The sequence below is a fragment of the Phaseolus vulgaris genome, chromosome 1, assembly GCF_051622355.1.
Source record: "Phaseolus vulgaris cultivar YP4 chromosome 1, ASM5162235v1, whole genome shotgun sequence".
NCBI lineage: Eukaryota > Viridiplantae > Streptophyta > Magnoliopsida > Fabales > Fabaceae > Phaseolus > Phaseolus vulgaris.
In genome coordinates, this window is record NC_143498.1 from 45,051,533 (window position 1) to 45,123,621 (window position 72,089).

General features: G+C 33.8%; 4 protein-coding genes across 7 annotated transcripts in view; 2 read left to right on the forward strand and 2 right to left on the reverse strand.

Moving 5' to 3' along the window:
- The window catches only part of LOC137814285 (uncharacterized), a 3,162-nt gene extending 3,093 nt beyond the window's left edge, over positions 1–69 (forward strand). The window contains exon 5 of the mRNA XM_068616922.2: positions 1–69. This exon is cut by the window's left edge and continues 269 nt beyond it. The gene's annotated coding sequence lies outside the window, so the exon portion shown is untranslated.
- A 24,903-nt stretch (positions 70–24,972) lies between these two features.
- On the reverse strand, positions 24,973–32,860 carry LOC137814283 (transcription factor EMB1444). Of its 2 annotated transcripts, none has more exons than XM_068616918.2 (11): positions 31,574–32,860; positions 30,550–30,720; positions 30,380–30,464; positions 30,225–30,266; positions 29,759–29,818; positions 28,368–28,487; positions 27,006–28,169; positions 26,798–26,905; positions 26,468–26,608; positions 26,145–26,270; positions 24,973–25,254 (listed from the first exon to the last, which is right to left on the reverse strand). In XM_068616918.2, the coding sequence occupies exons 1-11, from the start codon at positions 31,666–31,668 to the stop codon at positions 25,165–25,167; spliced, it is 2,202 nt and encodes a 733-aa protein (XP_068473019.1). In that variant the 5' UTR covers positions 31,669–32,860; the 3' UTR covers positions 24,973–25,164. The 2 variants fall into 2 exon arrangements, with proteins under 2 accessions (XP_068473019.1, XP_068473017.1); XM_068616916.2 differs by having other exon boundaries at positions 28,368–28,490; positions 31,574–32,781.
- A 28,321-nt stretch (positions 32,861–61,181) lies between these two features.
- Positions 61,182–68,619, forward strand: LOC137814284 (autophagy-related protein 9). 3 transcript variants are annotated; one of them, XM_068616919.2, is made up of 10 exons: positions 61,182–61,419; positions 63,082–63,735; positions 63,829–64,149; positions 64,584–64,806; positions 65,614–65,793; positions 65,878–66,084; positions 66,213–66,290; positions 66,363–66,433; positions 66,594–66,704; positions 67,571–68,619. In XM_068616919.2, the coding sequence occupies exons 2-10, from the start codon at positions 63,161–63,163 to the stop codon at positions 68,376–68,378; spliced, it is 2,574 nt and encodes an 857-aa protein (XP_068473020.1). In that variant the 5' UTR covers positions 61,182–61,419; positions 63,082–63,160; the 3' UTR covers positions 68,379–68,619. The 3 variants fall into 3 exon arrangements, with proteins under 3 accessions (XP_068473020.1, XP_068473021.1, XP_068473022.1); XM_068616920.2 differs by having other exon boundaries at positions 61,208–61,419; positions 62,979–63,735; XM_068616921.2 differs by having other exon boundaries at positions 61,208–61,419; positions 63,480–63,735.
- A 2,106-nt stretch (positions 68,620–70,725) lies between these two features.
- On the reverse strand, positions 70,726–71,826 carry LOC137816191 (RING-H2 finger protein ATL16). The gene has a single exon (XM_068619273.2). It carries the CDS (start codon positions 71,758–71,760, stop codon positions 70,807–70,809), a length of 954 nt encoding a protein of 317 aa, XP_068475374.1. The 5' UTR covers positions 71,761–71,826; the 3' UTR covers positions 70,726–70,806.
- Positions 71,827–72,089: the final 263 nt, after the last annotated feature.

Below are 72,089 nucleotides of genomic sequence, written 5' to 3' on the forward strand. Positions count from 1 at the left end.
ACATTAGGAACTATCTTTCCATAACTTGTATACGAGGAGGGAAAAAAAATATCAGAGCCTGTTCATTTAGACTTTGAGTGCCAATTTCGTTATCTAGCAGATTTGATCGAAAGGTAAAGTCTGAGGGTTGCTATTTTGAACTAAGCTTGATTTCTCCACCTTGGTACATGGATTTGTGTTTCTTGTTTTTTATTTTATTTCTTTGGTTCTCTTGGTTTGGTGAGGAGGTTTATCTTCATTTGAATTTTTCACCTGATATGGTTAAACATAGAGAAGACGAGGCACTACAAATTGATCGGATATCAAGGCTATGTTCAGATTGTTGGAAAAAAAGGGGTAATTTTTCCACTAAAATAGAACACTAACAGAGCTATCCGACAAATAATATTGAATACTATAACAAAAGAGAAAGTAACATAATACTAATAAATAGAGCGGAATAATAAAAGCGATAAAGAGGAAAAAACACACTAGAAAGTTGTTAACGAAGTTCGGCCAATTTAGCCTAATCTTCGAACACAACCTGCTTTTATTATTATGGGAGAAGATATTACAAATTGGGATATTTTATAGTGAAGGAGGAAAGGTTAATTTATAACCCTCAAACCTCCTTTCCAAACAATGATCCCATCGATGTGGGACTTGAGATTAAGCCAAAATCAACAAATCTCCACCTTGGCTTAATTTTAAGTTCCACCTAATACAAATCTTCTCAAAACATAATAAAAACAAACTTTGCAGTGCTTCAAATTTGTGCCTCCGGACGCCAACTTCAAATGTGCAAAATATTAACCTAGTCTAAACAATGTTCAAACTTGGCCTTTGTAAACCACCTTGATGAGCATATTTGCAGGATTCTCCGTAGTGTGAATCTTCTGGAGAACAATCTCCTCTTCTTCGAGAATCTCACGCACAAAGTGATAACGAACATCAATGTGCTTCGTTCGTGCATGAAAGACTTGATTCTTTGCTAAATGAATAACACTCTGACTGTTAGAATATAACTCAAGTTGTTTCTGACCAACTCCCAAGTCTTTAAGCAACCCATGAAGCCAAATTGCTTCCTTCACAGCTTCTGTAATCGCCATATACTCTGCCTTTGTCGTAGACAAAGCCACCGTAGACTGCAAGGTAGACTTCCAACTAACTGGCGTTTTTGCTAAAGTGAACAAATAGCTAGTTGTAGACCGTTGCTTATCCAAATCACCTGCATAATCAGAATCACAATATCCAACTATGCATTGATCAAGTGATTCATCTTGCTCAAATGCCAATCTAACATCTAAGGTATTTTGGAGGTACCGTAGAATCCATCTCACAGCTTGCCAATGACCCTAGCTCGGATCATGCATGTACCTGTTAACAACACTCACAGCCTGTGAAATATCTGGTCTCGTATACACCATTGCATACATCAAGCTTTCAACTGCATTTGCATATGGGACTTTTGCCATGTATTCTCGTTCTTCATCAGTCGTCGGAGATAAACGGCTACTCAATTTCAAATGAGGAGCAAGTGGGGTACTTGCAAGTTTTGTATCTTCGTGTATACCAAAACGTTGTAGTACCTTCTGCAAATACTGCTTCTGTGACAACCAAAGTTTTCCCCTCTCTCTGTCCCTATTTATCTCCATGCCGAGAATCTTCTTGGCTTCCCCCAAATCCTTCATCTCGAACTCTTTACTCAACTGAGCCTTTAACCTGTCAATCTCAACTTGGCTCTTTGCTGCAATCAGCATATCATCAACATATAAGAGTAAGTAAATGTAGGAACCATCTTGAATTTTGCGCAAATACACACAATGATCATATTTGCTTCTCTTGTACTTCTGATCCTTCATGAACTTATCAAATCGTTGTACCACTGTCTCGGAGATTGTTTCAGTCCGTACAACGATTTGCTAAGTTTACAAACCCAAACTTCTTTACCAGCAACCTTGTATCCTTATGGTTGAGTCATATAGATTTCCTCCTCAAATCACCGTGTAGGAATATGGTCTTTACATCAAGTTGAGCTAGCTCCAAATTCAACTGTGCTACCAAGGCCAACAAAATTCGAATGGAAGAATGTTTAACAACTGGAGAAAATACCTCATTATAATCAATTCCCTCCCTCTGAGCAAAGACTTTAGCAACCAACCTTGCCTTGTAGCGAACATCTTCTTTATTAGGAAATCTTTCTTTGCAAATACCCGTTTGCACCCAATTGCTTTCTTACCTTTTGGTAATTGTGCCAGCTTCCACGTCTTGTTCTTCTTCAAAGACTCCATCTCCTCTTCCATCGCACCTGCCCAATTACCACTCTCTGAACTCAAAATGGCTTTTGGGTAAGTAGATGGAATGTCACCAACAACTGGAAGGGCATAGGCAACCATATCCATGAAACGAGCAGACTTCTGAATATCTCGTCTCTGTCTTCTAATTGCAATTGGTGCTGATTGCTGTTGAGATTCTTGGGTAGGAACCACTTCCTCATCTGACTCTTCTTCTGCCATAGTAGAGTCACTTGTGGTATTTCGTGTTGGGATCACCACTGTCTGCTCAAACTCCACCTGCTTCCGGGCACACTCCACCTATTGCGGAGTACTATCAACTCCTTCTGGATTTACCTTCTTTAACATGACAAATTCATCAAAGGTAACATCTCTGCTGATAATCGTCTTCTTTGCCTCTAGACACCACAAACGGTATCCCTTCACTCCAGGACTAAAACCTATGAAAAGAGCCTTATTTGCCTCTAACGGGGTTTTGCCATCTATAGCAGATGATGACAAACGATTGACGAGATGTTGAGCGTATGTCACAGCCTCAGCCCAAAACTCTTTGTCTAACTCAGCATTAGACAACATACAACGAACTTTCTCCACAAGTGTCTTGTTCATACGCTCCGACACCCCATTATGTTGTAGTGTTTTTCTAACAGTGAAGTGCTGAACTATGCCACAATCTTGACATACATTCAGGAACAGATCACTCTTGTATTCTCCTCCATTGTCTATTCAGAGAACCTTAATCTTCCTTCCTGTCTAGTTTTCAACTTGAGCTTTCCACTTAAGGAAAATTTTAAGCACATCATTTTTGTTCTTCACAGTAAACACCCAAACTCTCCTGGAAAAATCATCCACAAAAGTGACAAAATAATGCCTACCTCTGATTGACGGAGTCTTGGCAGGTCCCCACACATCTGAATGCACATAATCCAGAATACCCTTGGTATTGTGAATTGCAGTGCCAAACTTCACTCTTCGTTGTTTTCCCAGAATACAATGCTCACAAAATTCAAGTTTGCAAGCCTTCATACCTTTCAACAATCCCTGCTTGGTAAGAATTTGCAAGGATTTCTCTCCAGCATGTCTCAACCTCATATGCCACAACTTCGTTGCCTCGTCATCCTTCTTAGTGCTAGAAGTTGATGCCGCTACTATCCCCACCACTGTACTACCTTGATAGTAATATAGATTGTTCTTCCTCATGCCTTTCAACATCACCAGTGCTCCTGAAGTTGCTTTAAGAATTCATCTAGCATCGTCACAACTAGGCCTTTAGATTCTAAAGCCCCCAATGAGATGAGATTCTTCTTCAACTTTGGCACGTACTGTACATCCCGCAAAATTCTGGTGGATCCATCATGATTCCGCAGCTTGATTGAACCTATTCCAATTGTCTTACATGGATTATCATTACCCATGTAAACAACCCCACCATCAAGTTCTTGAAATTCAAAGAACCATTCCCGAATGTGACACATATGATAGGTACAACCTGAATCCAATATCCACTCATCTGGATACGATGATGCTGAAAGCGAGACAATTAAAGAGATATCTGATTCCACATCACTTTTGCATTCTGCAACATTTGCATCTTGCGAAACCTTCCCTTTCTTCTACAATTTTGGACAGTCTTTCTTCCAGTGTCCTTTCTCATGACAGAAAACACACTCATCTTTGGCAACGACTCAACCTTTAGACTTAGACCTCCCTCTTCTCCCCTTTGTCTGGCTTTGTTGGCGACCTCTTGCCACCAATGCTTCTTCTGATGTCGTTGATTTGGTTTTCATCTTATCCTACTTTCTCAATTCATGACTATATAAAGCAGAACAAACTGCATCTAACGACACATTCTCCTTCCTGTGAAGGAGCGTAGTCTCCAAATGTTCAAATTCACCAGGAAGAGATGATAACAACATCAAAACCAAATCCTCATCCTCAAACTTCACATCTAAATTCAACAGGTCTGCTACTAATTGATTAAACATAGTGATGTGTGCATTCATAATAGTACCTTGTTGGTAGTCAAATCGGAACAACCTTTTCTTCATCAGGAGCTTGTTCTGACCACTCTTCTTTAGAAACTTGTCCTCCATTGCCTTCCACAGTTTGTGTGCAGAAGTATCATTTTTTACAACATACTTTTGCTCTTTGGACAAACAATATCGAATAGTTTCGCATGCCAACCAGTTGATGATGCTCCAGTCTTTCTCCTTTACCTCTTCTGGTTTCTCTTCTTCAATAGCAATATCAAGACCCTGCTGAAAAAGAGAGTCCAAGACCTCTCCTTGCCACATGCCAAAATGTCCAGTGCCATCAAATATTTCCACCGCCAATTTCAAAGTGGACACCGGGAACCTCGACCATGATGACGAGGAGTTCGACACTCTGGATACATCCTTCGCTTCTTCTTCTTGATTTGCCATTACAAGCTCAAAATATAGTATTCAATATTACAAACAATTTCAAACAATCCAAGGGTGAACCTTCGGCTCTTGATACCACTTGTTGAAAAAAACGGGTAATTTCCCCACTAAAATATAACACTAACAGAGTTACCTGACAAATAATATTGAATACTATAACAAAAGAGAAAGCAACATAATACTAATAAATAGAACGGAATAATAAAAGAGATAAAGAGGAAAAAACACACCAGAAAATTGTTAACGGATTCAGCCAATTTAGCCTAATCTCCGAGCACAGCTGAAACAACCCGCTTTTATTATTATGGGAGAAGATATTACAAATTGTGATATTTTATAGTGAAGGAGGAAAGGTTAATTTATAATCCTTAAACCTCCTTCCCAAACAATGAACCCACCGATGTGGGACTTGAGATTAAACCAAAATCAACACAGATAAACTTTTCAATAATAGAAAATAAAATGTATTTAGAGAAGTTTATTTAAACAGAACTTAAGTTTTCGTTGTATCTATTTCATGCTTCGAATAAGAGTTATTCTCACTGGGATTCTTATGGGAAATCAAATATAGTAATTGCCAATCATCTCGGTTTGGTATTGATTAGAGAATTTATTGACAGCTCACAAGACAACTAGTTTTGTAGTAATCTTCAATTTTTCTTCCTACTGTCGATTAGTTTACGAAATTCCAACTTGTTTGTGTCAAAATACCCACCAACTATGTTCTACTTATACCTTCCTTAACGATCCCTAGGAACAACTATCCACCACATTACCATAGTCTTCATAGATTGTTCCAAGGACCATATTCCTTTGGTCGTAACAGCTGCATACACCAGATTAAAGAACTCCTTTTCATTGCTCATTGCAAATAACAAATGAATCTATATTTTTGTACCCCATCCCTTCCCATTTGCCCATCTAAGAATAACTTTTAATACAAATAAAGGGGTTCAAAATCATATTTGAGAAGGAAAAATTAAAGCACAACTTCTTATACTTCAGACGTCAATTTTACCTTACTTAAAAACAATTCTATTCCTTTGGTCCCAGATGCTACAAACTTTAGCTGTTCAAACACATTTCCACACAAGATTTTGTTTGGAGTTAACATGATCCAAAGAGAATCTCTCAAAGTGGCATCTTAGATCCTTATATTGAACAAAAATAATTTCAATCCATTTGTAACAGTGACTCCAAACCATATAAAGCATACTTACATTCCAAGAATAAATGTTGAGATGATTCGTCTGTTTCTTGACATAGGGGACAAGAAAGAGTGCTAACTAGAACACCCCTCCTAACTAGGTTCACTATGCTTTAATGACGAAAATGAAGGTTGATGAGCGACGAAAAGGGGAAATGGAAAGATATTCTGGACTCTAAATATATAGCGGAATCTGGTATTAGCCATGTTTGGTTGAATAATCAATCTTGGTGGTGGAGAGACTTAGCTAAAGTGATGGATTTGTGTCTCCTTTCTTGCGGTTTTTGTTGATGAATGCGGAAGCTCCATGGATTGTTGGTGGAACAAGGCTCTCCTAAGAGTGATGTTAGCCTTGGAGGTGCATGAGAAGTATGTGTCCATTCTAACAGTATGAAGAGTAGGAGTGGTGAGGCCAACTCCCTTTGTAGGTGATGGTTGAAGATTAAAAGCCTATTCCTAAGAGAGTTTAGGCAAAGAGTGAGAATGACACAATTTTGGCAGCATTTCACTATTCAATTAATCTTGAATTTACATGACCCAAACTCCTCTATATATAACAAGAGTGGGCTGAAAATGAAAAGAGAATTGGAGGAAATTCAAATGTTGGCACATGGGAAGGTGGCTCATAAATTCAGCACATGTGAGGTAGGTTCTAGAATTCTTCCATGTGCTAGGAGTTCTAGAACCTTACGCTCCACTTAGGCTAAATGTGGGTTGGACCTAAGTTTAACTAGGAGTAGGAAACTCTAATTAAACTCAGGTTAGCATTTTAGATACCACTTTGCATGTTTCAACAAAAATACAAAAGAATTAAACTACGCTACTTTTGACAAAAAATGTAAAAACTATTCTACACTAGAGTTTATGACATGTAGAATGCGTCCTCTTGACCCCTCTTTGACCATAACTCTAGTGGTTGCCTCAATTTGACATATTGGTGACCTTTAAATGGATTGGTGCTGGGGCCTCTTCCATCATAAAGTATGCAGGAAGGGTGATGGTGAAGGTTGGTTTCAAAAAGCTATAGTATGGAAAGTCAGATTTGGGGACTTAGTATGATTTTGGGAGGATTCCTGGGTTGACAACAATAATCTCAAGGGTTTATATCCTAGATTATATTCTCTGTCTTTGAATCAAGGGATGATGGTGGGTGAGACTGGTTTTTGGGATGATTATGGGTGACATTGTCATTTAAAATGGAGGAGGGAGAGGTTCCAATGGAAGTCGGTTTTGGAGGAAGAATTATTAACAATCTTGTCTAGGGTTGTTCTGTACAATGACTCCAAGGATTATATTGCATGGAGAGGGGATTTCAAGGGGTTTTTTTTTTTTCTGTGAAATCAACATATGCCCTTTTGGTCAACCAAGGCATCAAATCAAGTAATGGTGTATTTAGTCTACTATGGAAGACCACGACGTTGCCAAAAGTTCTAATCACTACCTGGAGAATCCTTCTAGACAGAATACCAACTAGTCTTTATGCACTTTTTGTAACCAATCAGAATAATCCTCCCTACATTTGTTCTTGGATTGTGTTTATGCACACTGTGTTTGGATTCTTTGCTTCAGATGGATAGGCATTTTGGGAGCCCAAAATAAGGATATTTGTAGTCACTTTGTGAAATTCCATTTAGTTCATATGTTCAAGAAACAGAATCAAGTGTGGAAGGGAGTGTGGGTGGCGATTGTATGTTGTATTTGGGAGCACAGGAATAATGTGATCTTTAGACAAAGGGTTCTTGATTCTGAGGAAATCTTCCAAGCGGTTCAACTTCTTTCTTGGTTATGGTTGACAGGGAAGGCTCTTTTTCATATTCTTTCCCCAATTGGCACCTGAATCCTAATCAGTGCCTCCTCTGTGTTCGCTGAGTAAGACAGTAAAATAGAGTGAGGGGGGATGAAGCCTTAGACCCATTATGGTCTGTCATGTTGGTCCGTTCTGGTTTATAAGGGAACAATTCTCTCTTGGATTATGCAGGTGTTTAAGTGGGTCGAGCTAATAACTTTCACTTTTTCTAATGGGAAACTATATGTGGAGGCAGGGTTGTTTCTATATTGTGGATTGTATAGTCGTGGGATGCACTGGTTTGTGGCTGGTCTGATGCAGATTCATCCATGTTATAAGAAGCTAAGTAGTTTAGCAGGTAACTACAGGGAAGTTGTGGAAGATGTGTAGTAATTGATTGTGAAGTTGTTTGGAAGTATAAAGGGTGTAGTAACTATGTATCTATGAAGACTAGCAAGCTTATGAATGGGTTTAAGCATTCAAGGATGATCATACATTGTTCAATGGACTACAATTATTCTTGGTCTGTCTCATATTACAAGGGGTATCTCATACTCCATTATAGAAACCCAAAGAAGTGGTTATGACAATGCAGATTCATGCAGGTTTTGTGGAGAATTAGAAACACTTTTCACTTTATAACATGATTTTAATGTCTGTTTATGAAGGAGTTCTGGGAGGTCCTATGAATGCCTTGGCAGCATCTGTCAACACAAACTTCATGCTGGAATTTTACATTCTATATGGGTGATGCAAGCTGGTGGAGGTGTTGCTACCACAATTTGGACTAAGGCAACACTAATGTTAATACTTCGGCTTTTTGGTGCAATCTGGTGTGGTGTTTTGGTGTTGCCAAGGGGTGTATTGTTGCACACAGTTTTGTTTCTTTCTTAATGCAGGTTATCATGTTATATAGGAAGCAAATGAAGGGTGATGTGAGTAAAGGTAGCCAAATAGCCAATCTGCTCGATCAATAGCCCATTCAGTCCCTCCAAGATGATGCCAGCTCCACTGCCTTGTTGGTTAGAGGACACATCTACAGAGAGCACCCATCGGAAGTTGGCTTCTTCTTGGTGTGCATCTGCCGAGGAGAGCTCTACCACGAAATCAACATAAACTTGGCCTTTGATAGGGCGTCTGGGCTCGTACTGGACATCGAACTCTGATAGTTCTACTGCCCAACGTTCCATTCTTCACGCCACGTCCGGCTTTTGTAAGACCTTGCGAATGGGCAAGTCTGTCATCACCACTACAGTAAAGCTTTGAAAGTAGTGGCGAAGTCTACTTGCTGAGAACACTGCTATCAGAGCCGCCTTCTCTAGGGCCTGATATCTCACCTCAGGCCCTTGCAATACTTTGTTCACAAAGTATATATTGACTTCTGCACTTGGTCCTGTTCCAGCACGAGGACCGTACTGATCGCCAGTTCTGTAATTGTGAAGTACAAACGAAGCGGAATACCCAGTTGCGGCTTGCACAACACTGGGGGACCGGCCAGGTACTCCTTCAGCTTGAGGAACGCCTCTTCACACTCCCTGGTCCAGATGAACATGTTGTTCCTCCTCAAACACTGGAAGTAAGGGTAACCTTTGTCCTCCCCAGCTGATTTGAATCTAGACAGAGCGGCCATCCGCCCTGTCAACTGCTGCACCTCCTTCACTGAGATCGGGCTCCTCATTGCGAGGATTGCAACGCACTTCTCAGGGTTCGTCTCTATCCCACGCTCGGTGAGTATGAAGCCCAAGAACTTACCCGCTTCCACCTCGAACACACACTTCTCGGGGTTCAGCTTCGATCTATATTTAGTTATTGTGGTAAATAGCTCTTTTAAATCAGCAACGTGTTGATCCTTCACCTGCGAGGTCACCACCATGTCATCCACATAGGCCTGCACATTTCACCCTATCATGGGCGCAAACACTCTGTCCATCAGCCTCCGGTAGGTGGCACCTGCATTTTTCAGCCCAAAGGACATCACTGTGTAACAATAGCAAGATAGCTCTATCATGAACGTCGTCTTGCATTTGTCCCTCGAATGCATCTTGATCTGGTTATACCCAGAAAAAGAATCTAGGAAGCTGAGCAACCTGCAACCCGAGGCGCTATCTACCAAAGCATCAATGCTTGTTAGGGGATATGAGTCCTTCAGACAAGCCTTATTGAGGTCCCTGAAGTCTATGCACATCCTTCCCGTTGGCCTTCTTCACCAGGACCATGTTTGTCAGCCACTCGGAGTACTGGATCTCCCTTATGTGGTCGACACTCAACAACTTCTGCGTCTCTTCTTTGATGACCTGTTTCCTCTCCTCGTTGAACTTTCTTCTTCTTTGGCGATCAGGTCGGACCTAGGGGTTCATTGTGAGGCGATGGCATAGGATGTTAGGGTCTATCCCAGGCATGTCCGAAGTGATCCATGCGAAGGTATCCAGGTGTCGTGCTATAACCTCGACAATCTGGTCCTACGCCGCTTGGCCTAGAGACTTACCAAGTTTGGAAATTTTGCCACCAATCTCCCTCTCCGGGATGTCGCCAGCTGCTTCGAGTTGTCTTTCTCGGGCAATCTCTGCGTGGGCGACCCCTTATTCACTTGGGGCCTGGGTAGTGACAGTGAACACCCCTCTCTTTGTCTTGAGGCTATTCTTGTAGCATCTCTTAGCCTCCTTCTGATCTGACTTGATGGTAATCACTGTTCCCCCAAATCAGGCAGCTTCATCTTCATGTGCCTTGTCGATGCTACCGCCCTCAACCTGTTCAGTGCAGGTCTACCCAACAGTATGTTGTAAGCTGAGGGAGCGTTAACAACAAGGTACCTGATGTTCTCTGTGCAGGAGGCAACACCATCTATGAGGGTGGTTCTCAACTCTAGGTGCCCACGCACTTCCACCTAGTCTCCAACAAAATCATACAAACAACCAGAGGCCTCAGTTGGTCAGGAGACAACTGTAACTTGTTGAAAGTCGACCAGAACATCACGTCTGCCGAACTTCCCTGGTCCTCTAGGACACGATGCACCTTCTTCACTGCGGTCACTACCGAGATTACCACTGCGTCATTGTCATGAGGGACAATATCTCGGAGGTCAACCTTGGTGAAGACGAGGTCGACGTCAAGGGTCTGGTTTGCCTCTTGTGCCTCTACCGTCATCACCGCTCGTACGTACTTCTTCCGCTGAGAAGTGGTGCATCCCCCACCCGAGAAACCCCTCAAAATGGTGTGAATCTCGCCATGAACGAGCATCTCGTGCCCCTAATCACCTCCTGGTGTTGGCAACGTCTGGCCTCCCTATGACTCTAGCAAGTAGTCCTTCAGGAAGACATTCTTCACCAGTTCATCCAACTGGTGTTCGAGTGCCAAACAGTTGCGTATGGGTGGCCAAACGCTTGGAGGAACTCGCACCAAGCGTTCTTGTTAGGCCCCAACCTCTTGTCAGTCTTTGCGAGCATCTTCAGTATCTCCGTTATGTTGGGGACAATGATGAGCTCCTGAAATTTCACTAGGAAGTTGTGCCTTAGTGGCACGTCCTCCCTCATGCGTCCCCTAGTTTGGGATTTTCTGGGCTCGTAGGGCTGCTGCTTTGTTGGGGCTTTCTTCTCCGTCGTTGCCTCATGTACCCTCATGGGCTGAGGTCGACTTGGCCCTCGCAGGCGGGTGAGGACAACACAATCGCGCTTCTTAGTGAGTTCCCCTTCTGCGACGATAAAAGCCACCGCTCGACGCCTGATCTCAACGAAAGTCTTGGGGCGGCTCCGGATGAGTGACTCACTTAAGGGTTCCGACATGATTCCCTTTCTAAAGGCGTGCATCATTATATCCTCATCCTTGGTGTGCAGCCTTGCCACTTGTGGCCCGAATCTGTTGAGGTAGTCCTTCAAGGACTCCCCTTGGTATTGTCTTACGTCAAAGAGATTGTAAGAGACTGGTGGGAGAGCCCGATTGGCTATGTATTGCTCCTTGAACAGCTTAAAAACTGCGCGAACGATGTCACATGCCCTTCAGAGAGGCTGATGAACCAATCTAGTGTCGTGTCTGCCAACGTGCTCATGAACAGCTTGCAATGCACCGCGTCAAAGTCCCCAACCAACATCATCTGTGTGTGGAAGGCCTTGAGATAAGCATCTGGGTCCTCTACACCTGTAAAGGTAGCTTTAGGACCCACAAACGTGGCTGGTATCACGGCGTCCATGATCGGTTGTGAAAACGGCATTGGGAAAGTCCTGGGTGGTATGACCGGTTCTTGCTCTTCCACCTCACGTTCCCCTGCCAGGTTCTGCAAGTTCCTGCGCAATTCCTCGTTGGTCCTGCGCAGTTCTTCGTTTCTCGCTTGCAACGCAACCAGATCAATCTGCTCTTGATGCCGCCACCGTTTCCTAAAGGGCGCGCATCATCTCCATGATTTGTTGCATGGTGATGCTCTCGCCTCCATTTGGTGCGACGGATCCTTGCCTCGTGTTTCTCATCTTGATGGATCTTTGCTCTATGCTTGCGAATGGACAAAGTTTTTAATCGTGCCCCACGGTGGACGTCAAATGTTCCTGCCAGTTGACTCGATTGCCTTCATGTCCCTAACGACACTCACACGCCTAATTCTCTCTATACTGGCTCGTGCCTTCCTTTGATCGAAACACCTTGCACCTGCAAAGACAAAGGGGAGCCCTAAAGGTCGTTTGCACTTCGACGCTCAAGTCAATACTAGGGTTAGGAAACACCAAAACTCTTAATCGTAAACACTCAGTGTAAAACTGTGTATCGTGTAAAACTTGCCTACCTTGTGAGGTTTCTTACTACCCTTTATATAGTCTAGGGTTTCCGTTGTTTCCACTACCCGCATTTATGATTTCTGAGGGTATGTCTTAGCGCCGCTATCACCCAATCTTAGGGTAATCTAGCGTGTAAGACTCCCTTACTGAAGGGCAACCTCTGACGGAATGGCCACCGGGATACCAACTCGTGCACCTAATTTCTGGGGCCATCTGTCTCGAGGGTGCCCTAGTTGTTCACGTGCCATGCATGCAGCCTACCCCTGGAACGCAACCCTAATGGGCCTTAGCGCTTCCAGCAGCTCTTTACTTGTGTCACGCCTGAATGCGCTATTCACACCACGCACATGAGCTCCCTGTGACCTAGGACTCTGCCCTTCTCTTTGGATGATTTACTGATAACTGGTGTGATTTCTGGGATCCACCTCTCGTGGTCCAGCTCCGCTATTTGAATCACCGAGGCCCAATGTCACATCGCCCTCACTCTGTTGCCGAGGACACATCAACACCTCCTAGTGATCGATGTCTGACAACTCTTCGGCATCTTGGCTCGCGTCGCTTGCAAGACACTGGCCATGCTGCTTGTGGGACCCAGCTTACGTGGCCCACCATTACTAGTAGTTAGCGATGTCCGAGGACTGGTCGGTACAATTGGTAAGGATCCAATGTTTGGCTCATGGAACCCTGCAAAAGCCATACCAATGACCTAGTCAGAAGGGCATGTGTGGACAACAAAGATTGCTATACCTATTGGAAAATTCCAGGTCAAAATCATCTTGTAACTAGTTTAAGATTGTTGAGTTAAGTGGTGGGTCACTTAACTTTGCTTTGCTTGTTGAATGCTTAAACTAGGAGTATTTTTTGTATAAGGGTTGGGACACTCCTAAAGTGTCTCATTTTAATTCTATTAATTCATTGCTGATAAAAAAAAAGGTTCACTCTTGTTGGTAATTTATTCAGCAAAGCCTACCAGCCTGTAGTTAGGAAATTCAGAAAGATTTTAGACATCCAAAGATGTTTAAAGAGCAAGGACACATTGTTGTTGCCAAGGGTGCTTTTTGAGACACAATCATATGCATATTTGACTGAGAATTCCTCACCCTCCCACACCAATGTGTCCTTCTCATTCCTATTAGGCTTAACGCAAGACAAGGATGTCAACCTTTCTTCCTGTAGAGCAGTTTCTCATTCAAATTCATTACGTCTCCTATACTAAATCAACCCATTCTCCAACCTCACCCACCGTTAACCCTTGGTCCAACGAAATTGAATTAAACCAGGAGTCTTCCCAAAATCTAGCTTTGTCCCCATCTCCAATTCTCCATCCAATTGCTTTTTGGAACCATCTTAGCATACCTTCCTAACTACACACCTTACACAAGTCTTTCCACCACCAAGATTGATGTTTTATAAGGGTGTATGTTTGTCTAGACTCACTTCCATACTTTGAGTTAAGAACGTTGTTGGTGTCTTATAGAGAATGCACACTAATGCACACTTGAACTTTGGAAGAAATCAATTTATTTTAAAATACTTTAAAAATTAAATACTAATATCCATGATCCTTAATCATAACTGAAACAAGGGTTGGATCCTAAAAATAAGCAAAGAAACCACATACATGATTAAAGAAAGAAAATAACTAACTCCTAAAATCAAGGAGCACTACTTTGAATCAGTCAATCATTAACAAAACCAAAAAAGAATAAGTGATAACATTCTTGAACATGTGACTTAACACTCCTCCTTGTTTAGATGATGCAAACTCCAAGTTTCTTCCTATGCTTCAAGAACTTAACTCCAAAGTTCCAAGTTCCCTTGATGTATATAATGACTTTCTTTAAAATCCTCATGCGAGTCTCATTTGGGCAATGCATGAATCTAGATAGAATGTCTACTGCATTTAGAATGCCAAGTCTGGTTGCTGACAAAATACATTAAACATCCTATCAAGCTTCTGAATTCAACCTCATCAACTTTGGCAGATCCATCTTCTTTGACTAGGTTCTCCTTTTGATTCATGGGAGTTCTCATTTCCTTGCAATCTTCCATCTGGAACTTTTTAAGTATTTCTTTTGCATATTTCTTCTGACAGATAAATACTTCATCCTGACAATTTCCATCCCAAGAAAGTAAGTCATCAGGCCAAGGTCTGTGATTTCAAAGACCTTCTTCATTTTCAACTTGAATTGATTGACCTGATCAAGATTATTTCCAATAACTAACAAATCATCTACATAAAGAGAGATGGGTAGAATGTTTGCACCATCATTCTTGACAGAGTAAGTCCAGTGCTTGTTGTTTCCGCCCAAAATTTCTTTGAGAGATTCTTCTCTTGAAGCATGCAATGAGTCATTTCCATTATAAATCTATTTCTCCTTTCACTAACTCCATCTTGTTGTGGAGTGTATGGGGCTGTAATTGATGCTCATTCTTGCCTCCTCACAAAAATGATTGAAAGTTTCTGAAGTGTACTCCTTGCCATTATCAGATCATAAAATTTGAATTATGCAACCACTTTCATTTTCCACCCTGACCTTGAATTTTATAAATGCACCAACAACTTCTGATTTTTGTTTCAAAAAGAAAATCCAACACATTCTTGTTAGATCATCAATAATGCTATATAATAAAGGTTACTATTTAATGATGGTGTTCTTCGAGGACCACAAAGATTAATGTGTATGACTTGCAATTTCTTCAAAGCTCTCCAAGCTTGTTTAAGGAATGATTGCCTATGTTGCTTCCCAAATTTGCCTGCTCGACAATAGGTCAGGTCATCATTAAGATCAGAAAGTCCTTCTCCCAATTTCTTAAGTAGCCCTAAAAGATGAAAACGCCCAAGTCTTTTGTGCCAAATTTCAGTGGCACTTTCTTTGGATTTAAAGGCCATGTGCTCCTCCTCCATTGGATCGAGTGCAAAACTTTTTTCCTTAATTTCAACTTTAAACAAATCTGTCATCAATATCTTTAATTAAGCAATTTCTTCAAAGCTCTCCAAGCTTGTTTAGGGAATGATTGCTTATGTTCTTCCCAAATTTGCATGCTCGATAGTAGGTCAGGTCATCATCAAGATCAGAAAGTCCTTCTCCCAGTTTCTTAAGTAGCCCTAAAAGATGAAAATACCCAAGTCTTTTGTGCCAAATTTCAGTGGCATTTTCTTTGGATTTAAAGGCTATGTGCTCCTCCTCCATTGGATTGAGAGCAAAACTTGTTCCCTTCATCTCAACTTTAAACAAATCTTTGCCATCAACATCTTTGATTAAGTAATGTTTATTTTCAAACATCACTTTATAGCCTTTTTCCAACAATTGACCAATACTCAAAAGATTTTGATCAATCTCTTGCACAAAAAGAACATCTATAATGGTTTTTGTATCTTTATAGCTTGTGATAGCTATTGTGCCTTTTATTGTCAGGTGTTCACCATTTCCAATCCTCACCCCTTTTAATCTCAGTAATTCTCAATTCCTTAAAGAGTTCCTTGTCTTGTGTCATGTGGTTGGTGCAGCCATTGTCAACCAATCAACTTTCACTTGATTCTCTGCTTGAGAAACAAATGGCTACGAACAATTGATCTTCCTCTTCTTGATCAGCAACTTGAGCATCTGCCTCTTTCACCTGATTTTTTTTTGCATATCACTACTTTATGTTCAAGTTGGTTGCATTTGGAACATTTGACGTCAGGTCTTCTCCAACATTTGAATGGTGGATGGCCTTTATTTACACAGTGTTCGCAATGTGGATATGTTTTCTTTAAGCCTCCTTCTTTGCCCTTTTGGTGATTGCTAAATGAATTTTCTTCATTTGATGGTTGGTCTTCCAGTTCTTCTTCTTTTTATACCTGTTGTAATCTTTATGCTTGGCTGGTAAGGCTTCTTCTACTGCTCCATCTTGTCTCATGGCTTTTCTTTTGTTCTTGTACTTGTAAAGCATTTAAAAGCTCTGCAAGAGAAATTTTTGATAGGTCCTTTGTGTTTTTCGGGGTTGTTATGGTGACTTTAAACCTCTTTGGAACTGTTACAAGCAAATTTTCCACAATCCTTGAATCATTTAACTCAGATCCGAGCAACCTCACTTTCTTGGCAATGCTTAGAAGTCTGTCAGAGTACCCTTTTATCGATTCTGACTCCTCATTTTCTGCAATTCAAAATCCCTGATTAGATTCAAAAATTGCATTCCACGAATCCTCTCACCACCTGAATATTCTGCCTTGAGGTAATCTTAGATTGCTTTTGTTGAATTCAAGGACATTATTCATGTGAATATCATAGGAGATAAAACTACAAATAAACATGTTTTTGCCTTTGATTTCTTTTTCTTTTCCTTCTGTGATTTTATTTGTGCCACGGTGAGATTTGATGGAAGTGGATAAATTTCATAGTCCTCTTCTACAGCTTCCCATAGATCCAATGCTTCTAGGTGTAGGTCTCCATACGTAATGCCCACATATGAGAATTGTCTCCATCAAAGACTGGTGGTGTCATTGCTGAAAAATTGGACTCTCCTTCCATTGATGCACTCCACTAACCTCACAGATCCCTTAAGAAGAGAGGTCTAATACAAATTTGTTGGTGTTTTACAGAGAATTCACACTTGAACTTTGGAAGAAATCAATTTATTTTAAAATACTTCAAAACTTAAATACTAATATCCATGATCCTTAATCATAACAGAAACAAAGATTGGATCCTAAAAATAAGCAAAGAAACCAGATACATGATTAAAGAAAGGAAATAACTAATTCCTAAAATCAAGGAGCACTACTTTGAATCATTCAAACATTAGCAAAACTAAAAAAAATTAATGACAACATTCTTAAACACGTGACTTAACAAACATCTTTCCATTTCCCTCTTTCTTTTTCCTTAAAAACGCCACTTCCATTTAGGCAAAAGAGAAAAGTTGAAACAACGAACATCTTTAATCCCTAATCATCCCTCCTCCCTTGGTTTTCCTATTTCCTCCCAGTTGACCTAAGATATTGTTCTGCAGTTCCTTTGGATGCTAAAATAATCCTTTTATATACCAATTCAGGGGCTTTATAGAAGGATAAATAGTAAAGTTCTAAACACCGACTTAATTAAGCATATTCTCCTCGCCAGAGATAAAAGTCTCCCCTTCGAAGCACTTAATCGAGTTCTTAATTTGGTCAAGATAGGTTCCTTATACTGTCCCTTTCTTAGATTGCCACCAACAACCATACCTAGATATTTGAAAGGTATTGAAATTTGTGTACAATTTAAAATCTTCGCATAGCATTCAAAGGTGTTTCTTTCAATATTTAGGCCCGCTAATTTAGATTTGTGAAAATTAATTTTTAACCCCAATGCAAGCTCGTAACACCTAAGGATAACTTTGATTGTAAGTACACTTTGATAATTATCTTCACATGTAAAAAAGGTAGTCATCTGCAAATTGCAGAATGCATAACTCAACCTCAAGCCTTCACACTTTTACACCGTTAAGCATGTTCCTCTTAACAACTTGTCTCACAAGCCCTACGAGGCTCTCAACTACAATGATAAAAAAAAAGGTACAAGAGGATCACCTTGCCTCAACCCTCTCGAAGGTTTAAATTTTGTTGTAGGGCTTCCATTTACTAACACCGAAATCGAAGCAAACATTAAGCATCATCTAATCCAGTTAACCCATTTGTCATGAATGTCTAACGTACATAACATGTCGAATAAAAAATCTCACTTAACCGAGTCATAGGCTTTTTCATAATCCACTTGCATGCATAAACCTTTTTTTTTTTCGCTTCTCTTGAAATCCTCAATAACCTCGTTGGCTATCAGAACGCTATCTAACTTCCCTCTGTCTTTCAAGAAAACATACTGGTTTTCATCAATTACCAAGGGTAAAACCTTCGAGATAATCTTGTATAATGCCCACACTAATAATATTGGTCTATATTGTTCAAGTTGTAGGGGGTCACATAATTTAAGTACGAAAGCAATGAAAGATGCATTATAGCCTTTAGAGATACTACCTGTGTCCTGAAAGTGCCTAACTACCATAAGGATATCCTTTTTCAAAACCTCCCAGCTATTCTTTATGAAATTCAAATTAAAACCATCTAGCCTCGGGCTCTTCAAGCCATCACATTGCCACACTACTTCCTTTATTTCTTCCTCTGAAATGTCTGATTTTAGACTTACATCATCTTCCAGGGATATAGAATTGAAATCCACTGCTCCAAGCCCGACCCTAAAATCCTTTGCAGTAGAGAATCTTTCTTCAAACAATTTATTTGCTTCCATCCTTACCTCCTGCGGATCCTCCTTCCAATGTCCCCGTATATCAACACCTTTAACTTCATTTCTAAGCCTTCTCCATCTGATAAGAGAGTGATAGTATTTTGAATTAGAATCTCCATGCTTCAACCAATTTGACCTAGCCTTTTGACGTAGAAGAAAGTCTAATTTTTTGTTAGTTAACCTTAGTTTACTAACACGGTCCGACCACTTCAACCAAGAATTGTCCTCCAAACCACTGTTCTCATCTTCATTATCCAAATCCTCAATTTCCTTCAAGAGTTCCTTCTTTGTTGTTTCCAAGTGCCCAAACACTTCCTTATTCCATACTTTAAGATCAACCTTCAAAAGTTTCAACTTGTCCTTGAATATCCTTATTCCATCACCTTGTACCTTGTAAGAGTTCCATTTGTCTTTCACAAATTTCTTAAAATCGTTATCCAAAAGCCATACATCAATAGACCTAAAGGGCTTTGGTCCTTAGTCCTTGACCAAGGATTTCACCACAACCGCACAATGGTCAGAAATTTCCCTTGGTTGAATATATTGTTTACTCATTGGCCATTGTACTACTTAAACTGCTCTATCTAATTTGCTTATTGTACTACTTAAACTTTCTTCCAATAATTGGTATTTCCAGCAGCAAACTGTTTTCAATGAAGCAATTAAACCTTTTAATATCATTTGTTTGGGTGCCCCTGATACTGATTCCCTTCCTTTCATTGACACTCTTGACCATGTTAAAATCACCCAAAAAAACACCACTTGTAGATTAGATTTGCCAACTTGATGTTATGTAATCCCTCCCAAAGAATATTATTTTCAACCATGTTACATGGAGCATATACATTAACCATCGAAATGTTCCTTTTGGATTTGATGTGTTGGCCAAACATTACAATGAAGTCTTTTCTTGTTATATGGTTATCATAATTAAATACTTCCTTATGCCACATGGTTAACATACTCCCTACCTTATCAACACCTTCGTTATGAAGCCATCCTATATTGCTATCTCCCCACAACAAAAAGTATTTTGCATCTAACATTGAATTAGTCTTTGTTTCCTGTATACATACTAATTTTGCACCCTCTTTAGAGATTAAATTCCTCACATATCTCATCTTAGTTTCCCCACCTAGCCCTCTAATATCTAAACTAATAATAATCATAAACACCCAGTTTTGTTCCCCTCCTCACATTTCTTCTTACCTTCATAGTCTCTCTCTTCCATGTTTTCCAACTCTCTAATTACCTTTTCCTCATCCCCACCACATGTTATCCCTATTTGTTTACCTATCTCCCATAATTTAATTGGTTCAATTATGTCTACTGAATTCCATAACCTTCTATTACAATTAACTATGCTACCATTAGAAATTGAATTACTCAAAGAGTTAGGTACTAACTTGGATTGGTTGTTATTTCATAACTGTAGGTCTTCCTTTCCTGATAAAGACCTCCACTGGGGATGCCTGCTTGATTCCCCAATTTCCCATAAACCTTGTTACTTCCACCCACATGGAGGGGTAATGTAATTGCCTCCCCATTCTACTACGTCTTCTCCTAGAAAACGTGATAACATCAACGGGTCAAGATTTACTTGTCCTCATTCCCTTTCATACACACCATGGTTGATTAGTTTTGTTTGTGGTCCTTCAAACTGAACTGGCTCATTCTATTTCTCGAAACCATTAGATTTGTGGTTGGTGTAGGGCGTCAGACTCCTCCCAGGCTTCGATGGCACTTGTGAACTTAGTGTAGTTTCCTTCTCACTTGCTCCCATCGATACGCGCTTCACGGATTCACGTACAGGACATGCATTGCTTTCCTCCAAAACGACCTCTCCAATTTCCTCATCAAAGGTTCTGCCCCTAACTTCGCAGGACTAGGCTGGTTTAGATTGTGTATGGTTCGAGCCCATAATGGGCATGGAGTGAATGCTTTTTAGAGCCTCTACTGCCTCAATCAAATTTGTGCAAGGACATCTTGGAAAACCTTGGGATTAGGGCACCCAAGGCTAGCCATTAGGGTTTCACTCTGCCCACATATTGCCTCTTCCATGATTATTTTGGTAACGTTCACCTGCACAGGTTGAGGATTCAACAAACGAGGATGTGACTAAAACATGCTCCTTCCGACCTATGCTTTTCTCTAGCGCCTCCTCTGCTTGTGGTTGTGACCCCTCATCTTCATTTTTGTTCTCTGAAAACATAGTTTCATCTACATATGAATCTGATGAAGAGACAATATCTTATGAATCATAGTGTTTGTAGTGGCATTTGCATAAGCCTTCATTTCCATTTGGAGTTTCCTCTTCAATAATAATACTATAAACATCACCATTAATCTTTATACCTTTTTTCAAACTTGCTTTGTCGCTCCTGAGAAGCCTAACTTGAAGTCTAGCATACTCTATGTCTCAGTTCTCTGTATCTTTATCAATGAATACAAGAGAAACAACTTCTCCAACCACTTTTGCAAAACAATATTTATTCAAAAACAAAATGGGAAGACCAATGCATCTTACCCATACAAATTTATGGCTAGCTAAGGAATTCTCTGACCATGGATCAATTGTATCAAAGATACTTTCAAACCATTCTTTGTTCAACTTTACTAAGTTCTCCATACTTTTGCCTTCTGTTGGAGTCATTAAAATCATATTATCCCTCATTTACCTTGTTTTGATTATATTCATCCCTCCCTTAACGAATTTGTCACGAACCTGAGAAAAGTCTAGCTTTGGTACCATGACCAATCGTACTACTTTCCATCCATGGAAGTATCTGTTTTTGAGTTTCAATGATATGGCCCTTCCACATCACTTGAGAAGAGGATCCTGTCACTGCATTTGCAAAGGATTTCTTCCCTTTCTTTTCCTTCCACACCTCCTTGTGTTTTTATCTCCCTTGTATCATTGCGTATGTTCTTTCTTACCTCCGTATTTGAGCCATACCTTACTCTCATGTATTTTGGCACGTTGACATTGAGCTTCATTTTACTAATATAAATCTGATATGGATCCTTCTCTAAAAGTATCACATTTGCCACCTCATAAAACCTCACAAGACTTCCTTTATTGTAGCCCATCTCTGAATTTTTTTTATCATATCGTATTCTCCAAATCCATTCAGAAAATTACAAAAGAAGAAGGTTGTGAAGTTATGTGATGATTGTTGAGGTCTGTGGATGTTCTCATAAAACCCTTTTGCCATTGCTATAAAGAGGAGAGAGAAAAAAAACACACAAAAATGCATAATTATGTCTATGGATAATTGATGATATAATTTAAGTATCTATATAAATGGTCATATAATCAATTATATAGGGTCAAATTAAATTATCCTTGTAGTGACTTTAAAAACTAGAAATTTGATCATAATGATGTCTTTGGCATAATTGAGTATCTTTTCTAACTGATGACAACAATTTATATTTGAGACAAGTAATCGGTTAAGTTATTTTTCTTCAAAATTGATTGAGAAGATTTACTTAGGCCAATTCTCTCTCCTTGTAGTGTATATAAATGATTACAGTTGAATGTAAATCAATTATTTGTTTTCAATAGAGACCGTTTTTTTAAATTCCAAACCAAAAGAAGCAACCACAAGTTTTGATGTGTTTCTTCCCACGCTATAAAATTCTTGGGTACCTCTTATTTATTCTGCAATGGACTCTTCATAATATATTTGAGAATGTAAAAAACCACATCGGAAAATGAAGGAGAAATGTCCAAATTTTTTATTGAGATAGACAAAAGGAAAAGTCCTAACTTCAACATACATCAATCAGACAGACTCTACAAAATAAAATAACCAAACCAGATATAGCATGCAAAAATTTTAGTGAAGAGAAAATGAGAAAGCAACAAAGTGCGTAAACTAGTTTTTGAAGAAAGAGAAGAGTTGGTGATTGACGAGATTAATAAAGAAATGCAGTATAAAAGTGTATGTACAGTGAATATTTCACTCTCTTTCCACACCCGTTATTAATTAAATTTTGCGATGTTAGAGTTGATATGCTGCCATAAGCACATGATACTCTTTTCTTTTGTCATGCGAATTCTAAAAGTGTGATCAATGTTAAGGCAATGTTAAATTGCTTTGAGCTTGCTTCGAGTTTGAAGGTGAATTTTTTGAAAGCAGAATTGGTGGAGTGGGGGTCAATGAGTTTTCTATTTGGGGTTTTGCAGCAATTCTTAATTGTGATACTATGAAAGTTCCTTTTAAATATTCGGGGTTTGCCAATTGGGAGTTGTCACACGAGGGAAGTTTTTTGGGATGGTGTGTTGGATAGAATCAAATCCAGACCGGGGAGATGGAAAGGTAGGAATTTGTCTTATCAAGTTTGTTCTTTTGTCTATTTCCTTGTTCTATATGTCGATGTTTAGGTTTCCTGTAGGAGTGATGAAGAAGATTGAGAATATTCATAGGAACTTTCTTTGGGGATGGGGTTCCGAGGGGAGGAAGATTGCTTGGGTTTCTTGGAAAAAGGTTTGTGAGACGAAGGGAGAGGGAGGACTCGGTGTGATCAATGTCAAGGATTTCAATTTGGCTTTGCTCAGTAAGTGGATTTCGCGGTTGGGATCTAATGAAGGGGGTTTGTGGGAGGAGGTTCTGGAATCTAAATATGGTGGCTGGAGGAATTTGAAAGAGGACAAAGGTAGTTCTTATGAATCCCTCTGGTGGAAAGATTTGAAAAGGATCTGGCAGCTTCAGAAGTGGGGCAACAATTTTGGAGATTGTTTAAAATGGGAAATTGGTAATGGAAAGTCTATTAGGTTCTGGGAAGACCGGTGGACTGGTAATGATGCTTTCAAGTCTACGTTAATCACTGAGAAAGAAGCATCATTGGATAGTTGTGGTTCCCGGAAAAACTTTGGGTGGGAGTGGTCTTTGGGGTGGAGAAGAAACCTTCTTGATTGGGAGCAGGTGGAGAAATATTTTCATTTGTTTTTTATTGTAGGATATCTTGGTATAACGTGGAACCTTTGTTATGCGTGGTTAGGTATTACGACAATTGTTCATTTTCATGCTTTCTCACACTTTTTGCAGTTCAGGTTGTGTAATGCTCCGGAGTCGGTAAATCTTGGCTTGGATAATATTTGGATAGCGATGGTCAGTGAAATCTGGCGTCATAAAAATAAGATAGTTTTTAATGAGGGAATTTTGGACTTTTCTGAAATCTTTTCTTTGGCTCAGTTGAAGGTTTGGGCTTGGCTCTCATCTAAATTTCTCTCAGCTAGTTTTTTTTTTTTCTGATTGGTATCTCGCCCCTTTGATTTGTCTGTATTCGCTTTAGTGGGATGTCGGAGAAAGTTTCTGTAAAATTATGTCAAGAGCTGTTTTGTTTTTTAGATATTTAAAAAGTGTTATGCGGTTAGGTTCTTATACCTTTTTATATAAGAATTGAATTATTTTTAGTCGTTTCAGATAATGGGTTTTTGATCCTCAATGTCACTTACAAACATAGTATATTGTTAGGGAGAGTCGAAAAGGTATACTTTTCAGATTTCATCAAAAATAATATTTTAGAAAACAGTGTCTTTAAAAAAAATTGGTTATGTTTTTTTTTTCCGTCATAAAAAAAAGTTTTACTGTACTAAAAATATGAAGCGGCTCTTATTAGAAAAAACCTCAGTAAAGTAATATTTTTCGACGGTAAAACTCTTTTAACACTGAAAATCTTTTCAGAAATCTTAACTCATCTGTTTTAACTAAGATGGTAATAACCCTAGTTTAAAACCATGAAGTTTAAGTTTTGCTTGCAAATTGCAAAAATAAAAATGGTGATCAAACTTACTTTTATTTATTTTATTTAAACAAGCTAAATATAATGCTTAGACTGAGCTTGTTAAATATGAAGATTGAGTGCTTGAGCTTAATTTATTTTAATTTATTTATAACTTGATTATTTTTACATCAATATATATATATACTCGAGGATCAATTTTAATCTGATCAAATATTTAACAAGAGAAGGAAAACAAAAACATATTTAAAAATTCTTTAAAGATAACATTATAAGTTTCAAATTATCATCATACTTAGTGAGTAGTTGATCTCATTTACACTTTTACCTTTTCACCTCTTAACCACTGGAAAACCAATCACATTTTTTACTTGCTCACATGACAAATTGAGATTTTTCTTGCAATTTTCTCTCAATATTTCTGACTGCATTTTCACTGATTATTAACAACATAAAAACTTGAGCCTTGCTGGTAGCAAGTTAATGTACGTAGTGAATAAAGGAGAAAAGTCTGAGACATATGTTCAATGTATTGCGCTATTTTCAGGGTCAAACATACACAAAGACAATCACACATTTTAATCATTAAAAATGTCCACACCACCACAACCAGTCTTATAACACACTATGTCAGAATCATTTGATTCAGAGATTAAGAATGAGTTACACAATGAGGAGCAACAAAGTTTCCAAGAACCGATCAGTTATTGTGAATGCACCTTGCTCTTGGATTGCAGTATTTGAACAAGCGGCCACAAGATATCCAATCTGTGTACATTTCTGTTGTTTTGACCCTGCCACACACTTTACTCATCAACCATCAATGGAGTTAATGTATTTGGTTTTTAAACTACACATCTATACACATTGGTCCCAGAAACATTAAGTTGTCAATTTACAAATAATCATATCCCTATAAGAATGATTAATTAGTATAGATGAAAACTTTAAAAAACTAGAGCAATACAAGTTGTCACTTTCATAAGCCTCTTACAGTTATGACTCAAAAACACTGCAAATTTTTACTCAATTCTCTTATTCAGGGGATACAATGCAAATGACTTCTATAAAGTTGCCATGAAATTTAAGTTATTTATCAAATATACTGTTCTACTGAAGACTAAAGCATGAATTATGATATTACAATACAACAGCTTCAGTTAGCATAGTTTTTTATAATAACTAAAATTATGAACTAGGTGGATTTATTGAGTAAGCTTACATGATATTGTGATATTTACACAGGAAAAAGATATGAAAAACAAGAATAAATATCATGTATTCAAAAAATGGAAGACAAAAATCCAGTATAAAGTTCTAATTATAAGGGTATATATTTATCCAATAAAATTAGGACGAAGACTGAGTTAGTTGAACAATTAAATTTAAGTATGCAATGTGCTAGTAGATATAGGAGGCTTAATTTATGACAAAAGAATATTGGACCTAATTTTAAAGCCTGCTAATGAAATTTTATTGTCTCTCCATGCATTTGATTTGGTGTTTTCAACAATGGACTAATCTACTATAATTGGTATCCAAAGTATTTGCCATACATTTAAGCAAATTATAGACCAAGATTCCAGAAATTTTATGTCAGTACTTGAGTCTTGTAGAATGAAACAGTGGAGTACGTAGGCTTAATTGCATAAAAGTAAAGCTAACTTTTGAGTTTTAAAATTACCTCCACAACAAAGCATATCCATATCTTTTCACCATGAACTTTAGTACCACCCTTCAAAATGGTAAGACCCAAACTTCTTATGGCTTCTGCTATTTCAAGAAAATGGCTGCACTCCTCACAGAGCATCTACAACAAAAGGTATAATTAGAATAAAGAAGACACTCAATAAGGGATTATATCAACAACAGTTTAATATCTCAGATCCTTAAATTAACTGCCACTAACTCCCTTTCTCATCAGGAGGAGTTTCCTCATGTGTTACAATTATTAAATTAATCAGTAACATAGAATAAATCAAATTGTAACTTTCAAGTCTTATGTACCTCCACAAGCATCTGTCCATTCTTGCTAAGATTCTCCACTAATACCGAATGAACTTTCAGATGGCCCCCTACTTCCATTGCCCAGCTTGAGCCCTGCTCATAACTAGAGGATCCAAGAATGTCTGCTTCCATGTGATGCAGCTGCAAAATTTCATCAGTGTTAAACAATGGAGATAAGTTCACATGCAGAAGATGTTGGAACTAAATCAAGAAAATCCTGATGTATGCACATCTTCATGTTCAATCAACTTGACGATAAATATATATAGCATAATTTTTTTACAGACCATGGACCAGAGGACAGATTTCTAAACCTCCCTTAAACCTTACCTTAGACTTTGTATCACCAAAGTCAGCTAGCTTGTCAGCATGTTTAGTTATGCTTTGGAGAAAGAGCATGTGCTTTATTGCACGCTCCAGTAGGGAATCAATACTGCACTGTTGAGGTTACAATGAAAATTTTAGCCACATGAACCAGATCTGTGATCATTACTCAAAACCCAACAAAACAAAGAGGAAACAGACTCCAGAATGATACCTTTGCTCCATTTGGCACCAGCTCTCTCAACTCCTTAATACGATCTTGGATTAATTGCCTGTCCCTTGGCCGAGGCCTACAACTTTCCCCAGGCCTGGCCCTTTTTTTGCTGTTCTTAGATGGTTCAGATGACCTTTCAAGTTGTCCACTACTTGAACTAGGGAACGTAGATGAAACAGCTTTGGAGGACATCACACCACATATTCCTGATGATGAACTCAAAGAATGGTGTTTGTCCTCTTTGACAAGAGAGAACTGATCTATTGAACAACCTTCTGAATTAATAGCATACACATTGTGAGTAGAAGCTTCATGGTTTTTTCCAGATGCCATTGCAGATTGCATTGATGGACAAAACGATAATTCACTATTAACATCATTATTACTATGGCAAATGTTGGCCACCATTGCTTCCAAAAGATGCTCTGGACGAGATTCAGAAGTCAATTGGCTAATCTCATCTGACATTTCAACAGTTTTCATATCTTGATTAACCTGTGCTGGCCAATCAAAACATTTACTCCCTTTCAGAAAAGATGGTCCAAGTGCTTCATGCAGCTCACAGCCAACAGGGAAATTTAACACATGTGACATATCCTTGTAAGAAGGCTCAGAACAAAACTTTGACTTTTCAACATGTTGCGAGTTTGCATCTGAAGGTTGGGTGAAATTCAACACCCCTTTTTGGTAATGCAACTTATCAGTTTCACAAACAACAGTATCAAGAAAAGCTGAAGGAAAGTATGCAGAATCAATTTTGACTTTTTCTGATGGACATATTAAATCATTATCTGTAACAAAGTCACTTAAAAATGACAAGACATTGTTTTCTGATTCCAACCTCACATCTTTGCAGCCACTACTTCCTTCTTCACCCTTCCTCCCATAGAGAGGTTTCATCTCTTCAAAATCTTGATGCTCCACATTCATCATATTGGATATTGACTGAAGCAAAATGGAACTTTCATCACTGTACAATTCAGGCCCCTCTTGCTTGGCCACGTCATCAGACATTTTCACACAAGCAGAATGAGGTGCATCGTTCCTCCCAGAACATTGAAGGGGCATTAAAACATCTGATGTTTCACTCTTCATAGATTTCTGTGAATTGTAAAAGCCAGTTGGCATAACATCTGAAGACAAATTTTCCTTTAATATATCCAGCTGAAAAAAAAAGAAATATAAACCTCATGATAATTCTCCACACATTAAGGTTAAAAGATAATTATGACACGGTTTCACTTCTCTATATTAATAGTGTGTTTAAAAATGTCATGTTAACAGTTACATAAACCCCAAATATGCATATTCATGCACCATGCAGACATGTGAACATAGAGAGAAGTGAAGACAAAAGATTACCTGAGATAAAGAACTCTTCAAACTGCCCTGCATTTGACTGGGACATTGGGCTATTGAGTAATTTTGAGTAGACAAAAAGAGATTTCTAATATGAGTTACAAACCCCGTATCTTCAATCACCTGCTACCAGGGATGTAAAAAGAGAAGGAAATTATTAAAAATAAATCAATTTCCATATAAAATCATATCCAGGAAATCTTCTACAAATCATCAAAATTATAGAACAGCCCAAGACAAGACAATGAAATTATAATATTATATAGACAGGAAACATATTGTACAACACACCCCTAATAAAAACTACTCAGAATTTTCCCAACCCTCCACAGCATGGATTCTCCAATGTGCTCAGTTCATAAATTACTTTCTATTATTTATTCAAAAAATAAATAATACTATCAATCTCTCATTACTTTTTAAAAATAATTCATAAAGAGAACAATTTCCCTCTTTTGTTTATGAAGATACAATGTTTCAATGTCTCTATATTACACATTTATTTGTTTCTTGTACTTTTATTGGATATAAATGTTTTAAAAGCATGGACACTTCATTAACATGCAAAGAATCAGTATCATATACATTAAAGTATCGGTACTTCATAGGTTTGAATACTTCATTGATATGTGTCGGTGAAGTATCCTAGTGTATAAGTATTGGATATGATATGAATCAGATACGGGTACCTGAAACAAATTCAAGTGTTGGTGCTTCATAGCTTGCACCATTTGAGTATATAACTGTTTCTCATCAACCAAGGTCAGGGTAGTCATACATGACATAATTTTCCATGGTACTAAAGCATGTCTCAATCTGGTTTTCATGACAAATCATCTAGTATTGATAGGTAGTTTAGTAAATTATAAATTAGTATACCTGTGGCCTAACATAATTACATGATGCCTAGAGCCTATTATGACAAAACAAGGGGTGATTTGTTAATAACCTTTCCTCCATTTCTCTTTATTTTTCACTATATATGTATTTACCTAGCACATACAATTAGAATTATAAAAGTATTTAACCAATATCTCAATCAACAACCAGAAATTACCAAAATTAGTTGGAAAAGGATTGAAGAAATATAAGCAAGCGGTGCTATCTAACTAGTTATGGTACATCGAAACAAACGAGTGCAAATCTATCTTTTTGGTACATTAGTGGCAGTGAGGTTTGAACCTATGATCGCATGCAAACTACCCAAGCCCCTTGCCACTAGTCCAATCTTTGAGACTTGAATGCAGAAAAAAATTTGAAACCCTGAATACAAAGGCTGCTTTGCACAGCCATAAAGAGATAATACATGCCTTCTTGAACCATACAACCACATTATCCACTATTATGGTACAGAATCAAATCAAATAAAGATGAAAAAGAAAAAAATGTCTTACTTTATTAAGAGAACCAAGCTGAACAACACCAAGTGGGGCTACAGCAACAACAGCAACAGTCTACAAGACAAAATAAAAGCTTAATCAATTAAAAATCTTAATCTAACCAAAGAACAGTGGTGCAGATTTGGAAATTATTTTCAAAATGATAATCACTATCTTTCTAACAAAGTATACTAGACCAGAATGCAACATAGTCCGCTTCAGAGCAGTTCAGTTGTATTTAGCGAATAAAAAATAATGAGACAGAGTCATGTAGTGGCCCAATAATGCCATATTGTGTCTATTACAGTATTAACCACAGTTTTCCAAATATACTATTAAAATTAAATTGTCCATCTCCTAAGCATTTGTAAAGTATGGAAGGTCTAATTTCTGGGTGAAAATAGAAAGTTCACTTTTCCAGATTTTAGTTAAACACGTGTGTTGCAAAGCTGTGAAAAAAATATTAAAGCAGTTAGCATACCCTGATTCCAGCAGAAAACTGAGACTGCCACCCATCAGCAAACTGAAAATTAAACCAAAAAGTGGGAAAGGAATAAGAATGATTGGAACATATTGACATGATACTCCAAGGTTGAGAGATCCTTAATGATGCAATTAAATAATAAGAATCTTCACCTCAAAAGACAAGCCAGAACCTGCAACCTGATTATCTGCACAGATCCACCTATGCTTTCCTGTAACAGCAACCTGTCCAACAATACTGTGAAGAAAGAATATTAGGACAATCTAAACAAACAGAAAATCAAATTGTGTACAGTATAAATTCTACATTTAATCAATCATACCCTTCTCCTAAGGAATATGCATGATACGACATCTTAGCCACTGCTAAGCCTAATGCGTTGTGCGAAAATTTCCCACAACCAATCTGCTCCACGATATTCCGGCAGTGCTTATTTTCTGAAGAGTCATAATCATCAGGATTGTTATAGTACGCGTCCTCCCATGTCAAGATCCTGCAAGCAAGAACCACATCGAGAAACTTTAGGGGACAACATTATGGAATTCAAGTTCAACACTGATAAATAAATCTGTAACATAAAAAAACGAATCACCAAAATTGCGAGCAACATTACATCATTCAACAGTAACGAGCTTTCTGCCAGTACACTTGATATAAAACAACAACAAATGCCACACTTATCCTACTTCCATCACAATACAATGAAAAACATAAAAGATTTCAAATAACAGAAGGATCACAATCCTCAAACAAAATGACAAAATAGAAAACATCCAAGAGCAAAAATACTCGCAAAACAGTACAATGACATTGATTCAAGAGAGCAGATACACAACACATGCCCTTCTTAGTACAAAAACTCTAAATTCAAACCAAGCATGGAAATCACCAAACTTGGAAGAAGGACAAAACACAGGGATAAATATCAATAAAAATCCTTCACACTTAAAGTTGATCTTAGAATTTTGGTCAACTCAACCCCACAAAACCAATTAGATACACTATTTTGACCTTATCATTAATCTACGAGGGATCTCAAACGGTTGATAAAACCCATTTGGCATTATAAAATTAGTTAAACAGGCAAAAGCTGGAAAATGTACACAACCAATCAAATTAATCCGGTAAGTAAAATGGCAAGTCAAATTTCAGACAAAGGATTCAAACATGCAAAACCACAACTTCACCAAATTTAGCATATTATGAGTTGCTTACATCCAAAACGAGGGTAAGTTCAAAGACACACCAAAGGAAAGACGCAACACACAAGGCACACACACACAGAACAAAAAGAAATAACATCACAAGCACTACCAACAATAACAAGATACATAGTAGTATCATACATTCGAGCACGATGTTTGAGCTTCCAAAAGATGGCGTAGTTCCAGTGAGTATTCAAACAGAGGCTTCTGAGTACTTGGTGCAAGTTAGTACCCATGCTGCCCCTCCTTAAACAAGTCAGAAACTTTAACACCCCGAAGGCACCCCCGAGAAAAGGGTCGTGAATTCCAATCCTCCAAAAAAGAAGAAAACCCCTCCAACACCACACACTCACCCTCCTTCCCCTAGCTCCCTCTGTAGGAACCTCTTCCAGCCTGCTTCCTCCGCAATCCCGCTCGCCGTTTTAATGGCGGTCCAACTGTTGGCAGTATCAGACGATCCGCACCCATCACTCACCCCGCCAATTCCCACCACCCCACCAACCAAAGCTTCCAACTTTCCCTCACTACAGTCAAAACAAACCCAAACCCACCACCACACTTAACGCTGAAACTGAAACACCAGACTCAACGCAGCAAATCTCGCAACTAGCCATTGAATAACGAACAACCTTGTTAGATTCCAAAAGGGGTGTGAAGAAGGTTGAGTTAAAGAAGGAAAGAAAAAGGGTGGCTAATTATCTAGCTTATATCCGACGACATGTGAGGCTTTTGCTTGTGGAGGAAGAAGGTTTAGTTTCTCTGGGAATGCAATTGTGAAAGTAGTCTTTACCCTTTGCAGAGTGAGGGAGAGATAGAGGTTTTTGAGAAGTTGTCAATCGCCGAGTAAAGAGTGGAGAAGGTAGAGTGAGAGAATGTCAATGGTGGAAAGGGAGGGAGGCTCTTGTTCTATATCGGGGTCACGTTGGCACGCTTTTCCTTCTAGCTTTTCCACTCGGGGAATCTTCACCGTTGATTCAAGCAATCATGGTAACCATTGCGTAATCCAATCCACCATCCCCTCCTATCATATCACTAACCACACCATGCATTTTTGTAAAGAAAAAGGTCATTTACTTGTGCATGCCAATGTTCAAAATGGAACAATAATAAAACTACTGACTTGAACAAACAAACAAACAAACTGTAATGCAGAAACACTTTAGCATTTCAGAACATGACAGAATTAGTCCTTGATCATATTTTGAACATAAATATATTTATATATATACTTAAGAAACTAATAAAAATGAGTATTATGATACTATTGTTGTGAAGATAAAATAAAAATAAATGGCATGTGGAGACAATGGTTGAAAAAGGGCATGAGGCCCAAAGGGAAGTAAGTGTATGAAGGGTTAGAGGCTAATTAGAGGTTTATATTTAACGTTAAGAAGCACCAAAGGGCAATGGAAAAGGAGGAAAAAGAATGATGGGGAACAATCCAATTGGGGTATGAGTACACTTTATGGTGGTGTCAATTGATGGCCAACAGCATCATGCCAAATTGAGGACATGCTTCCTTATTTTCCCCTCAAGTTTTCAATCCTTTCTTTGAAACCCTAGAGAAGGTACCCTGCTACCCCTCTTAAGGTCCTTTTCAACAATGATCTTATTGCCCTAAAGTTGTGACACCTTCAACCTCCCATTTCTTCAAACAATTCCTACTTTGTCACGATATAATTGAATCTTTTAGAGTGCCAACCTTTGTTTCACACACTGCTGACCATGCTGCCCTTTATCATCATAGCTTTCCACCGATTTACACCTTCTTTCTGTTTTACCCTTTACAAGGCTTGGAAACGGAGTTTGGAAAAAGTCCAAGTTTTTTTGCCTCTCACACAATTACCTAGGAACATGTTCTATTGGATAACTAAAACATGTTTATGATCATTGATCATGTTCAATTTGTTCTAGATCCTATCGTATAAATTTGTTTTAGACTTTAAAAAAAATTCTACTAATTTTGTTGATCAAATATAAAGTTTATTTGAATCTGACTACCGAATGCAATAAAAATAGCTAAGAAAAGATTAATATATCTTGTTAAATTTTTGTTTTTAGATTAGATTAGAAAATATTTCCTTTTTAGTAATTTAGATCGTGATTGATTTAACTTAGTTAGATATTATTACTTGTATTTAAGATTTAATATTAAACAAACAATAAATTAGTATTAAATATGTAATTTTATTTATTTAAGATTTAGTTTTAATGTTATCAAAAATTTAAAAGCCGCTTCTTCATCCATTTCAAAAGAAGTCTCGTTTTAACACATTTTTTTTAATTCATATTAAGTGATGCTTTAGGTTTTTTACGTAACATTTAATATTTTATTTTTATTTTATCTCAAATAAATAATTAATATGAAGAAAGCAACCCTATGGCAGAAAATAAATAACAAGAACAATTTAGAAAAAAATTGACTCATTAAATTGTTTCATTTTGTGAAAAATACTTAAATATACTTAGATTGAAATGGACAGTACCACAGTATTGTGTGTGCCTAAATCAATTGCGTTAAAAAGATATCATTTTACAGTTTTTTTATAACTTTTTTGAACGATAAATAAATGAAACTAAATTGATACATGCAAAATTAAATTAAAAAGTAATATAATGATTATAAAAGTTAACAAACTTATATAATAATAACACAGAAAATTCACTTTCAAAACAATTTACAGTTTTTTGGACTATTCATTATTTGTGGAATGGAAGATTGGAAAATTCATAGAAACAAAATCACATACTATAATTAACTAGTTACAGGTTAATTAAACAGTAAAAAGAGACGATATAGTATTAATTATTAATGTTGGTTTGATGATGTAGAGATTCAATTTGTCGGAAGTAGTTAACAGCAATTTACCTGGTTTCGTGCAGTATGGAGGCATAATCATTCATATTTGTTTCTGTTGCTAATTGGTTGGGTTTACATCTACCAAATCAATTATATCTCTCTAAGTTTCCTCAATTATCGATCATCCATCATAATTATATACTATCACCCATCATCTATCATCCAAATTTTAACCACAACACACTCTAGCTATAACTACCTATACTAGTCAAATGCTTTCTTTATAGCTCACCCATTTTCAATTTTTAATCGTCTGTGTATGGAAAATATTTTGAGTTTTGAGTCTGCACTGGAAAAGATTCTCTTATATGAATGCAGAAAAAAATGCAAACAAGAAAAGAAAAGAAAAGAAAAACCATGATGTTCAGTGGTGGAAGGAATAAAAACTCGTTGAAGGAACATTATTGTTTCTGGCAATAAATTTAATTATAGGGTTATGAAAAGCTTGCACAGGTGATGGTCATAGGAGAAAGTCAACTGGGCTATGCATGAATATGGTAAATCAGTGATTCTAATGATATAGTGCAGGGAGGACTGAATATTATCATGAACGCAGACACAGACCAAACAACAATCATTTATCCCTCTAACTTTTCCCTTTAGATTTTATTTTTCTTCCTTTTTAACTAGGTGCCTGTTAATAAATTTACCAAGTTCTCAAAATTAAGGAAATAATAAAATGTAAAATAAACTATAAGATTGAACTATCAAACACTTCTTCAAATTCTATCTCATGTTCTAACCTGATTTAGATCTCTTCTTCAAAATAAACTGTTGTTATTAAGATTAAAATTTGGTGTCCATCAAATGGTTAATTTCTTTTCAGAGGTGATAGACACGATCAACTACTCACTTTGATGGATCTTGCTGTTCATACTAGGAATATAGATAGTGAGATGGGTTTTTTGTCAACTATATTTTTATCACAAGAGTTGAAATATTATTTAAATATTTTTATTTTTTATTATTGATAAAAAAACTCGGATAAAAAAGTTTAGTTTCATGTAGAAATGTAATTAAATTGACTAGCATTATTATTTATGCCTATTTTTATTATTATTAATGTTAGAAATAATAGGATTCAAAGCCAAGTCTTTTGAGTGACAACAAATCATTAACCACTAGATCAAACTAATTCTTTGGTTACATTATGATCTTTATTACACTTTATGATTTTTATTGTCTGATGTAATGATTAAAGTTTCTTTGGTCATTGAAGGAACTTAGTTTTGAGTCTCATCCACTTCAGATAAATTTGAGAATAAAATGTCTTTATTCAAATAAAGCTCATAAAATATGTATAAATTCATACATTATGAGTTATTTTGTATTTATTTTAGCAATTAATATTCATAAGTGTCTATATTTTAATATGAAATATTACTAAAATTAGGCACTTATCACTCTCGCCAACTTATAATCTTGCTGGTCCTCGAGAAAAGTAAATGAATATATTTGAATTTAAATATCAAAACAACTTAATTCACTAAACAACAAATCAAATTAGAAACTTATGATGCTTCTAACTTTAAATATAGAAAAGTGTAGATACAATCAACTTCCTGGATCAGATCAAAGACCATCATTAAGGAATTCATTCTCATCACAGTTGCTTTTCATTTTATCTTCAAATCACAAACATATTAGAAACATGAATCTTGAGGTCTTTTCGAGGATTGTAATGAGGTTGGGTTTCCAAAAAAAATATTGTTTTTTAAATATAAGAAAATGCAAATCTTAAAGAAGAAGAACATACTTACCGTCCAATATAACACATATGTGTTATATAATCACCATTTTCTTTTGACTTCACACTTTTCGTCATTTTCTTTCTACCTTTTCATGATTTTCAACATGAATTTTTTCTTTTTCTTTTTTCCCATTAATAGGAATAAATTATTCTTATTTTCAACTTTTTGAGCTTTCACAATTAGAACCAACCATTTCCTTTTCTATGTATATTGCATTTATGTTCTCCTTCCTTAAACATGCTAAAGAGTAAGAAATATATCATTAAAGGTTTAGGGTGCAATAATAACAAAAATATCTTCATATAACTCATACATGTCATAGGGTCCATACACCACTCAGAGTAGGAAAAGTCAGTTTGGTGTTCCTTAATTGTTATCCACGACCACACCTTTAGTTGTGCGTAAATACTTCCATATAATCTATTCGAGCATTCTTAAAAATACACTTATTCCTATGTTTCCAAATCTCTTACCAAAAAACGTAAAATGTTGTTTTACTTTACAATAATTCACTGCTAACACTCCCAACCAAGTATAACACAAACCCCTATCTAGCCAATCTACCCTACATGTAAAACAAGTGGTAAACTAAGTACATATGAATTGAGCTTAATAACTATATAACGAGATCAAATTGTGTTATAATAAGTTTTAATTTTGTGGATCGATTCATACCAATGTGTACAACCCCAAGAGGATGGTCAAAGTAATAATACAAGTTATATAAATTAAACATAAAAATTAGTTTGAAAATTTAGGACTTGGATAATTTCATTCTTATTTTTTATTAAAATATTCATAAATTATTATTATTTGAATAACATTCCCTAATTGTCAATTCCACAATTTTTTTCATAAAAAATAAGAAGCTAGATCAAAATACACATTGGAAAAAAAAATTAAAATGCAATTATCCAATATACTTAACAAAATTAGATAACCACATGCTAGGTTTGTGCAACAGATAAGCATCCACATCAACTGCAACAGATAAGCATGATTTGAAGGTCTTTGCAAGTGTGTAACTATGAGATAGCAAGGCAAAGTTGGCTGATGCAGACATTTTCTTCTGTCTCCTCTTGTATGCTGTATGGTTAATAATAAAAAAAAAATAGTAAATAAAAATTAATTTTAGAGATCAAAATAAATAAATATTAACTAAAATAGAAAATATTTTATAAAATAAAAAAGTTATTGATATTTAAAGTAGTTTCTATTATTAATAAAAAATTATAAACTAGTTTTTAATTTGGTATATAAGTACTAGCTACCAAGATTAACTACTAATTACTTATATTCTAAATTAGTTTCTATTAGTCTTTTAGAGACTAATTTGAAATCTAAAATATTAGTAGCTAAAATTTTTGTAGCTAATTTAGATACCAATTTATAAACCATTTTTTTAATTTTTATTAATAATAGAAACCACTTTACACACCAATAATTTTTTAATCATTAAAATAGTATCTAATTTAATTAATATACTAATTATTTTTTGTCTCTAAATTTAGTTACTATTTAATGATTTTTTTGTAGTGTAAGTTGATACATAAAACTCCTACCACTAAAAAAAAAATTAAATCATAATTAATTTTAGAAATAAAAAATAATTACACTAAAAAAATCATTAAATAGAAACTAATTTTAGAGACAAAAAATAATTATTGGTTGTCTCTAAAATTAGTTTTTATTTATTTTTCTTATAATATTTTTTATATTTTATAAACTAAAATATTATTGGTATATAAAATAGTTTTTATTATTAATAAAAATTTATAAAATACTTTCTAAATTATATATAATATTAGGTACTAAAGTTTTACGTATTAACTATTTTAGATTTCTTAAATTAATTACTAATTTATAATTAATTACTAATTTATAATTAAAGATTAATTTAGAATCTAAAGTGATTAATAGCTAAAATTTTAGTGGCTAATATTAGATAACAAGGTAGATACCAATTTAAAAACTACTTTATAAATTTATATTAATGATAAAAATTATTTTAAATATTTTTTTAGTTTATAAAATAGTATATAACTTAAATAATTATTTTTTATCTCTAAAATATTTACTATTTAATTATTTTATACTATTTTGAGCTAAATATACAATTAGTATTTGCCTGCAAGTTGTCTAATATTACTAAAGGAATTTGGAATTTGGTATGGTAATTAAGGAGCAAATATAAGAATTAATATAGGTGTTTGTCTAATATTTGTTTTTAAGCCCATTCACAATCACTAACTTTATTTGAGTTTTTTTATGACCTCTCGGGTTGAACATATTCTTGTACTTTTTTAATATGGATTTTTTTTTCACCTGCTAGTAAAAAAAAATAAACTATAAATTAGAGGTGAGTAAGAGCCATTCTAAATTTACTTTTTATTTTATTACTGTAGGAATATATTAACTTTGATTTTTTTAAAGTCTTCTTTGTTTTTATTATTTAAAAATAAAATTGCTTTAAACAATAAAGTCTCTTATATGGTAAATAAATAAATAAATAAATAAATAAATAATACTTTTAAACTAGTGTATGAAGTTATTTCTATTAAAACAACAATATTTGGTTCACATAAACATGTATAATATTACATAATTTAGAATTGGAATTCACTTATTTTAAAAGTGAGCGAAATGACTTTTTAGTCTTCTATTTTATTTTAGATTATCCATTAATAAGTAAAAATATTATTTAATTTTATGTCAATTATTTATATTTAAAATAATAAATTAAATAATATTAATTATTTAAAATAAATAAATTATGTGTGACAAAATTTTGTTGTAATATATATATATATATATGTATATATAACATTTATTTAAATAAGAAAAGTCTAAAATCAAAACATTTTTTATCTTTAAAAATAATATTTAATATTAATATATAGAAAATAGATTGTTTATAAAAATAATTTACTTCCTGCAAAATAATACTTTCATTTTTCTAAGAAATATTTATCTAAAAAAAAACTTTTATTATAAACAGGTAATCTTTCCAAAACAATCCATATAATATAATTTAAAGGTTAACTTCTCATATTCGAATTCATTTCTCTATTTTATGAATTGTTTTATATCTTTGAAGTAGCCTAGGGGTTTAACAATGTTATCTGGTGTTATTTTGCCATAAAACATACATAGAAAATTGTTTATGCACGAAAGATGATAAATGTCCTTCTTTCTTTGATATGCTTTCTTTTAGTGCTGGTGTATTACGTATTCCCTCTTTACAAGTTTATGGTTAAGAAAAGAGGATTGTATTGCAGGTTCATAAAAAGATAAAGAGGATTGTATTGCAGGTTCATAAAAAGATAAAGGTAAAGTGAGGATGTTGTGCATATGGTGATAGAGGTTGTAGGAGAGTGGGAGGAGGATAGTGAGGAGGTTGTGCCTATTGTACAAAGGTAGAGAAACAATTTTTGTGTGGTTGAAATAACATTTTAGAAAATGATCATAGTTGATTGCTTAGTATGCATACCACTGGATGAGACATTCTAGAAGATCTAATTTCAGTATTTATACTATTTATGTAAAGAGACTAATGATTAATACAAAGTTGATGTCATGAAGGTGTTGTTGATTTCAAATATCTCTACAAGAGAACGCTACATGCTTTCTTGAAAAATTATGATCTTTTTATCTCTTCAGGTATTGTAAATATCTTTGTTGATCAATTTTTTGTGTCAATCGTTTTGAAAAATCAATTCTAAGCTAATATAAAGTATAGTTTTTTTATATAGGTTGTGGAAAGATTTATCTTAAGGGTTATGTAATGAAGTTTTTTTATAAGAGTTGGGATAACCCTTAAATACTCTTATTTATTTAATTTTTTATTTATTGATAAAAGAACCATTTTAAGATGGCAACATTAATTTCAAGTGAGAACATCTATATAATAACAGGATAAATAGAGACTAAAGTTATGGTAAATGTGCGAATATATGCAGATTAAAGGAATTTTTTTAAAAACGTAATAATGAAAATGGCTAATACTCTCAGCTTATAAGAATTTAAATTTTGAGGTATTTTAATTTGAACTAGTGAGAAATATATTTATATGTTTCACTCTGTTAATTGTTCACCTTAATGAAAATATCCTTTTCAATCTGGTTAAAGATTCGAAATGCCACTTTTTATAATGTTACATGGTCGAGTTCCTTTTGGTTGCTTTCCCTTTTTCTCTTAACATGGTTGGGAGCCAAAATCATCCCAAATAGATCTTCTAGCTCAGCTTTTTGTTAACACGTAATCTAATTCACAAAAGGATCACTCCTTGGCCTTCAAACTCATGAGTACACTGTTCCATCTCACTCATTCATATCTCTCTCTTAGTCAAACCCATGGCCCCCACATCAAAATGGAATACCCTAAGAAAAAGATGAAAACTTTTCTTTTGACACCACAAATAGTAAAACACACTTCACAACTCTTTATAATAATATAATCATATTTTTAATTAAAAAATAATTCAAATAATAATATTTTAGACTGTTAAATGTATGTATTTACTATTCACGGTGTGAATATATCATCTTCCAAGAAAAAAAAACTTCAAAATATGTTCAATAATTGCCCTAGTGGAGACCACTACCTGAATAAACTATCTTTAAGCTACAAGCTAACCAACTATAGATGTGTGGAGTTTTTTCTTTTTTCTTTTTAGTTTCAAGTATTTTCCATTGGAAAATCTACCAAGATACACGTCTCAAGTGGCATTTGGTTAGAGATTTTGTTTCCACTCCCCTTGAATTAATGATCATTAAGTGATGCCCCAAGCCAGTGATACAACAAGCATAGCTTAAGGAATCCAATGATAATCACAGCTCAAAACTCTTTCAAAACCCTTATAGCTCTTGTATATTTTTTTACCCAAGCAATAATGTTTCCGTCCTTGAGTGTAATAAAAGATAGAGAAAAGAAAAAGAAATTCTTGTCAGCTTGTGGATAATGAGTATATAGAATATTAAATTTCTTACTTTCTTAGGGAATATCATAATTATTTTTGTAAAAATGTTGTCCAATCTTCAATCACTAATAATGTTATATGATAACTACAACGGTTAATATGGTCCAAGGCCATGTTGTCACTTTCTGTAAAGACCCATTTGAGACATTAGGGTGGGGAAATGGAATCGCCATTGATTTCTCTTGGGATCTGCACAAACCAAACGTTGCCCATATCCAACACTGTGTAATCTTCAAATGGTACTGTTGCAGGTAAAGTCAAGCATTATGTGTTTTAAAATTGATCAACTTTGTGCTAAAGAAACTCATTCCTACCACCATGAAAGGTACAAAAACTTTTTGTAACCACAAGTAAGTTTACCATGATAAAAGTGCTTAATCCAAGATAAGATTGGATTAGTGGGGAGATCGAATACATGTATCATCCTTCTCATTTTCTCTCCACTCAAGTTAAATATTTCATGCCAATGATTATTGACAGGAAGATCTTGTCGTGAAAATGCTATGTTATAGGAGTGATAAAGTGATGAAGCTTCGGCCACCTTCAACGATTTTGATTGCATGCAATCTATTTCAAACCACTATGCTGTAGCCATTCAGAGATTGTGAATATTCACAAAAAAGCTTCTGCATAAGGTTCAACACATGCTAAAAAAAGACAGGCTTTTGATTTTGTACAAAATAGAGCACCATTTTTTGTTCAACAAAACAAGGAAAAAGAGATGAGATTTGATGACACCAAGAACCATATTTCAACCAAGATCAAGATAGGGTTGCCATCTCTTAGCACACAGGAATTAATTGACAAAATATATCTCTACATGGCTAAATGCAATGCACTATATATCTGTAGAGAATTTCTAACAACTCAATTCATTTCCTTCTTTAAGAACAATTTCGCCATAAATAATCATGAAGAAGCACTCAATTTAAAATTACGTAAAGTTTGATTGATAAATAAAATGGAATTTTTAAAATTTCTCAAAAGTGTGAAAGGTCCCAACTTAATTAGGGATTTTTTTTAAAATTAAAACAATATTATCTAAAATGATTAAAAACATATAGAGGTATTATATTTGTATATAACAAATATTAAATACTATTTTTTGTAATATAAACATTCAAATTATAGTTTTTTAAATTTGAATTTAATTTTAAAAACTCTATTTAAACTTAAATAAGTTTTATTTCGTGTGACCAAATCTTGTTTTGGTTATAATATCTTTTAAAATATAGATGCCCATCAAATTTTAAAATTTTGCTTTTAAGTTCTTGAAAAATAACTACTTTTAATCCTCCTATTATTATTTTAACTCTTGTAATTGATCTCTAAAATAACTTTAGATTTCTCTATTATTCTCTGTTTATCATAATACCCATTTTCTATAATATAGTAATGTAGATGATACAAAATGCATAGATTTAATAAAATATTGGAGTGAACTCAACAACACAAGTGGATTAATTACATACCTGTTCAAATAATTTGAACGTAATTGTACTATAACTTGAGTGAACTTAACTAAATTGATATTTTTTTATAGTATCTAAATTGTTTAAAATAATATTAATAAATATTTTATTTTAAAAACATATTTTTCAATTTTGTAAGTTATAGTTCAATTTAATTTAAATAACTTACTTAAAAATAATTCAATACAAGTATCAAAAGAGAATCAATGCATATCATTATTTATAACTACGGATTGACATAACTAATATTATTAAACATTATTATTAAACTTATATTACAAATCTATTTTCTTTAGTGTAGATCTGATTATGAATAGTTCCATACAATTATAGCATCACTTCTAATTCAAAATCTTAATCAAAATGAGTTTTTAAATTTTTTTTCCCTATAATACTCGTCTCATTTATATATGTTTATCTTGCTAAATACCTAATATTAGAGAAAATCAAGTAAAATTAGAGAAAAAATATTTGGTGACTATATTAATTAAATTAAATACTATTTTAGATATAAAAAATTATTAATAGTTAATATGGCTGTGTTTGGTCTTTTCTGAATGTTTAATAGGTTCCTATTTTCTGCTGCTGAAATAGGCATATTGAATTATTCTGAAGGTAATTTTTATAATAAGATTAGAATATCCTAAAATAATACTTTTATTTATTCATTCTTTAATTACCGATAAAATAAAACTTCACACTCAAAATCTTACTATTAAATATGAATCTTAAACTTAAATGTTCTCTCCTTTAACACTTTTTACAAATGTCACTAGTTAAAAGAAAAACACAATAAATAATGAAAGAAAACAATTAAATTATTTCAATTTTCTACATAAAAATATTTCTTAGAATAATGTATATCGCATTATATTAATGTATGTAACTAAAGAAAAAGAATTAAAAAAAAACTAAGATGGTGAAGACAAAAAAAATCACCTAATACAAGTAACATACAGTAAACAATCTAAATAATCTTTTGTATTCTTCATAACACGATCATGATGTATAAACTTATGTTATAATAAGGTTGCTAATTTATTTTATTCTTGTTTTCATTTTTTTTATTGTTTAGCAAATTCAACACTAATAAAATTATTAACAATTGAACTTTAAACTTAATTTAACCTTATTAAATTGAATTGTAAGATGAGGTTTGTACTTATTTTTTTTATCAGAAAAAAATAAAATAAATTAAATGGGACACTTCAGGGGTGTCCCAACCCTTATACCAAATACCATAGCATACACATAAAAACACTCAAAACAAAAACAGTACAATCAGAAAAGTTGGTATGTGATGGTTGTTGCAAAAGAGAAACAAGATGCAGGGTCTACCACACAATTGCAGACAAAATACAAATGAATCTTAGGTGCAGGGACTAACACACGCATATAAGAACTGTTGACAGTTTGCAAATGTTATGAGATTGACACCTAGCTCCTTCCTTGTTTCACAATATTGCACACACTCCTTCCACCTGCTTGTGCTTTTGTCACACCAAAAAAGGACTTTAAAGACCCTTCGTACCTCCTCATTGAATTTAGTTTCATACCTTTACGTCTCAGGTACTTGGTCTTGGGCATCAATTAGGCTGCAGATTTAAGAACCTTCAAAAACTAGAATCCCTCAAATATCTTCTCCATAGCAGATAATCACCGCCAAACTAAATCGGTCAGCCCCTATATTCTCACTTCAAACCAAAAACAAACCCACAATCAACCCATGATTTGCTTATTTCTTCTCTGACTCATACATATCATAGAATTGTTTCGGTATCACCTGAACCTATTTTACTGGTCCTGTTCCACAAATCCAATACAGGGAGCAAAATACATGATGCATAATCTTCCAGTCACGATACTACTACTGCTAAAGGTCTGTAGTTTTGTTTCCAAGGGCTCCTTATACTTCCAGATTTCCTTCTATGGCATATATGCTACCATTAGTGACCACAAGTTCAACAAGATCAACAATTTCCAAACATCAAATAAAACATAGGCACGCAGAAACCCTTCCTCCCTTTTTATAGGTTTTACCCCTCCATCTCCATAAGTGATCCTCCCATGCATACACCAACCAATACACTGACCCTACTGTCATCCACAACTTTGAATACATTGGTTGGGGTTTAGAATCCAATCGAAGAAAGCATAGGTAAAAGACTTTACTCTATGTTTCAACCATAACCAAGAAAGCAATTGTGCCGAATGAAAAACTTCTTCCTCATCCAGAACCCCTTGTTTAAAAATAACCTCATTTCTTTGATCCCAAATACACCTTACTATTGCCACCCACATACCTCTCCAACTTGATTTTGCTTATAGTTAAAATGTACAATATTGAAATTCTCAAAGTGGTGCATCGGCTCATTATGATGTGTCAATATTAAGGAAATAATAATTATCAAATTATATGTAATTATTGTATGCAATATTGTACGATATTGTACCTAATTATATGCAATTAATTTAATAATGATAGAATCTCATGATTAATATCTCTACCTAATTAGATTGTAATTTGGAGAGAGAAACTCCTTATATATTTCCTATACATGAAGTGATATAAACATACACATAAGATAATAAGAAACATCTCTTCTTCTTACCATTTTTTATCATTTTCTTATATGGTTCCATTTTTATCCCCTAAATAAAAAAATCATGTCTGGCAAAGAAGGCATCAGTAACGAGTCCGATAGAAACCTCGTACAAGGCTTAGGTTTCAGTGCCGAGCAAATTCAGCCATTGGCAAAAGCTATTTACTCACTCAACAATAACAGTAAAAGTGATACGTTTGTTAGCTCTGCAGGTCTGCTTGTCCATAACTCCTCTTCTAATTCTGCTTTTACGAAACCATGCATTTTGGATAGCGGAGCAACCGATCACATTGCATCTGATTCACAATTTTTCTCACACACTTCATCATCATTTATTTCAAATGTTAATTTGCCCACAGGCTCAACTGCGCCCATCTCATCTACAGGCACAATTAAATTCAATGACAAAATCACTCTCAAATATGTTCGTTGTGTTCCTTCTTTTAATTTAAATATCATTTCCATTAGTAAGATAACTAGTTCACTAAATTGTTGTGTCGTTTTTACTCTACATGGTTGCGTTTTACAGGACTTGCTATGGGGAGGATGATTGGCTCGGGTAAACAACACGCAGGCTTATACTACATGTCCCCACTTCCAAACCAAGCCCACGCATCTCAAATATCGACCGACCCTGATTTATGGCACAAGCGCCTTGGACATCCTTCTCCGGCGTGTCTACAACATGTATCTTCCTTACTACCTATCCCTATCAGTAAAAATCTCATTCCCATTCATAATAATTGTAGTATTTGTCCCAAAGCTAAACAGACAAGGCTACCCTTTCCTTTAAGCACAATAAAATCTCATTCTCCATTTAATCTATTGCATTGTGACATTTGGGGTCCTCATAAAACCCCAACTCATTTTGGAAAACGTTTTTTTTCTCACTATAGTCGATGACTATACTAGATGTACTTGGCTATTTCTTATGAATCACAAATTTGAAATCCAACATCTCTTAGAGTCATTCATTACATTTGCACAAAATCAATTTCAGGCATCTATTAAAACCATCCGCGTTGACAACGGACTAGAATTTATTTCAATGTATGATTTTTTTTCTCAAAAAATGTATTGAATGTCAACGCACTTGCGTCTACACTCCTCAACAAAATGGAGTAGTAGAACACAAACATAGACACGTTTTAAACACAGCACGAGCCCTCCTATTTCAGTCCAATTTACCATTATAATTTTGGAGAGAATGCGTTTTAACCGCCACATATATCATTAATCGTTTGCCATCACCTTTACTAAAAAATAAATCTCCTTTTGAGCTACTATATAATCAACCACCTTCACTTTCTCACCTAAAAATGTTGGGTTGCCTCTGTTACGCAACTGTTGTTTTACCTAAGCAAAAATTTGATTCGCGTGCCCGACAATGCATCTTCATTAGTTATCCTCATAGTCAAAAAAACATACAAATTATTTGATATAGATGCATACACTTTTTTTACAAGTCGGGATGTCATCTTCCATGAAAGTGTTTTCCCATTCTGCCAACAGTCACAGACACAATCCTCACCTCCATTACAAGGTATTTTGCCCACTATTGACATTGACTTACCCACTCCTGTCCAACATTCACTCGATCAACCTTCTTCTCTTACTCATCACAATGCACCTGAACCTCCATCAAACCAACCTTCTTCTCATACTCGTCATAATACACCTGAACCTCTAGTAGACCAACCTTCTTCTCCCATGCCAAGAAGTCTAACACCCATTACCAAACCTTCTCCAACCGACCTTCCTGTTCGACGATCCAGTCGCACATCAACCCCACCTTCATGGCTTCAAGACTACGTAACGGGATCCCAAGCCAATCATTCGACCACTGCCCAAGACCGGCCGAATGGAACCAAGTATCCTATGCATCATTTTCTTTCTAATTCACGATTTTCTTCTACACATAGTGCATATCTTGCTAACATCACAACCACCTATGCTCAAGCTATCCTTGATCCAAATTGGCAAAAAGCAATGGACGAAGAGCTTTCCGTCTTGCAGCTAAATCAAACATGGACCTTGACATCGTTACCCGCTGGGCAGAAACCCATCGGATGCAAATGGGTGTATAAAATAAAGTACAACTCAGATGGTAGCGTCGACAGATATAAGGCGCGCCTTGTCACAAATGGGTACACTCAGATTGAAGGTGTCGACTATTCTGAAACTTTTTCACCCACAGCAAAATTAACAACTTTGAGGTGTCTCCTCACCATTGCAGCAGCCAAAAATTGGTTTACCCACCAGCTAGATGTGCAAAATGCCTTCTTACATGGCACATTGCATGAAATTATTTACATAGACTTGCCACCCGGGCATCATCGACAGGGGGAGAACATTGTATGTCGACTCAACAAATCCCTTTATGGTCTCAAACAAGCATTTCGAACATGGTTTTCAACATTTTCTCATGTGATTAAATCTGTAGGATTTCAACAGTCCAAGAAATATTACTCTCTATTCACAAGACAAAATAACTCATCATTTACTGCCCTTTTGATTTATGTGGATGATATTCTTTTGACAGAAATTCAGCGTGTTAAAGATTGTCTATTACAACAATTTCGCATTAAAGATCTTGGAGACCTAAAATATTTTCTAGGGATTGAATTTTCTCGTTCCAAAGCTGGTATTTACATGTCCCAAAGAAAATATGCGCTTGATATTTTGCAGGATACGGGACTCACAGGTGCTCGTCCAGACAAATTTCCAATGGAACAATACCTAAAACTCACACCAGACGATGGAGAGTTATTAAAGGATCCAGTCAAATACAGGCGACTCGTGGGACGACTGATATACCTCACGGTTACTCGGCCTGACATAGCATTTTCGGTTCGGACCCTAAGTCAATATATACAGGATCCACGGAAACCTCATTGGGATGCCGCAATTCGAGTTCTAAAGTACATCAAAGGATCACCAGGACAAGGATTGCTATTGTCATCCGAAAACAATCTGACATTGACAGCTTATTGCGACTCAGAATGGGGAGGTTGTCAGACAACTCGGAGATCAGTATCTGGGTATTGCATTTTTCTTAGTTCTTCTATTATCTCATGGAAGTAAAAAAAAACAGACAAACGTATCAAGATCATCAGCGGAAGCAGAATACCGCGCAATGGCCAATACTTGTTTGGAGATAGTTTGGTTGCGATATCTGTTGCAGGATTTAAAGGTGCCTTGTAACTTGCCAACTCAACTTTTCTGTGACAATCAAGCAGCATTACATATAGCAGCAAACCCAGTATTTCATGAACGCACAAAACACATTGAGATAGACTGTCACATTGTGCGAGAAAAATTACATGTTGGGATAATCAGTCTTTCATATGTACCGACACAGTATCAGCTTGCAGATATTTTTACAAAGCCACTAGGCAAGGAATGGTTTTTGATGCTACGACACAAGTTGGGGGTTCATGATGATCTTCACCTACCAACTTGAGAGGAGTATTAAGGAAATAATAATTATTAAATTATATGCAATATTGTACGATATTGTACCCAATTATATGCAATTAATTTAATAATGATAGAATCTCAAGATTAATATCTCTACCTAATTAGATTGTAATTTGGAGAGAGAAACTCTCTATATATTTCCTATACATGAAGTGATGTAAACATACACATAAGAGAATAAGAAACATCTCTTCTTCTTACCATTTTTTATCATTTTTCTTATAGCCAACGCAATACCAATCCACCTAGAGCAAAGAGCCCAAACTCGATGAGAAAAAGTACACTCACAAAAAAGATGTCGAGCCGACCACAAAAAAGGTTTGCACTTACTTATATATATTATAAAATGCCTTTTATCTTTAATCCATATATGATATTTTCAACACACCCTCACACCTAGATTAGACCTATTAACTCGTACGTGAGATTATATATTTATGGGTGATCCGATAGCGGGTGACCTGATAAACCCAACAAATTCTTGTTAGGATAAGATCTAAATGACTCTGATACCATATTAAGAAGAGAATTTTAGATCTAACTCAACCTGGCTTATAAAGTGAGTTTGCACTTACTTATATATTATGAAATATTTTTATCTCTAGTCGATGTCAGACCACCCATAAATATATATATTCTCACATACGAGTTGGATGACCTCGACGTGACGGAACATGCTATAAATCTCACATCGAATAGAGACAAACATATTTCATAGTATATAAGTGAATACAAACCTCACTTTATAAGCTGATTTTACAAGGTTGAGATACGATTATTACTAAAAAATAATAAATAAAAATATTTAATAATATTTAAAATATAAAATAAAATATTAAGAGAAATATTATTGAAGTTACCGAACATATCGACCCGTTTCTCGAAGTCTACAAATGACGCAGAGCACACAATAAATTAAAATGGGTAAATGTTGAACCCGCGCTTTACATTGTTTTTTAGGTTGACCAGAACTACCAATCTCTTTATAACCTATTCGATTATAACCTTTGAGTTCAGTCCATGCAGTAAAACTGATTTGGTAGTTCTTTTAAACAGTGTTTACATGACAATGAAATCTTGTTATCATTTCCTTGTTTCTTATCTAAGGGTAAAAATATCCAAAGCCACTAAGGTTAAGAATTTAGAAAACAATGCAGATATTTTATGAAGATGTGGGTCAACAACATTGATCAATAAGATTAAATGCACAAATTTTACAGTTGAACCATCATCTTCATTAAAAAACCTAAACTGTCCCCTTCTCCCTCCTAAAATAATAAAATTGCCTTCTCAGGAGATGCATTAAACAAGATCATTACATAGTAATGGCTTACCAGTTCGAGCCACCAGTTTTTACTTGTTTTTTGCACTAACTAAAATGGGAGAAAATTATTTTTGAAGATGCTCTAGAAACAACTTTATGCAAAAACTTTGTTTTTTTTTTTCTCTTTTTATTTTATTGTTGTCCACGGAATCAAATATAAGTAATTATGTTTTTGTCCCAAGTGTAAAAAGTAGTGGTTTGAACTTGTTATAATGACTTACCTTAGTTAATAGATGAGTTATTCTTAAGTGCGAAATACTTAAAATATAACTTATTTAGAAATTAAAATATGACTTGATATATCAAATATAAATGAGGTGTTATTTATAAATTAATTCATAGAAAATTATATACAAAAAATAAAAACTAACAAATTACAATAATTTCTTTAAGAAATAATTATTTTATGATTGTTTATATCCTTTATTTTTAAAGAAACTCATAAAGTTTGTATAATAATATATTTATGTATTATCTAAACTCATATTTATGCTTGTATATTAATTTGGTAATATATTTCATGACCACGTGAATAAAAAAAAGTTTTCACTATTCTAATTTGTATTAACTAGAGAAGTATAAGTGTTTTTCAATATACAAATGCAATCATATTTCTATAATTGAATCTTTAACATAATTTTTCGTAAAAATACATATATAATATATGTTATTGTTTTTAAGAACACATATAATTGTTTTATAAGAATACATATAGTATATTGTAGAATCATGTGAACATAATTCTTAAAGTTAAACTTCTAGTATAATTTTTATATGAGTACATCTTCCATAATCATGTGGACCTAACCACACTCGTAACATCAAAATTTTAGTGAAATTTTTTATGATTGTGTCTTTTGGGTGTAGTAACACTCTCGTGATTGAATCTTTGATGTAATTTTTTATAAGTATTCATTTCACATTTGTGTAAATACAACAAAAATCATATGATCAAAATTCTAGAGTAATTTTCTATGAGTATGTCTCCCACATACATGTGCAAGAAGTCACAATTCGTGTAGTCACCTTATTATTTACTTTGTTTATCTATAGTTAGAAGTGACATCAAAAAAATACTTATTAGAGGTACTCCACTCATAAAAAAAAAATATAGCAAAAAATAGGGCATACTATACATGTACTACCCTTCCTCGGAATGAGTCTCACTACCTGCCAAACACTTCAACCTTTTCATGCTCTCACCTACAAACTTAACACATAGACAAAAAAAAATCACCTCACTAGTACAAAATATCAAAACCACGACCCCATATAAAAACGGTTAGTCGAAAACTGTTGTAAAACGAAGACGGTGACAATTTCGTAATTATATTGTGTTTTAACGACGACTATAGGGGGAACCATCATTAAATATAGTTTTGGGAGACATATAAAGAATGTTTTGGGAAGAACCGTCGTTAAAAACTAATTTGTAAGAGATATAAAGACAGTTCTAGGAAGAACCGTCGTGAAAAAGTGAAATTTTTTTTCAAAAAGTGTTGTGTCGTGTGCGTCTCTCTCTCTCTCTCTCCTATTTTATCATGTGCTCATTCTTTTCAATATCACTTCTCTCACTCTAACTCTCACACACTCGTCTCTGTACCACCACACTCCAGCCACAACCTCCACCACACCGCGAAACCATCGTCGCACAACCTCTATCACTTCAGTCGCGCAACACTACCCCAACCACACCGCACTAGAAAAGTGTCAGCTCGCGCAACACCGCAACCTTCACTCTCAACCTCAATTGCACTGCACCGAAAACGCGTCAGCTTCGCACTCCAGCTCTACATGACACCACCCCAACCGCGACCTCCGCGTCCAACCGTCCCCCACCGAAGTTCCTCCCTTCGTTTCCGTGCCAACTTTTTATTTTTTATTTATTTTTTATTTGTTGAATTAACAACAGTTCTAGAACCGTCGTTATAAATTTTTGATTTATAACTACACCCAAATTAAGGACGGTTTAAAATCATCTTTAAATGCTATTTTTAACCGTCATTAATGTTGTTTTCTGCAGTAATGTCTGTAGTAGCATTACAAAATCTGCATTCCTATCCACTTGAAGCATTCTAAAGCAATACCTATAAAGCATATATATTCCATGATCCAAAACATATTACGTACTACTAAATCTTTCTTTCCTTTCTCTTCCAAAACAACATTCTCTTCCTAAAGAAGTTGAGAAATAAGTTGTTCAACTCCAGTCTCGTACATTTAGAGTTGAGTGCATAAAAGTTTGTATTCTATATGTGACCTGGACCTAACCTGCAAAAGAAAAAAAATGTTGCAGGGATAACCATTACTTAACCAATTTCAAACATTCAATTGAGTGAATGCATCATTGCGGGTATGAAAAATATATATTTAAGTATTTATGTTTAATCCACACTCAAGCCTTTATTTGTGTCACTGTAAATATATCCTCTACATCCGTCACATTAACTCTAAAAAATATTATTCCTATGATTCCAAATATCTCAAATTGCCCACAAATATCTCAATATATGATTTTCTTTTTCCTTTATCCTATATCACTTGTGATATGGTGGACTTGGTTATGATTTATTTTAATTATAATAAAGCTCTTTAACAATATTTTAAAGAAAAATTAAATATAATCTAGAAATAACCAATATAAATATATGTATTTTTTGTAATATAGACTATCTACTTTTACTGGAGGTATTATTGTATTAGTTGTAAAAATATCTCATTCATTATTTAACCTCTTGTATAATCTCTTTGTTACTTTAAATTATTATATATAATTTTTCCATTAATAAGACTTGAATATAGTTTGTCAACCGTAATTCATGTGTAATTTTGTATTATATTTATATAAATCTAAGTAGACCAATTGTTAAGAAATCTTAATCAAAAGTGTTGCTCTAACAACCCACTTCTATCAATTATAAATAATAATAAAAATCAACTTATCAGAAATATCTCCGATTTGAACAAGTCAAAATGGTGGGTGTAAATTGAAATTTGGTATGAGGTTATCAACAAACACATTCCGGACTTTTAGTAATGTGTTATAAGAAGAAATGAACGAAAATGACACAAAAATAATAAAACTGGCTGTAGAATACGATTCAGCTATTGCTGGTTCCACCAATCATTTTATTTTTTCCAACTTTATTAACACATACAAGAAATAACAAAAAAATAATAATTCAAAGAACATATTTAATTTAATTCAAAGAAATAGCTATTTATTGGTATCAATTTTTAGGATTAAATTTAAACAAATAAACAATTCTCTTAACCAAAGTTGTGATTAGAGTGGTACGGTACCCAATCACTCATATCAAGGCATGGGCTGGCCTTTTATATTGTGGCCCATTAAGAGCACATGCTGATATGTACCAATTTTCAATTTCTCTCACAATGGCCGACAAAAACCATTTCAATTTGTAAATGGATACTAAAGCACATAAGCAACAAAATTTCTTAAGACGTGTCAAACAACAAATATTTCAACAAATAAATTTATTAATAATGGTAATTTATTGATAAAATATAAAATTAACTAAAAACGATGGAGAATTTTTCTAATACGTAGCAACTTTTAAACTTTGCATCTTTACGTTTTCTTCAAGGAAAGGATCTGCCTTAAGATATTTTAAATAATTGAGAGTTTAAACCGTGTTATGTTCAGCTTCCTATATTATATATAAATTACTTGATTATGGATATACGATTTTATCAAAATTAGTCTATATAATTACTTGACGAAAAAGTTTTCTGGTGCCCAACCTCAGACATCCTTAAACTAAATACTTTAAGGATTTCGATATTATTTTTTACTTTCTTTTTTGTTTCAAAACAAATTATAATATTGTGTTTTTTTTTTGAGAAATTAATATCTAATTCAATTAAAAATCATGAAATAAAAACTAATTTCTAGTGATAAAAAAAATTAATTGCTATAATTACTAAATTAGATACCATTTTAAAGACTAAAAATTTTTTGGTTTCTAAATTAGTTTTTATTATCATTAAATGGTTTATAAATTGGTATCTAATTATAAACTAAATAATGGATAGTTAAAACATTGGTTGCTAATTAGATACCAATTTAGAAATCATTTAACAATAATAGAAACTAATTTAGAAACAATTTTTTTTTAGTTTTTAAAATGATCTCTAATTTAGTTACTATAGCAACTAATTATTTTTTTTCTCTAGAATTGGTTTCTATTTCATATTTTTCATGTTAGTAAAATTCTTATTGTTATTTTTCTCTTTCAATTATTCTTCCCATTATCATTAATTATTATTTTTTATCGATAAAAAATAAATTAAACTATAATTGGTAAGTTGATTCTATAATAAGTTGGTAATAAAATAATAATTTTTTTTATCACCATGAATTAATAAGTTGGTTCTATAAGTTGGTGATTGGTTTTCGGAACTTCTTAAATTCTAAAGTTAGTAACTAGCTTATTTAATTACAATCGCTTAAAATACTTTATATTAAAATTAGTTTATTTTTCAGGTAATTTTTTCGCAGATCCATATCTGGAGATAAATATTGAAAAAAAAAACACCTAATAAACTATAAATAATTTTAAAATAAAGAGATTACTTTATGAGATTAAATTAAGCACACTTCTAAACACAAGACAATATTAACATTTGAAGGGAGAACTTTTGAAGTAAAACAAGAAACATTACCCGTGCATGCACAAGACATGCTGAGAAAAATGAAAAAGAAAAAAGATAGAGATTTTTCATATTGAAATGGACATGAAGAGAACAACATATGGGTGGGTTGCATGGAGCAATCAACACCAACCTTGTGGCCACCTGGTTTTAGGATCAAGTCTAGGTAACCTTATTCTCTTCTTCAAACGTGAACCCAACCTAATTGTGTTCTTCTCTTTCCTCACAAATATCATCCTAAACAGAGTTTTTATGCGTTTGTTCCTTTTCTTCTCACTTCCTCCACTCTCTTCAATGGGGTTTTCACTCACACAATAATCAGCTGCAAATATCTCATCTCGAGTCCTCACAGTGTTGAGTCTTGAATACTTTTGTTCAAGACATTCCTTGGGTACGTTTCTTGCTAGCAAAGGAGATGCACCTCCCCAGTTATTTGTTCCCAAAGATGGGTGCTGTGGGGTTCTGAATTCCAAAACTTCTCCCACTCTTGGCTTCATCTTTTTTTTTTTTTCACTTACCACCACTATGCTGCTATCTTCTTATTTATATACATGCTGAATATTTCAAGGACCCTTTCATTCTTCTCAAAGTCGATCGTAAATTCCGATAACATGGTGCATATCAAAATATGCTTAGTAACAAATCCATCATAATCTTCCCACACATACAAGACAAGACTCATTTTGTAGCATTATCGATAAAAAATTACAACTTAGTATTGATAATCAAGACAAGAGTTATTAATAGCCAAGAAACTCTCTTTAGATGTCATAGCAATACAATCTCTAACGCAACTTCCTTTGATCTTAAAATAAAATCAATTCTAAGAACCAATTTTATAAACAGTGTTTTGCTATATATATAACTATATAACAGGTTTTAATTAGAGCTGATTTAAAAAAGCCATATGTTTTAATAATCTTTAACAAATAGGGTTGAACATTGCGACTAGAGATTAAAAATTTGTTTTATAAAACTCACTTCTTAATATAGTAGCAGAATCATTTATAATATATTTTAGTGAGAGTTTGTTGAATTTATCAGGTCACCAACTATCAAATCACCCATAATATATAGTCTCATATACAAGTTGCAAGTCTTGAGTTGGGTATGTTGAACATCTCCGAGATAAAGATATTTAATAGTATATAAGTGAATACAAATCTCACATTATAAATTAAATTTTATAAAATTAAAATAAATTTAAAATAAACTTCTTAATATATACAATTTTATTTTATTATAGTGATTGCTTGTTTTATTTGATCATTATACATTATTATGATTACATTATTTAAATACTAACCATGAACAATTCTAAGTAATTCTAAGTATAATATGTAAATTTCAATTAATAATAACACGTGTTAAAAACATATACGTTGTTAATTTTTTTATATTTAATTACTTAATTTTTAAGTAATTGTATATTTAATATATTAAAAATTTTATGAGTTAAGTCATCTTAATCTGACAGTATATATAATTTTTTATTTTCTCCGTTTTGTATGTATTTTTTTACAGTGATGTTTTATATGTTAAAATAAATTATTGTATTTTAAAAGTATTTTTTTCAGTTATTTTTAATCTGTAGTGTTAGTTTTTTTGCCACCTTTAAGGTTATAAATTACAATAACAGCTAAAGTGTGGAAAGTCCTAAAATTTTAATATTAATGAAAATAGTATTACGGGTGACAAAAGGGCGACTTCAACAATTGTATGATGTAAACGTGTATTTATGTTAAAGAAATAAGATCAAATGCTAACTTAATGAAAGGAACAAATTTATTACCTAGTGTTTAGTCCTTTAGGATTCACAAATTTAGCTATCTATAGAAATATTTTTAATAATTTGTTTTTTCTCAACAGGATTCTAAAATAGTGACAATAGAGAGAGAAAAAAAATGATGTTGATACAACAAAAAGAGATGGAACCACGTAAAATTGATATTGTAAAAAGGATCGGGTAATTTTAATTTGTATTTTTTTTTACTGATAAAAAATATCTACAACACTTTTTTTAACACATTATTTAATTGGTTGAAAATTAAATAAATTAAAACAAATATTAAAATTTATGTTTTTAATAAATTGGAGTAAATAGCTAAGGCTTTCTTTAATGTTTTGTTTGAATTAGAGAGTGAATTTGAGATGATTTGAAGGGAAAATGTAAAGAAAGTTAGGGTGTTTGGATTAAGGTAATTAAAGTGAAAATGGTAGGGAAAGTTGATGAAAGTTTGTGAATGATGTGACAGGTGTGATTGAAGTTATATTTTTTTAAATGATAAAAATGTAAGTTTATAAATTTACTATTATATTTAAAAATTATTAAATATGTAAACATGAGATATTTTTGTGTAAATTTTAGTTAATTAAAATTTTATAAATACATATTTTTTATAAAATCAAATCAAAATTAAAACTATTTTTTATTACTCTTAATATTATTATTTAATAAATTTATTTTAATTATTATAAAAATGTAATTTATATTTATATTTATTTTTATTATTATTGTTTATAATTTATTTTTATTATTATTATTTTTAAAAATGTAATGTAAAAACTAAATTTTAAAAATGTAAACAAAATTAAAATAAATAAATAAATTATTATATATAAAAAGTTAAAATTTAAAATGATAATAAATTAATTTAAATTTTAATATCAAATAAAGTACTTTATTTAAATATTTAATTAAAATAAAACATTAACATTTATTTATTATTTTAATTATTTATTTACAAAATGTAATTATTAATAAAAGTAAATTATATTATAAAAGATTAATCTATTAAAAATAGTTTTTTTTTTCAGAAAGTTTAAGCAACTATTCTTTCTTGATTAACGTGACAATGCTTTTTTTAAATGCCAAACCTCATACATGAAAAAAAAAAAGGAAAAAAAAAGTTTTTTTTTTTATAAACATTTTTCATTGACATCTTCTTATAAGCATACATTGCTTTAATTTAAGAGTATGTTGTATCTTGTTAATGATCTTAGTTGCATTACAGTTATTTTACATTTTTCTCCAAATACTTAGAAAAGTACTCTCAAAATTATTTGAAATATAGAATAAATTTTTGTAGAGAGAAAAAGAAAATACATTCAGTTAGCTGAGATTATGAGTGAAAAATATATTCGCACTCTCATGAGGCAGTTATGGAAAAATGAAAACGGAGTTTTAGCCTCTTAAGAAAACTCATCTTCCTGCAAAACAGTTCTCACACTTAAATATACGTTACGTAAAATATACTAAACGTGTTATGTTTTACATGGAGAATATTTAGGAACAAACTAGCTACTAAAGACTTGGGAAAAAGGAATATTCTGAATTCACAATCTAATCTCATATAAGGATTTTAAAATTGAATTAATCCAATTTCACAACTGAAAATCAGAAAAAAAAAAATTACTAACCACAAAAAGTTATATTTTATTAGATTGTGTTTTCTTCTCTCTCCAAAACTTTGAACGATTTGATTCGGTTGGTTGGTAGTTTAACTTACATAAATTTTTAAAAAATTAACTTTTTAATGTAGAGATGTTTATTTAAATATATTTAATTTAATTTGATAAGTACTTATTAAAAGATATTATAAATTGGAATTAATTATTAAACTATGATTATAGCATGAAAAAGAAATTCTAAAATATTCACAAAAATAATAGAATATCATTTTTACAAGGGAGAAACACATGTTATGTTTATAACAATTCTTCTCGTTAGGACTATTACTCTCATTAGGGCCGTTGGTTCCATTTGGATCAATTGTAATCCATGCGAAGGAAGTTTCTAAAAATAAAGTTTAGTGATATATATATTAGTAAGAGATTTAAGATTACAATAAAAAATAGTATCTAATATTTTTATCACATGAGTTGATGATAGATAGAACAGGTTTCATAATTTTTTTTTTTTATGAGTACGATGTTTTTGTTTTTTAATTTTGTCTCACTATTTTATATTTTAATGTTGGTTCTATATTTTAAAAACAAGTCTAACATAGTATTTCCCGTTAGATTCATAAGGATAATGATACCACATGATATATTTTTCATGATATGTTTTCAACAAAAACTCAACTTTAACCAATAATATTATAATTTTATTATAATATCAAAAAAATATTAAACATAAAATTTAAATATAAATGAAGGATGAGATCTTACTCATTCACAAATATTTTATGCTACAGTATTTTTTACACCATATCAATTTTAAATTGAACCTGATTTGTTATTAAAGTGATAAAAAAACTTATATTAAATGACGTAAATGATCTTAAATAAAAAAAATATGGATAAAAAAATACTTTAGGAATTTTTTTGTCTAGAGTAGATTTTCGGATTTAGTGTTTAGAGTTTTAATGTATTTTTAGATTTTGTGTTTTAATTTTTTTTTCAAAATATATTTTTTACATTACGAATTTAAATTATAATTTTGAAAAATTTGAAAATAATAAATTACATGATCAAATTGATATGGTGCTTAGGCTTGGAACTATGACATGCAGCTTTGGTTTCTGTCGGGTTCTTTAGCATTTTGTTGTTTCTTTTATTCAATTTTGAAAACTTTCTTCTTGAAAACCATGTGATGAATTCGAATTTACAATATCTTAGGACGGTGAACTGAGATTTCTTGATACAATGATCCTCTTTTTCTGATGATTTTTTTTTAAAAAAAATAAATAAAATTGATATGGTGGAAGAAAAAATTAACTTTTGGATAACATTAATATACACATTTTGCTGAATTACAAAACATAATTTGAGAAAAAAAAAAGTTTTGTACCTCGTTAAAGGTATCTAAGTAATGCTACAAAATCCAATTACTTAACTAAGGTCCAATGCTTGTGAATGCTAAAGAATCTTCCTACGAAGTACAAGACTTTGGCAATAATGGACCTTACAAAAACATGGGATTGGTCTTGTTAAAGGCACCTTCAAGCATCATCATCACTTTATCTCAACAAGACCCATTTTATAATATAAGTCTAACACTTTGGACACTTGATGAGGTTGCATAAACCTCAAAATCCACTTGGGTTTCAATGCAACCCAATAGGTTTTAGGCCTTCGGACCTGTTTCTGATTTCCCTATTTTGTCTCTATTCTGTTTGGATAATCACACCAAAACCGAATAAAACTTATTAAAATATATTCAGAAAAGAGAGATTGAACTATGAAACAAACATGTGCACCTTCTTGCTATTGTAGGGCCACGTCTAATCCAAACTAATTGGAAATCAATGAATTGATTTATTAGTAGAGAAAGAAAGAAACAAAACAAGATCATTTTCTTCAGGACACTTATGGGTAAGCCATGTTCATGGAATTTTTTTACCATATTTTAAATTATGTTTAAGCTTTTCATTTTTTTATTAAATATGTTTTTTTTCTTGTATTATAATGTTATTATTTTAATATAAATTTTAGACCTTCTAAATATTTACGGTAAAGAAATTATTAAATAATTTTTTTATCATTATTTTATATATAAAAAATAAATTTTTAATATAAATTAAATTATAATAATATAACATTTAAATATTTTAACATCTTAATTCAACCTTAAAAATATTTGTTAAATAAAAAAATAATTTATAGGATTTATTTTAATATTTTCTTTATTATAACTTAAAATATCCAAAATTTAAATGAAGGAATGAAAATTAATTTACGTACATAAAAAAATATTTAACCATTTTTTTTAATTATGCAACAAGTGATTTATTAAATTGCATTTTCATTTAAATTTTTGATAACAATGTCAAAGCTATTAAATGCATAGTAAAACCATTAAATGCATAATTCACAACTTTTTAAGTTTTTTCAATGTGCAAGATGCAAAAGTATATGAGTTGTATTTTGCCTTAGTCAATTATAGTTGCTTTCTATTTATCCATATTTCAATTAAGTAGTTTTAGTTTTTTCTTTCTAATTAATTAACGTGAAAATTTGTCTATCATCCATTTTATCTTGAATAAAATTATTTTTAAAAATACTTATGAGAGATTAAAAAAAGTATAAAGATAAATTATTTAACGTTTTCTGTTATAATTTATATAATGAAAAACCGGGTTCAAATTTTTACTTTATACGGAGGATAATTATAAAAAAAATTAAATATTCAATTTAAATTCAATTATCAATATTTCAAAAAAACATAAAATACTTTTTGTCTTACTGCAGGCATAAATTAAAAACATATATAAAAGAGACTATGATATGTATCAGGTGAGTCCGTAGTCATAAAGTTTTATTTTGTAAACAAGTTAATTTTATTGAAACAGTTTGAAATTAAATTTGAAGGCTTTCAAATTGTCCCATTTTAAATTATGTTTTCTATCAATCCAAACAAATAAATGAGATAAAAGATAACAGCAGTATTTTGAATTCCAACAACATTAAAGATTTGTTGAATATGTAACTTACGTGCGAAGGAAAAAAAAAAAAAAGTGATTTAGGGGAGAGAGCAGCGAAACACGATATTACTATTAGACCATCTTCCAGTACTACTAAGGAGAAAGAAAAGGAAACAGAAGCGACACGAATGCAAGCTTGATAAAAAAAAAAGTAATTATTAATATTAATATATTTATATATATAATTATTTTCTTCATCATCACTGTAATTTCATCTTCTTCCACGCAACTACAACAACGAAATAAAAAAGGAAAAACCCTCTTCTATTTTCTCTTTGCGTTCTTCTTCCAACTTCTGTCTCCCTTTTCAAATTCTTCATCTCTCACTTTAATTTCCCCAAATTCCATTGCTTCACTCGATTCTTCCCTTACCGTTTCATTATCCTACTCTTTTCCATCTTCTCTGCTCAGTTCAAGGTACGTTCCTTGTTCCTTTGCCCGTTTTTTCCAAGTTTTATTCGTTTTTATATTCTTTTGTTTTTCGTTGCTCAATAGTCCCATGCTTTATTCTATCATTCAATCGGTGTATATGGTATGGATGGTTTCGGTGTTTGTAAGGACCACAACAAACGACGAGTTTCCGTGGCTCCAATTTTGTATTAATTTGTACAGTTTACATTTTCTGGAATATTTTTTGCTGCAAAGGTTGGTTTTTGACATGTTTGGTTATAAGTGTCGATTAAGCAATCATGCTGTGGTGATCGGTCTTGTTTACGGCACAAAGTGTCTTGTAATGCTATTGTATTTTAATGCTAATTGGTCAGTTGAAGTTTTGTAGGGTGTGTTGCTACCTGTTCTTGATGTTTGCTTTATGTGCAAACAGGAAAGGTTGTTCCTTTTTTAGCTTCTTTCAGGTTGTAACAAAGGGAATCCCCTCCCCCTTTTTTTTTTTAATGTTATATGGATATTGAGCTTGTTGGTTATGGTCTCTGTGGTGGGGTTGGCATAGGCATGGTCAAGTGAGTGCTGTCATGGATGTGAAGTTTGGCTTGCTGTATATGTACAGTTGGTGGTTAATGAGGAGTCTGACCCTAATATAATTGAAGTAAGTTCATGTTTGGATGTCTAGTAGGTAAACGGGGAGGTAAAATTAAGTTTTTTTTGAGGGTGGGGGAGTAGACTAGAATGAAATAGGTGGCGGTTAGGATACTAAGTATAATGGTGATTTTATGAATTTCATTTTGCAGCCTACAGTGAAAATAGTTTGCAGATGGTTGATCTAAATGAAAACCAGTTAGTATATCAGTTTATTAACTGCAATTGGGAATTCTCATACAGCGGGAGGTACTTTCACTGAAAGAAAATGTTTCTTGCCTGTAAATGTTTCTTGTTGGTAAATGCTGTTTTTACTGTTTAGTGATTGCAAGTTGCAGCCAACAAATAATCTTCCATTAGTGTTATGCTAGTGCCTTTAGGTAGATAAATACAAGTCTAGTAGTAGTTGACATGAAATCTAAGAAAGAAACCTTTTTAGAAGAAAATATTGTTGAGAGTATGGGATGCCATTCAATTGACTCATTAATCTAGCCTAAGTTATGATTGTTGGCCTTTAGGATTGCTCAAAACTGACACCAACATTTGTGCAATTGATTTTGATTCTTATTGTACAGGGAGGAGTGAGAACTAACTGTTGCTTTCTCCCATGACCATTTTTTTATTTGATTTTGGAAAGTGGTGTGAGGCTGATTTCTTAGGGTAATATTTAGGTGCTTCTCCCCCTTCAAATCATTTTGGAAATGTTGATGCCGAGATTGATCATGAACAGCTATGGTGTTTTTCTTCATTGGTAGGAATCTTGAACTGGATACCATTGGCACTTTTTTCTGTTTTGCCAACTCTGACATATGATGGCCTTGTTCAGTTGACTGTGTTTGACTGGTGTTTCATACTTCTCTTTTATTTTTCTGTTGTTGAGGTGGTTGGCTGACCTTTTTGAGTTGACCATATCATACTTTTTCTGATCTTCTATTTTTCAGTTGTTGAAGAGGGTGGGCTATAGGATGGGAACTGAATAGCCTATCCTAATATCTGTTTTTTATGCGAACCTTTGGAATATTCTAATATCTGTTGCGTATGTAGGACATTGTCAATGTCCTAACCATTTTGGTATTTTGGGCATGGACTGGCTGTTTATGCCCACTATCAGTGTCAGTGAACAATGTTTAGCAGGCCAAGGGGTGCCAGTGCTTTTAGTATATTCAAATGGAAACAACCAGGTGCATCATCTCTGACAGCAGGTTTACTTCAGGAAGATCAGCCAGAGATTGAATTGTCTGATTATGGAAAGATTCCTAGTCCAGGCAGTGAGAGCCCTTCAGGGCTTCTTAATGGTGACAGCCTAAATGTAGAACCAATTTCTGATTTGGATCTATTCTTTGAAAGGCTTTACAGCTATTACTGTGAGAAAGGGCTATGGTGCATCATTATAAAATGGATTGTTGAGCTTCTAAGTCTGGGGTTCACCATATGTTTTTCAGGATTTTTTTTACTATATGTTGACTGGAATGGACTCCGTAATGCAAAGTGTGGGATGGATGCAGTTGAATCTGGGATTAAGCCCTGTGATCTTGCTAAAGAAGCTCTTCATCAACACCCCTTAACCCCACTAACAATCACGAAAGCTATTATTGTTGGATACTTGGGATTATTTTCTATCTATTGGATTTTTTGCTTCTTGAGATTCTTTGCACAACTAAAGGATACTCTGGAAACCCGGCATTTTTACTACAACAGGTAAGTTTGAATGATAAACAGTTAAAATGCGTAATGGTCAATAGTTTTTGTGGTTAATAGTTTTTGCCATATCTTACCATGATTTTCTTGCAGTCTCCATGTTACTGACAGTGAAATTCAAACCATGCCGTGGGCTACAATTCTTGAAAAAGTTGTTCTGCTACAAAGGTCTCAACAACTTTGTGTGGTAAAAGATCTTTCTGCCCATGACATTGTCATGCGGTTGATGCGGAAGGAGAACTACTTAATTGGAATGCTCAACAAAGGTGTGCTAGCTTTCCCTATTTCACAGTGGTTTCCAGGTGCTGGTCCTACAATGAAATCTGGTTCTAACAGAGCACAGAATCGTGTAATACTAACCAAGACCCTTGAGTGGACTTTGAATTGGTGCATCCTGCAGAGCATGTTTGATCGGTATGTTAATTAGTATACACATACCTTTTGTTTTACTATCAAAGTTCTATCATTTGATCCTGTAATTTTTTCATAATGTGTATAATTTCTTATCTTCTACGGTGTAATCACCAATTTTTCTGTTTAGGCCATTTTCAGGAAATGATTTGTTGGTTGGAATGATGCAATGATCATTTAAATACCTTGTTGAAGGTTACGATTTTGATATATAGATATTTTGATGGCTCTTAAAGGGATACTTGTGTTATTCTGGGCATTGTTCTTGTAACTTCATAACGGGCTAGCATTTGGTTGTTTTTCTCATTTTTGTTTTTTGTATTTTGTGTTTGCATATCACATTATTGCATTTAGATTTACTTATGTGGTAATCAGTTAGGTGGTTCATATACACTTTCCAATATTTATATTCTCCTTTGAACTCAAATTTTCTGTAGAAACTTTTGTGTCAGAGGTGATTTTGTGTCAAATCCAAAGACATTACAAAGAAGGCTCATGGTAGTTGGATTTGCAATGCTTTTACTCTCTCCATTTCTTGTCATATTCATGCTGGTGTATCTCTTTCTGAGGCATGCTGAGCAATTTTATAATCACCCTAGCACTGCATCATCTCGAAGATGGTCAAATCTGTCAAGGTGGATCTTTAGGGAATTCAATGAGGTATTGTTCTTCTTGATCTCCATTTTATTTTCTGCTCTTTTGCTGCTTTCATGGTGTTGGAAAGGGCCACAAACACTTTGATGCCATATGAAAGAGCCACTTCTTCTAAACGCTTAAGCTATTTCATGGAAGCCCTTGAAAGATTCTAGTGCATGTATTTTCCTTTAGTTACCAAAAATGATTTCATCATGGAAGAAAAAAATTAACTTGTAAACATCTGTTTATGAAAATCCTTATTGGAAGTTAAGGCGAAATTACAAGAAAATGAATTCTTGATATTTCTACTTAAGGATTAATCAATTATATTTTAAGTTGTTAATGATGGTTATGAGTGACCACTTAGCTGCACTAATGATTTATTATTCCTGTTTCTCGAACTGTAAATACTTTTCACTGTAATCCTCTTTGTAACATTCATGGAATGATGATGGATATTATTCTAGTCAATAGTCCTTAGCTTTCTTGTCTTTGTATATCTTTTTGAATCAGGTCTAATTCTCTATTAATTGTGGACGATATTTTTTTTTCCAGTCTCTTTAACTGAATTATATTGATTGTTTAACATGTGTTGTTTGAAGAGAACCTATTATATAGAAGTAGTCTAAGTTTTGAAAGTTACCGGAGATTGAATTTTGACGTTGTATGTGTTTTCTTGTTCTCTTTGTAATAAGTAATTTATTATCCCAAAGTGGTTTTAATATCATCTCTTGATAGGCTGAAAGTGATGCTATACCTAGCTATCATTTTTTAACATGATCACTTTCTTTTACTTTTATGCTAGAGCTTATTAATAAACATTTGTCATAGGTGGACCATCTCTTCAAGCACCGGATTAATAGCAGTGTATTGCATGCTTCTGATTATCTCAAGCAATTTCCTTCACCAATCATATCTATCATTGCAAAATTCATCTCTTTTGTATCGGGTGGCTTTGCTGCAATTCTGATCATCATTGCTTTTCTCGAAGAGTCTCTACTAGAGGGCCATGTAATGAAGTTCTATTCATTTTTCATAATTTATACCCAGTTTCATTACATTCATTAAAGATATTTTTAATGGAAATTATTGCAGATATTTGGTCGGAACTTGTTTTGGTATGCTGCTGTTTTTGGAACTATAACTGCCATTAGCCGGGCTGCCATTACCAATGAGCTTCTGGTTTTAGATGCTGAAGGAGCTATGTCTATGGTGGTTCAGCATACTCATTATCTGCCAAAGAGATGGCGTGGCAAAGAAAGTACTGAATCTGTCTGTGTTGAGTTTGCAACCTTATTCCAGGTATAATAAGGTCTTGGTTTAAAGCTTTCTCATTATGATAATAGATCAACCCCTATCTGTTCTTTATCTGCACGATAACATAGGCTTGAATATTACTTTGCATGCTCTTGTATCTTTCTGTGGTGCAGTATACTGGAATGATGTTACTTGAGGAGATGGCCTCAATTTTCCTCACTCCATACTTGCTTCTGTTTATTGTCCCAAAGGTAATTCTTGTTTGGAGATAACCTCTTTTATATAGTATAATGAATTAAGTATTTGCTGTTTTCATTTTGCAGCGGGTTGATGATATCTTGCTTTTCATCGCTGATTTCACTGTAAATGTTGAAGGTGTTGGCCATGTTTGCAGGTTAGCATGAAAATTTTCATATTTATCTTTTAAATGTATGTCCCTCATCTCTGGCCATTCTTTTTAGACTTGTATAATTTTATTTATTTATTAGTGTTGCAGTTTTCAAGTGTGACTGGCAGAACATATTAATTATATTATGTCCCTGCTGTTTTCACAGTTTTAGCACCTTTGATTTTCAAGAACATGGAAACAGTCATTATGGTTCTCCTTGCAATGCACCTCGTAGCCGGAGGAGTTCTCAAGGGAAGATGGAGAAATCATTGCTGAGGTATGTTCTTCTGGCTGAGCTGTCATAATCACAGGACACTGGTCTAAGAGAGTTCTATTATATTGTCTATTTGTTGATTTGATATTGTTTCAAATAATCTCTGGGGTTCTACCACGTCTCTTTTAATTGTTGTCTTTTATGCTGCTTTAATGCTTTGGTGGAAGTTTGAATGGAGTAATGTTGAACGTTTTTTCTTTCTCGGGGGAGGGGGTGGAGGAAAAGGAATTAATTCATTGGAGAATAGTTAGTGTTATCCAAGATCCTTAGCCACAGGAAGACAATTTCTATTTGTTATCCATGTATCTAATTTTGCCATAAAGGTTGTTTCCATTGCTTTGCTGATGATTTGGAACCCCGGAGCCTTTTCTTTTTCCCGTAAAAGTGATATATGTTGTCTCTCTTATATCCTGCTGTGATAATCAGATATTGTCCTACTAGCCAACACCTAATATCCTCAGTGTTCCGATTGTAATTTTTATTGTTTGAAACTTTTTATCATCGTAAGCTTGAAATGATCAGCTCCATTATTTTTAATCTTCAATTCTCCCTGTTGTAATTCACCTGTTTATGTTGTCAATGATTCGTGTAAATCATGAAAAAATAAAGAGATGATAATAATTTTAAGAAGCTGAAAAAGGAGAAAGAAAGGAAAATTTGTGCTCTTTTTGGAGCTGGGCTAAATAATGTTTCTAGTTTGATTTCAGTCTATATAAACAATGCCCCTCAGACAACTTAACGCAGTAAACCTTTACTACTTTCAAAATCCCTTATACCTTAAGCCAAGCAATGTTATTGTTTTGGATTACTGATGTGAAATGTGCCAGTATTATTATTTTTGCTGTGTTAAACTTCTGTTGTTATTACAGCTTTCAGAGTAGTTATCCATCATGGGAACCAAGTGCACAGGGTAAACAGTTTTTGCTAAATCTTAGAAAATTCAAAGAGGAAAAGTTACCAGTACATGGAAACATACATGCAGCTTCCCCTCCTAGAATGTGGAGGGGTATTTCCAACATGGGAAGCAATATTGGGGACAGAAACAGGTTTATGTCCAGGGAAATGCCACACAGTACTTTTTTAACTGGCAATCACTTGGGTTCTCTGTGGTTGATTGAAGCCAACCAAAACAATCATCCCTATCTCCTTGATTGGTACTATACATCTCGATCTTATGACGTAAGTCAAGGAGATGATCCTTCAGAACCGTTTGGAGTAATAGAGTCTAGAGAGCTTTGGATTCCCCCCAATACGACACACAATGAAAGTAGGTATGAGGAATACTCAAATGAGAATCGTCCAGGTTGGGCTCCATTTCATCTTGCGACTTCCACATCCGTTCCCATTTTCAGGGAAAGCTCAATTCAGGATCAAAGTTATAATGCACTGACCCATACTACCAGCAGTCATTGGTGGAATAGAAGTCACGCGCAGCAGGGTGGACAGAATCAGACAAGCTTTTTTGAGCCTCCAGATTTCATTCAGGAAAGATATAATTATCCTGATAAGTTTTCTGATAGAGGGTCAGAGGATGAAGATCGTGAACAACGCTTGTACTCTAGAGATAATCACAGATTATCTAGAACATACGCAGATGACTTAGGGGCTGGGGAATTTAATCTTCATTTTGATGATATTTATAGCAGACCTCCAGAAACACCACCTGCAAGCTTTTGAGTGACAGCTCTGTTCCTCGTTATTTGTTTAGGAGGTTATTGCCGTTGTCAAGAGCATTTGAATGCATGGATTTCCAACTCTATTCTTTGCTGTAAATAGATTCATTGGAATGAGGTTGGACTGTTAAATGAGCCTCAGTTGATGTTTTGGAAGGTCTCGAGATTGCCTAAAAAGGGTTCTGGGGATCCTTCCTTGCTAGGTGTAGCAATCACAAAATCAAAAAAATCATTAATTATGTCCAGTGTCCTCATAATTCTTTCACCCAATTCTCGTTTTCAAAAATACTCTGCTTTTCTTTTACTTATTGTTTGGTTGATTGACATGGAGTGGAGGGAAGCAAATTTTCTTAACTTCCATTGCTGAATTTAAAACTTTATTCCGTTATTAAAAATGTGTTTTGGAAGTATATTTTATTAATTCTGAAAAGTATGTTTTGAAAATATTCCTGTTTAAAATATTTCCGTGGTCCACAGAACAGGGACGGTGGAGCTAGTAATTTTATGGGCCCAATACAATACAAAAAAGCTTTTAAATGAGTCGATCACAAATAAAAATATAAAACTAAAATTTAAAGAAGAAAAAGAGTGTAAATGAAATCAATATTACGTTAATAATTAAAGTTTATACAATATTTATGTTTTGGAGAGACCCTATTGGCCATAAATGTGAAAGGTATTTCTTTTGGTGCACGTTTCAGCCAATTTAAAATTTAGTGTTTGCAATTTTTTATCCACATTTCTCGCTACTGATTCATAAGTGGGGTAATATCCCAAACACGTAACAAACCTATCAAGAACCTAAATTTTTATTTTTTCAAAATCCATTTTTTTAAATAAGAGTAATCAAGAGAATTAAAATACAAAACTAAATTAGAATCTTTAGATATATTCGTTTCACATTATTTTACAGTATTTAATTATTTGTTACATATGAAACTAATTTTGGAAACCATTATTCAATTTGTATGAAAGTATTGAAGTCTTACTCTTTTTGGGTTCTATTAATGGTGTCGTGGTTGACAAATAATCATGTGTTTTAAGCACGTGATATCTAGTTTAGTTTAGATTCGAATGTATAAAAAAATCCTGTTTAAAGAGGTCAGATTTTGAGAAGGAGAGATCTATGCCCATTGATTTGTTTTTGTCAAGTACAAACAACCAATAGTAATTATTTGGTCATTTAAATAAAAAAGCAAGCGTCGAAATTAAATTTGGATGTATAAAGAAAACACAATAAAGAAAAGAATTATATATTAAATACGTATGGATTTTATATACGAGCATTTAATCGGAAAAAAAAAAACCCTAAAAGAATGAGTATGTTTATGCGTATGGTATTTTAATATTGAACTGTCTCGTACTCGTAGATTTATTAATTTATTTTTCTTATCGGCTCTCGTACTCGTAGATGATATTTAATATATTATGTTTAAATAAAAAAAATTATATTAGTACATTAATACGAAAATGATGTAAGATTTTGGGGAATACAATCATAGGACTTGGATGTTTATGAAAAGGTTCAAAATTTATTTATCATATATTAATGTCAAAATATTACAATTTAATATTATATTCGATTCGATTTAGTTAAATTAGTCCATTTTATAATTAGGATGATGATATTTATGAATATTTGTATTCAAATTAAATATTCCATTTAATTAATTTTGTTGTTGTGTTGTTTCTTAGTAGTTTTTGTTTTGTTTTATAGTTTTTTGTGAGTTTTAGTATTTTAAAAATTTGGTTTTATTAAATCATTTAAAAGTAGGTAATGAATATAGATACAAATATATACATGCTTCTTATTAAGAAACAAGTTTCTCACTCTCTAAAAAGCCCTAAAAAAATCAACAAGTTGATGATGCAAAGAAGCAAAGTTGATTTTGTATTGGCTCCTGATATATTAACATCCTCAATACTAAAAACATAGACTCCACACCTTAATAAATTAATATTTTATTTATTTTTATTTTATTTTTTAATTTAAAAATATTATTATATTATTATAAACAGTGTCAAATGTATTATTCACCCTTCATAGTCTCTATACATTTTTTCTCTTTTGTATTTCATTTCTTATAATAAAAAAGCTGGACTTTACAAACATGTAACAGTTTTTGAAAAGCAATTGGGGGGCCATGAAAATTGATGGAGAATGAATGATAATTGTGTTGGTGTGCTGAGATAGAGACAGTGACTATGCTGTCTCGGTCCATACTTTTGAAGAGTGTTGCAGAGAGTTAAGGCACAGAAAGACAAGAAACTCACCATATATATATATAAATATATATATCATTGCAAAAATCAGTACACATTTTTTCTCTATATTCACTATGTCACTGCTAACTGAACCTACCCTATAACTAAATGAGAACAAGGGAAAGAAATAAGTTACATTAACGGAATGGAAAGAGTGATATTCGATCTCAGCTATTGCAATCTTCATTGGCACTAGCCTGATTTAGATGCCTATTATTCTGTTGCATGATGATTTGAAAATCCAGGTAAACTTGCCTATCGTTTGCTGAATCCATTGAGAAAGATCTTCGAATAGGCTGAATAGAAAACTGCTCATCTTTCTTCCCAACATCAATGCACTCATCTCCCATGATGGAAACATGATGACACTTCCTTATAATAGAGTGGCATCTACTCTCTACTATTGTTTCCCTTGAGTCACTTCTTTCTTGTTGCATCTGCGGCAGTGCTTCCCTGTGTTCTCCTCCCCCAAGTTCAATGACAACAAAATCCTCATCACTGCCCACGTAAGAGAGCAATTGAGAATCCTGAGGAGAAGAGCTTGGAGCTATGATATGATCCCTTGGACAGTGTGTGTTGCCTGAAATAATGTTTGATCTACAAAGAGGGCAATTGGCATTGGTTTGAAGCCAAATGTCAATGCAGTGAAAGTGAAAGGCATGTTTGCAAATGGGAAGAACTTTTAGCATATCATGATCTTGAAACTCAGTCAAACAAACCACGCAGCCATACGCACTTTGATTCTTTTCAACATCTCCTTTTGTGAATTGAAGTGTCGGGATTTCTCTGATGGCAGATTCATCAAGTCCTTGGCTCCACATCCTTGGAGAGAGTGCCATGAAGGGGTCTTGATCTTCATGTTGAGGGATAAGTAAGGTGAAAATCCATCTCAAGGGGTTAAGAATGTGCCAATTTGAGAAGAATTTGGTGAGAAGTGTTAAGTAGGTGATGAGTATGAAAACAGTGACAAAGATGCTGGGCACAATAATGGCAAGTATAGGTAAAGCAGAAGCAGAATTTGAAGCAGGTTGTGGTGTGTAATGGATTGTGGTAGCATGAGTTTTGATGGGTGGGGGAGCTTGATGTAGAAGCTTGTAAGAGGGGTTGTGGTTGAGTGCCATTTGAAACCTTGGAATGGGAGACAAGTGAACCCTTTTGATAGTTCCTTCCTACTCTTCCTAACTAGTAAGTAATGTAACGATCTTGTTTTGGAAAGAAAGGTGTGATGTATAATATTTAATTTGGAGAAGGCGTGATGAAAGGGAAATGGGCATAAAATTAATGCGTTTGGATTAGTTCTAAGTTCTACGAATAGGCACATGTCTTGGTCTCAATGAAAAGGAAGAAAGACCAAGATAAGCACGAGGGGTCAGATTTGACTCATATAATGAGGGATATTTCTCCCCCAACAAAAACATAGCTTTTGGAACCCAAGATTATTGAACATTCC

Excerpts from the sequence above, each read along its gene's own strand:
- LOC137814283 (XM_068616916.2), bottom strand. The coding sequence starts at position 31,668 with ATGGGTACTAACTTGCACCAAGTACTCAGAAGCCTCTGTTTGAATACT. Across the intron at positions 30,465-30,549 it reads GCATATTCCTTAGGAGAAGG|TATTGTTGGACAGGTTGCTG; the intron begins GTATGATTGATT and ends CTTTCTTCACAG. Across the intron at positions 30,267-30,379 it reads GTTCTGGCTTGTCTTTTGAG|TTTGCTGATGGGTGGCAGTC; the intron begins GTGAAGATTCTT and ends TTTAATTTTCAG.
- LOC137814284 (XM_068616919.2), top strand. The coding sequence starts at position 63,161 with ATGTTTAGCAGGCCAAGGGGTGCCAGTGCTTTTAGTATATTCAAATGG. Across the intron at positions 66,085-66,212 it reads AGTTTGCAACCTTATTCCAG|TATACTGGAATGATGTTACT; the intron begins GTATAATAAGGT and ends TCTGTGGTGCAG. Across the intron at positions 66,434-66,593 it reads GGTGTTGGCCATGTTTGCAG|TTTTAGCACCTTTGATTTTC; the intron begins GTTAGCATGAAA and ends CTGTTTTCACAG.
- LOC137816191 (XM_068619273.2), bottom strand. The coding sequence starts at position 71,760 with ATGGCACTCAACCACAACCCCTCTTACAAGCTTCTACATCAAGCTCCC.